This window comes from Chlorocebus sabaeus, chromosome 13 (genome assembly GCF_047675955.1).
Source record: "Chlorocebus sabaeus isolate Y175 chromosome 13, mChlSab1.0.hap1, whole genome shotgun sequence".
Taxonomy (NCBI): domain Eukaryota; kingdom Metazoa; phylum Chordata; class Mammalia; order Primates; family Cercopithecidae; genus Chlorocebus; species Chlorocebus sabaeus.
The window spans coordinates 71681074-71753162 of NC_132916.1; positions in this window are offsets into that span (position 1 = coordinate 71681074).

The following is a 72089-nucleotide window of genomic DNA, read 5'->3' on the forward strand; positions in this document are numbered from 1 at the left end:
TATTTCCTTTTTCACTATAGCCCTCTATGGGCTTCCAAATATCCCTTTGCCAATTCCACAAGAACAGCCTTAGCGAAAGGCTTCTTGAAGGGAAAGATGTAACTCTGTGAGATGAATTAACAGAACACAGAGCGGTTCCTCAGAAAGCTTCTTTCCAGTTTTGAACGGAAGATATTTCCTTTTCCACCATAGCCCTCTATGGGCTTCCAAATATCCCTTTGCCAATTCCACAAGAACAGCCTTAGCGAAAGGCTTCTTGAAGGGAAAGTTGTAACTCTGTGAGATGAATTAACAGAACACAGAGCGGTTTCTCAGAAAGCTTCTTTCCAGTTTTGAACGGAAGATATTTCCTTTTTCACCATAGCCCTCTAAGGGCTTAAAAATATCCCTTTGCCAATGCCACAAGAACAGCCTTAGCGAAAGGCTTCTTCAAGGGAAAGATGTAACTCTGTGAGATGAATTAACAGAACACAGAGCAGTTTCTCAGAAAGCTTCTTTCCAGTGTTGAACGGAAGATATTTCCTTTTTCACCATAGCCCTCTATGGGCTTCCAAATATCCCTTTGCCAATTCCACAAGAACAGCCTTGGCGAAAGGCTTCTTGAAGGGAAACATGTAACTCTGTGAGATGAATTAACAGAACACAGAGCAGTTTCTCAGAAAGCTTCTTTCCAGTTTTGAAGGGAAGATATTTCCTTTTTCACCATAGCCCTCTTTGGGCTTCCAAATATCCCTTTGCCAATTCCACAAGAACAGACTTAGCGAAAGGCTACTTGAAGGGAATGATGTAACTCTGTGAGATGAATTAACAGAACACAGAGCAGTTTCTCAGAAAGCTTCTTTCCAGTTCTGAACGGAAGATATTTCCTCTTTCACCATAGCCCTCTATGGGCTTCCAAATATCCCTTTGCCAATTCCACAAGAACGGCCTTAGCGAAAGGCTTCTTGAAGGGAAAGCTGTAACTCTGTGAGATGAATTAACAGAACACAGAGGAGTTTCTCAGAAAGCTTCTTTCCATTTTTGAACGGAAGATATTTCCTTTTTCACCATAGCCCTCTAAGGGCTTCCAAATATCCCTTTGCCAATTCCACAAGAAGAGCCTTGTCGAAAGGCTTCTTGAAGGGAAAGATGTAACTCTGTGAGATGAATTAACAGAACACAGAGCAGTTTCTCAGAAAGCTTCTTTCCAGTTTTGAACGGAAGATATTTCCTTTTTCACCATAGCCCTCTAAGGGCTTCCAAATATCCCTTTGCCAATTCCACAAGAAGAGCCTTGGCGAAAGGCTTCTTGAAGGGAAAGATGTAACTCTGTGAGATGAATTAACAGAACACAGAGCAGTTTCTCAGAAAGCTTCTTTCCAGTTTTGAACGGAAGATATTTCCTTTTTCACCATAGCCCTCTATGGGCTTCCAAATATCCCTTTGCCAATTCCACAAGAACAGGCTTAGCGAAAGACTTCTTGAAGGGAAAGATGTAACTCTGTGAGATGAATTAACAGAACACAGAGCAGTTTCCCAGAAAGGTTCTTTCCAGTTTTGAACGGAAGATATTTCCTTTTTCACCGTAGCCCTCTAAGGGCTTCCAAATATCCCTTTGCCAATTCCACAAGAACAGCCTTGGTGAAAGGCTTCTTGAAGGGAAAGATGTAACTCTGTGAGATGAATTAACAGAACACAGAGCAGTTTCTCAGAAAGCTTCTTTCCAGTTTTGAACGGAAGATATTTCCTTTTTCAGCATTGCCCTCTATGGGCTTCCAAATATCCCTTTGCCAATTCCACAAGAACAGGCTTAGCGAAAGGCTTCTTGAAGGGAAAGATGTAACTCTGTGAGATGAATTAAGAGAACACAGAGCAGTTTCCCAGAAAGGTTCTTTCCAGTTTTGAACGGAAGATATTTCCTTTTTCAGCATAGCCCTCTATGGGCTTCAAAGTATCCCTTTGCCAATTCCACAAGAACAGGTTAGGGAAAGGCTTCTTCAAGGGAAAGATGTAACTCTGTGAGATGAATTAACAGAACACAGAGCAGTTTCTCAGAAAGCTTCTTTCCAGTTTTGAACGGAAGATATTTCCTTTTTCACCATAGCCCTCTATGGGCTTCCAAATATCCCTTTGCCAATTCCACAAGAACAGCCTTAGCGAAAGGCTTCTTGAAGGGAAAGATGTAACTCTGTGAGATGAATTAACAGAACACAGAGCAGTTTCTCAGAAAGCTTCTTTCCAGTTTTGAACGGTAGATATTTCCTTTTTCACCATAGCCCTCTATGGGCTTCCAAATATCCCTTTGCCAATTCCACAAGAACAGCCTTAGCGAAAGGCTTCTTGAAGGGAAAGATGTAACTCTGTGAGATGAATTAACAGAACACAGAGCAGTTTCTCAGAAGGCTTCTTTCCAGTTTTGAACGGAAGATATTTCCTTTTTCACCATAGCCCTCTAAGGGCTTCCAAATATCCCTTTGCCAATTCCACAAGAACAGCCTTGGCGAAAGGCTTCTTGAAGGGAAAGATGTAACTCTGTGAGATGAATTAACAGAACACAGAGCAGATTCTCAGAAATCTTCTTTCCAGTTTTGAATGGAAGATATTTCCTTTTTCACCATAGCCCTCTATGGGCTTCCAAATATCCCTTTGCCAATTCCACAAGAACAGCCTTACCGAAAGGCTTCTTGAAGGGAAAGATGTAACTCTGTGAAATCAATTAACAGAACACAGAGCAGTTTCTCATAAAGCTTCTTTCCAGTATTGAACGGAAGATATTTCCTTTTTCACCATAGCCCTCTATGGGCTTCCAAATATCCCTTTGCCAATTCCACATGAACAGCCTTAGCGAAAGGCTTCGTGAAGGGAAAGATGTAACTCTGTGAGATGAATTAACAGAACACAGAGCAGTTTCTCAGAAAGCTTCTTTCCAGTTTTGAACGGAGGATATTTCCTTTTTCACCATAGCCCTCTATGGGCTTCCAAATATCCCTTTGCCAATTCCACAAGAACAGCCTTAGCGAAAGGCTACTTCAAGGGAAAAATGTAACTCTGTGAGATGAATTAACAGAACACAGAGCAGTTTCTCAGAAAGCTTCTTTCCAGTTTTGAACGGAAGATATTTCCTTTTTCACCATAGCCCTCTATGGGCTTCCAAATTTCCCCATGCCAATTCCATAAGAACAGGCTTAGCAAAAGGCTTCTTGAAGGGAAAGATGTAACTCTGTGAGATGAATTAACAGAACACAGAGTAGTTTCTCAGAAAACTTCTTTCCACTTTTGAACGGAAGATATTTCCTTTTTCACCATAGCCCTCTATGGGCTTCCAAATATCCCTTTGCCAATTCCACAAGAACAGCCTTAGCGAAAGGCTTCTTGAAGGGAAAGATGTAACTCTGTGAGATGAATTAACAGAACACAGAGCAGTTTCTCAGAAAGCTTCTTTCCAGTTTTGAACGGAAGATATTTCCTTTTTCACCATAGCCCTCTATGGGCTTCCAAATATCCCTTTGCCAATTCCACAAGAACAGGCTTAGCGAAAGGCTTCTTGAAGGGAAAGATGTAACTCTGTGAGAAGAATTATCAGAACACAGAGCAGTTTCCCAGAAAGGTTCCTTCCAGTTTTGAACGGAAGATATTTCCTTTTTCAGCATAGCCCTCTATGGGCTTCCAAATATCCCTTTGCCAATTCCACAAGAACAGGTTTAGCGAAAGGCTTCTTCAAGGGAAAGATGTAACTCTGTGAGATGAATTAACAGAACACAGAGCAGTTTCTCAGAAAGCTTCTTTCCAGTTTTGAACGGAAGATATTTCCTTTTTCACCATAGCCCTCTAAGGGCTTCCAAATATTCCTTTGCCAATTCCACAAGAACAGCCTTAGCGAAAGGCTTCTTGAAGGGAAAGATGTAACTCTGTGAGATGAATTAACAGAACACAGAGCAGATTCTCAGAAAGATTCTTTCCAGTTTTGAACGGAAGATATTTCCTTTTTCACCATAGCCCTCTATGGGCTTCCAAATATCCCTTTGCAAATTCCACAAGAACAGCCTTAGCGAAAGGCTTCTCGAAGGGAAAGATGTAACTCTGTGAGATGAATTAACAGAACACAGAGCAGTTTCTCAGAAAGCTTCTTTCCAGTTTTGAACGGAAGATATTTCCTTTTTCACCATAGCCCTCTATGGGCTTCCAAATATACCTTTGCCAATTCCACAAGAACAGGCTTAGCGAAAGGCTTCTTGAAGGGAAAGATGTAACTCTGTGAGATGGATTAACAGAACACAGAGCAGTTTCTCAGAAAGCTTCTTTCCAGTTTTGAACGGAAGATATTTCCTTTTTCACCATAGCCCTCTATGCCTTCCAAATATCCCTTTGCCAATTCCACAAGAACAGCCTTAGCGAAAGGCTTCTTAAAGGGAAAGATGTAACTCTGTGAGATGAATTAACAGAACACAGAGCAGTTTCTCAGAAAGTTTCTTTCCAGTTTTGAACGGAGGATATTTCCTTTTTCACCACAGCCCTCTATGGGTTTCCAAATATCCCTTTGCCAATTCCACAAGAACAGCCTTAGCGAAAGGCTTCTTGAAGGGAAAGATGTAACTCTGTGAGATGAATTAACAGAACACAGAGCAGTTTCTCAGAAAGCTTCTTTCCAGTTTTGAACGGAAGATATTTCCTTTTTCACCATAGCCCTCTATGGGCTTCCACATATCCCTTTGCCAATTCCACAAGAACAGCCTTAGCGAAAGGCTTCTTGAAGGGAAAGATGTAACTCTGTGAGATGAATTAACAGAACACAGAGCAGTTTCTCAGAAAGCTTCTTTCCACTTTTGAACGGAAGATATTTCCTTTTTCAACATAGCCCTCTATGGGCTTCCAAATATCCCTTTGCCAATTCCACAAGAACAGCCTTAGCGAAAGGCTTCTTGAAGGGAAAGATGTAACTCTGTGAGATGAATTAACAGAACACAGAGCAGTTTCTCAGAAAGCTTCTTTCCAGTTTTGAACGGAAGATATTTCCTTTTTCACCATAGCCCTCTATGGGCTTCCAAATATCCCTTTGCCAATTCCACAAGAACGGCCTTAGCGAAAGGCTTCTTGAAGGGAAAGCTGTAACTCTGTGAGATGAATTAACAGAACACAGAGCAGTTTCTCAGAAAGCTTCTTTCCAGTTTTGAACGGAAGATATTTCCTTTTTCACCATAGCCCTCTATGGGCTTCCAAATATCCCTTTGCCAATTCCACAAGAACAGCCTTTGCGAAAGGCTTCTTGAAGGGAAAGATGTAACTCTGTGAGATGAATTAACAGAACACAGAGCAGTTTCTCAGAAAGCTTCTCTCCAGTTTTGAACGGAAGATATTTCCTTTTTCACCATAGCCCTCTATGGGCTTCCAAATATCCCTTTGCCAATTCCACAAGAACAGCCTTAGCGAAAGGCTTCTTGAAGGGAAAGATGTAACTCTCTGAGATGAATTAACAGAACACAGAGCAGTTTCTCAGAAAGCTTCTTTCCAGTTTTGAACGGAAGATATTTCCTTTTTCACCATAGCCCTCTATGGGCTTCCAAATATCCCTTTGCCAATTCCACAAGAACAGCCTTAGCGAAAGGCTTCTTGAAGGGAAAGATGTAACTCTGTGAGATGAATTAACAGAACACAGAGCAGTTTCTCAGAAAGCTTCTTTCCAGTTTTGAACGGAAGATATTTCCTTTTTCACCGTAGCCCTCTATGGGCTTCCAAATATCCCTTTGCCAATTCCACAAGAACAGCCTTAGCGAAAGGCTTCTTGAAGGGAAAGATGTAACTCCGTGAGATGAATTAACAGAACACAGAGCAGTTTCTCAGAAAGCTTCTTTCCAGTTTTGAACGGAAGATATTTCCTTTTTCACCACAGCCCTATAAGGGCTTCCAAATATCCCTTTGCCAATTCCACAAGAACAGCCTTGGCGAAAGGCTTCTTGAAGGGAAAGATGTAACTCTGTGAGATGAATTAACAGAACACAGAGCAGATTCTCAGAAAGCTTCTTTCCAGTTTTGAATGGAAGATATTTCCTTTTTCACCATAGCCCTCTATAGGCTTCCAAATATCCCTGTGCCAATTCCACAAGAACAGCCTTACCGAAAGGCTTCTTGAAGGGAAAGATGTAACTCTGTGAGATGAATTAACAGAACACAGAGCAGTTTCTCAGAAAGCTTCTTTCCAGTTTTGAACGGAAGATATTTCCTTTTTCACCATAGCCCTCTATGGGCTTCCAAATATCCCTTTGACAATTCCACAAGAACAGCCTTAGCGAAAGGCTTCTTGAAGGGAAAGATGTAAGTCTGTGAGATGAATTAACAGAACACAGAGCAGTTTCTCAGAAAGCTTCTTTCCAGTTTTGAACGGAAGATATTTCCTTTTTCACCATAGCCCTCTATGGGCTTCCAAATATCCCTTTGCCAATTCCACAAGAACAGGCTTAGCGAAAGGCTTCTTGAAGGGAAAGATGTAACTCTGTGAGAAGAATTATCAGAACACAGAGCAGTTTCCCAGAAAGGTTCCTTCCAGTTTTGAACGGAAGATATTTCCTTTTTCAGCATAGCCCTCTATGGGCTTCCAAATATCCCTTTGCCAATTCCACAAGAACAGGTTTAGCGAAAGGCTTCTTCAAGGGAAAGATGTAACTCTGTGAGATGAATTAACAGAACACAGAGCAGTTTCTCAGAAAGCTTCTTTCCAGTTTTGAACGGAAGATATTTCCTTTTTCACCATAGCCCTCTAAGGGCTTCCAAATATTCCTTTGCCAATTCCACAAGAACAGCCTTAGCGAAAGGCTTCTTGAAGGGAAAGATGTAACTCTGTGAGATGAATTAACAGAACACAGAGCAGTTTCTCAGAAAGCTTCTTTCCAGTTTTGAACGGAAGATATTTCCTTTTTCACCATAGCCCTCTATGGGCTTCCAAATATCCCTTTGCCAATTCCACAAGAACAGGCTTAGCGAAAGGCTTCTTGAAGGGAAAGATGTAACTCTGTGAGAAGAATTATCAGAACACAGAGCAGTTTCCCAGAAAGGTTCCTTCAAGTTTTGAACGAAAGATATTTCCTTTTTCACCATAGCCCTCTAAGGGCTTCCAAATATTCCTTTGCCAATTCCACAAGAACAGCCTTAGCGAAAGGCTTCTTGAAGGGAAAGATGTAACTCTGTGAGATGAATTAACAGAACACAGAGCAGATTCTCAGAAAGATTCTTTCCAGTTTTGAACGGAAGATATTTCCTTTTTCACCATAGCCCTCTATGGGCTTCCAAATATCCCTTTGCCAATTCCACAAGAACAGCCTTAGCGAAAGGCTTCTCGAAGGGAAAGATGTAACTCTGTGAGATGAATTAACAGAACACAGAGCAGTTTCTCAGAAAGCTTCTTTCCAGTTTTGAACGGAAGATATTTCCTTTTTCACCATAGCCCTCTATGGGCTTCCAAATATACCTTTGCCAATTCCACAAGAACAGGCTTAGCGAAAGGCTTCTTGAAGGGAAAGATGTAACTCTGTGAGATGAATTAACAGAACACAGAGCAGTTTCTCAGAAAGCTTCTTTCCAGTTTTGAACGGAAGATATTTCCTTTTTCACCATAGCCCTCTATGCCTTCCAAATATCCCTTTGCCAATTCCACAAGAACAGCCTTAGCGAAAGGCTTCTTGAAGGGAAAGATGTAACTCTGTGAGATGAATTAACAGAACTCAGAGCGATTTCTAGGAAAGCTTCTTTCCAGTTTTGAACGGAAGATATTTCCTTTTTCACCATAGCCCTCTATGGCCTTCCAAATATCCCTTTGCCAATTCCACAAGAACAGCCTTAGCGAAAGGCTTCTTGAAGGGAAAGATGTAACTCTGTGAGATGAATTAACAGAACACAGAGCAGTTTCTCAGAAAGCTTCTTTCCAGTTTTGAACGGAAGATATTTCCTTTTTCACTATAGCCCTCTATGGGCTTTAAAATATCCCTTTGCCAATTCCACAAGAACAGCCTTAGCGAAAGGCTTCTTGAAGGGAAAGATGTAACTGTGAGATGAATTAACAGAACACAGAGCGGTTTCTCAGAAAGCTTCTTTCCAGTTTTGAACGGAAGATATTTCCTTTTCCACCATAGCCCTCTATGGGCTTCCAAATATCCCTTTGCCAATTCCACAAGAACAGCCTTAGCGAAAGGCTTCTTGAAGGGAAAGTTGTAACTCTGTGAGATGAATTAACAGAACACAGAGCAGTTTCTCAGAAAGCTTCTTTCCAGTTTTGAACGGAAGATATTTCCTTTTTCACCATAGCCCTCTATGGGCTTCCAAATATCCCTTTGCCAATTCCACAAGAACAGCCTTAGCGAAAGGCTTCCTGAAGGGAAAGATGTAACTCTGTGAGATGAATTAACAGAACACAGAGCAGTTTCTCAGAAAGCTTCTTTCCAGTGTTGAACGGTAGATATTTCCTTTTTCACTATAGCCCTCTATGGGCTTCCAAATATCCCTTTGCCAATTCCACAAGGACAGCCTTGGCGAAAGGCTTCTTGAAGGGAAACATGTAACTCTGTGAGATGAATTAACAGAACACAGAGCAGTTTCTCAGAAAGCTTCTTTCCAGTTTTGAACGGAAGATATTTCCTTTTTCACCATAGCACTCTATGGGCTTCCAAATATCCCTTTGCCAATTCCACAAGAACAGCCTTAGCGAAAGGCTTCTTGAAGGGAAAGATGTAACTCTGTGAGATGAATTAACAGAACACAGAGCAGTTTCTCAGAAAGCTTCTTTCCAGTTTTGAACGGAAGTTATTTCCTTTTTCACCATAGCCCTCTATGGGCTTCCAAATATCCCTTTGCCAATTCCACAAGAACAGCCTTAGCGAAAGGCTTCTTGAAGGGAAAGATGTAACTCTGTGATATGAATTAACAGAACACAGAGCAGTTTCTCAGAAAGCTTCTTTCCAGTTTTGAACGGAAGATATTTCCTTTTTCACCATAGCCCTCTATGGCCTTCCAAATATCCCTTTGCCAATTCCACAAGAACAGCCTTGGCGAAAGGCTTCTTGAAGGGAAAGATGTAACTCTGTGAGATGAATTAACAGAACACAGAGCAGTTTCTCAGAAAGCTTCTTTCCAGTTTTGAACGGAAGATATTTCCTTTTTCACCATAGCCCTCTATGGGCTTCCAAATATCCCTTTGCCAATTCCACAAGAACAGGTTTAGCGAAAGACTTCTTGAAGGGAAAGATGTAACTCTGTGAGATGAATTAACAGAACACAGAGCAGTTTCTCAGAAAGCTTCTTTCCAGTTTGGAACAGAAGATATTTCCTTTTTCCCCATAGCCCTCTATGGGCTTCCAAATATCCCTTTGCCAATTCCACAAGAACAGCCTTAGCGAAAGGCTTCTTGAAGGGAAACATGTAACTCTGTGAGTTGAATTAACAGAACACAGAGCAGTTTTTCAGAAAGCTTCTTTCCAGTTTTGAACGGAAGATATTTCCTTTTTCAACATAGCCCTCTATGGGCTTCCAAATATCCCTTTGCCAATTCCACAAGAACAGGCTTAGCGAAAGGCTTCTTGAAGGGAAAGATGTAACTCCGTGAGATGAATTAAAAGAACACAGAGCAGTTTCTCAGAAAGCTTCTTTCCAGTTTTGAACGGAAGATATTTCCTTTTTCACCATAGCCCTCTATGGGCTTCCAAATATCCCTTTGCCAATTCCACAAGAACAGCCTTAGCGAAAGGCTTCTTGAAGGGAAAGATGTAACTCTGTGAGATGAATTAACAGAACACAGAGCAGTTTCTCAGAAAGCTTCTTTCCAGTTTTTAACGGAAGATATTTCCTTTTTCACCATAGCCCTCTATTGGCTTCCAAATATCCGTTTGCCAATTGCAGAAGAACAGCCTTAGCGAAAGGCTTCTTGAAGGGAAAGATGTAACACTGTGAGATGAATTAACAGAACACAGAGCAGTTTCTCAGAAAGCTTCCTTCCAGTTTTGAACGGAAGATATTTCCTTTTTCACCATAGCCCTCTATGGGCTTCCAAATATCCCTTTGCCAATTCCACAAGAACAGCCTTAGCGAAAGGCTTCTTGAAGGGAAACATTTAACTCTGTGAGATGAATTAACAGAACACAGAGCAGTTTCCCAGAAAGCTTCTTTCCAGTTTTGAACGGAAGATATTTCCTTTTTCACCATAGCCCTCTATGATCTTCCAAATATCCCTTTGCGAATTCCACAAGAACAGCCTTGGCGAAAGGCTTCTTGAAGGGAAAGATGTAACTCTGTGAGATGAATTAACAGAACACAGAGCAGTTTCTCAGAAAGATTCTTTCCAGTTTTGAACGGAAGATATTTCCTTTTTCACCATAGCCCTCTATGGGCTTCCCAATATCCCTTTGCCAATTCCACAAGAACAGGTTTAGCGAAAGGCTTCTTGAAGGGAAAGATGTAACTCTGTGAGATGAATTAACAGAACACAGAGCAGTTTCTCAGAAAGCTTTTTTCCAGTTTGGAACAGAAGATATTTCCTTTTTCCCCATAGCCCTCTATGGGCTTCCAAATATCCCTTTGCGAATTCCACAAGAACAGCCTTAGCGAAAGGCTTCTTGAAGGGAAAGATGTAACTCTGTGAGATGAATTAACAGAACACAGAGCAGTTTCTCAGAAAGCTTCTTTCCAGTTTTGAACGGAAGATATTTCCTTTTTCACCATAGCCCTCTATGGGCTTCCAAATATCCCCTTGCCAATTCCACAAGAACAGGCTTAGCAAAAGGCTTCTTGAAGGGAAAGATGTAACTCTGTGAGATGAATTAGCAGAACACAGAGCAGTTTCCCAAAAGGTTCTTTCCACTTTTGAACGGAAGATATTTCCTTTTTCAGCATAGCCCTCTATGGGCTTCCAAATATCCCTTTGCCAATTCCACAAGAACAGCCTTACCGAAAGGCTTCTTGAAGGGAAAGATGTAACTCTGTGAGATGAATTAACAGAACACAGAGCAGTTTCTCAGAAAGCTTCTTTCCAGTTTTGAACGGAAGATATTTCCTTTTTCACCGTAGCCCTCTATGGGCTTCCAAATATCCCTTTGCCAATTCCACAAGAACAGCCTTAGCGAAAGGCTTCTTGAAGGGAAAGATGTAAGTCTGTGAGATGAATTAACAGAACACAGAGCAGTTTCTCAGAAAGCTTCTTTCCAGTTTTGAACGGAAGATATTTCCTTTTTCACCATAGCCCTCTATGGGTTTCCAAATATCCCTTTGCCAATTCCACAAGAACAGGCTTAGCGAAAGGCTTCTTGAAGGGAAAGATGTAACTCTGTGAGAAGAATTATCAGAACACAGAGCAGTTTTCCATAAAGGTTCCTTCCAGTTTTGAACGGAAGATATTTCCTTTTTCAGCATAGCCCTCTATGGGCTTCCAAATATCCCTTTGCCAATTCCACAAGAACAGGTTTAGCGAAAGGCTTCTTCAAGGGAAAGATGTAACTCTGTGAGATGAATTAACAGAACACAGAGCAGTTTCTCAGAAAGCTTCTTTCCAGTTTTGAACGGAAGATATTTCCTTTTTCACCATAGCCCTCTATGGGCTTCCAAATATCCCTTTGCCAATTCCACAAGAACAGCCTTAGCGAAAGGCTTCTTGAAGGGAAACATGTAACTCTGTGAGATGAACTAACAGAACACAGAGCAGTTTCTCAGAAAGCTTCTTTCCAGTTTTGAACGGAAGATATTTCCTTTTTCACCATAGCCCTCTATGGGCTTCCAAATATCCCTTTGCCAATTCCACAAGAACAGCCTTAGCGAAAGGCTTCTTGAAGGGAAAGATGTAACTCTGTGAGATGAATTAACAGAACACAGAGCAGTTTCTCAGAAAGCTTCTTTCCAGTTTTGAACGGAAGATATTTCCTTTTTCACCATAGCCCTCTATGGGCTTCCAAATATCCCTTTGCCAATTCCACAAGAACAGCCTTAGCGAAAGGCTTCTTGAAGGGAAAGATGTAACTCGGTGAGATGAATTAACAGAACACAGAGAAGTTTCTCAGAAAGCTTCTTTCCAGTTTTGAACGGAAGATATTTCCTTTTTCAATATAGCCCTCTATGGGCTTCCAAATATCCCTTTGCCAATTCCACAAGAACAGCCTTAGCGAAAGGCTTCTTGAAGGGAAAGATGTAACTCTGTGAGATGAATTAACAGAACACAGAGCAGTTTCTCAGAAAGCTTCTTTCCAGTTTTGAACGGAAGATATTTCCTTTTTCACCATAGCCCTCTATGGGCTTCCAAATATCCCTTTGCCAATTCCACAAGAACAGCCTTAGCGAAAGGCTTCTTGAAGGGAAAGATGTAACTCTGTGAGATGAATTAACAGAACACAGAGCAGTTTCTCAGAAAGCTTCTTTCCAGTTTTGAACGGAAGATATTTCCTTTTTCAATATAGCCCTCTATGGGCTTCCAAATATCCCTTTGCCAATTCCACAAGAACAGCCTTAGCGAAAGGCTTCTTGAAGGGAAAGATGTAACTCTGTGAGATGAATTAACAGAACACAGAGCAGTTTCTCAGAAAGCTTCTTTCCAGTTTTGAACGGAAGATATTTCCTTTTTCACCATAGCCCTCTATGGGCTTCCAAATATCCCTTTGCCAATTCCACAAGAACAGCCTTAGCGAAAGGCTTCTTGAAGGGAAAGATGTAACTCTGTGAGATGAATTAACAGAACACAGAGCAGTTTCTCAGAAAGCTTCTTTCCAGTTTTGAACGGAAGATATTTCCTTTTTCAACATAGCCCTCTATGGGCTTCCAAATATCCCTTTGCCAATTCCACAAGAAGAGCCTTAGCGAAAGGCTTCTTGAAGGGAAAGATGTAATTCTGTGAGATGAATTAACAGAACACAGAGCAGTTTCTCAGAAAGCTTCTTTCCAGTTTTGAAGGGAAGATATTTCCTTTTTCACCATAGCCCTCTATGGGCTTCCAAATATCCCTTTGCCAATTCCACAAGAACAGCCTTAGCGAAAGGCTTCTTGAAGGGAAAGATGCAACTCTGTGAGATGAATTAACAGAACACAGAGCAGTTTCTCAGAAAGCTTCTTTCCAGTTTTGAACGGAAGATATTTCCTTTTTCACCATAGCCCTCTATGGGGTTCCAAATATCACTTTGCCAATTCCACAAGAACAGGTTTAGCGAAAGGCTTCTTGAAGGGAAAGATGTAACTCTGTGAGATGAATTAACAGAACACAGAGCAGTTTCTCAGAAAGCTTCTTTCCAGTTTGGAACAGAAGATATTTCCTTTTTCCCCATAGCCCTCTATGGGCTTCCAAATATCCCTTTGCCAGTTCCACAAGAACAGCCTTAGCGAAAGGCTTCTTGAAGGGAAAGATGTAACTCTGTGAGATGAATTAACAGAACACAGAGCAGTATCTCAGAAAGCTTCTTTCCAGTTTTGAACGGAATTTATTTCCTTTTTCACCATAGCCCTCTATGGGCTTCCAAATATCCCTTCGCCAATTCCACAAGAACAGCCTTAGCGAAAGGCTTCCTGAAGGGAAAGATGTAACTCTGTGAGATGAATTAACAGAACACAGAGCAGTTTCTCAGAAAGCTTCTTTCCAGTTTTGAACGGAAGATATTTCCTTTTTCACCATAGCCCTCTAAGGGCTTCCAAATATCCCTTTGTCAATTCCACAAGAACAGCCTTAGCGATAGGCTTCCTGAAGGGAAAGATATAACTCTGTGAGATGAATTAACAGAACACAGAGCAGTTTCTCAGAAAGCTTCTTTCCAGTTTTGAACGGAAGATATTTCCTTTTTCACCATAGCCCTCTATGGGCTTCCAAATATCCCTTTGCCAATTCCACAAGAACAGCCTTAGCGAAAGGCTTCTTGAAGGGAAAGATGTAACTCTGTGAGATGAATTAACAGAACACAGAGCAGTTTCTCAGAAAGCTTCTTTCCAGTTTTGAACGGAAGATATTTCCTTTTTTAACCACAGCCCTATAAGGGCTTCCAAATATCCCTTTGCCAATTCCACAAGAACAGCCTTGGCGAAAGGCTTCTTGAAGGGAAAGATGTAACTCTGTGAGATGAATTAACAGAACACAGAGTAGATTCTCAGAAAGCTTCTTTCCAGTTTTGAATGGAAGATATTTCCTTTTTCACCATAGCCCACTATGGGCTTCCAAATATCCCTGTGCCAATTCCACAAGAACAGCCTTACCGAAAGGCTTCTTGAAGGGAAATATGTAACTCTGTGAGATGAATTAACAGAACACAGAGCAGTTTCTCAGAAAGCTTCTTTCCAGTTTTGAACGGAAGATATTTCCTTTTTCACCATAGCCCTCTATGGGCTTCCAAATATCCCTTTGCCAATTCCACAAGAACAGCCTTAGCGAAAGGCTTCTTGAAGGGAAAGATGTAAGTCTGTGAGATGAATTAACAGAACAGAGAGCAGTTTCTCTGAAAGCTTCTTTCCAGTTTTGAACGGAAGATATTTCCTTTTTCACCATAGCCCTCTATGGGCTTCCAAATATCCCTTTGCCAATTCCACAAGAACAGGCTTAGCGAAAGGCTTCTTGAAAGGAAAGATGTAACTCTGTGAGATGAATTATCAGAACACAGAGCAGTTTCACAGAAAGGTTCCTTCCAGTTTTGAACGGAAGATATTTCCTTTTTCAGCATAGCCCTCTATGGGCTTCCAAATATCCCTTTGCCAATTCCACAAGAACAGGTTTAGCGAAAGCCTTCTTCAAGGGAAAGATGTAACTCTGTGAGATGAATTAACAGAACACAGAGCAGTTTCTCAGAAAGCTTCTTTCCAGTTTGAACGGAAGATATTTCCTTTTTCACCATAGCCCTCTATGGGTTTCCAAATATCCCTTTGCCAATTCCACAAGAACATCCTTAGCGAAAGGCTTCTTGAAGGGAAAGATGTAACTCTGTGAGATGAATTAACAGAACACAGAGCAGTTTCTCAGAAAACTTCTTTCCAGTTTTGAACGGAAGATATTTCCTTTTTCACCATAGCCCTCTATGGGCTTCCAAATATCCCTTTGCCAATTCCACAAGAACAGCCTCAGCGAAAGGCTTCTTGAAGGGAAATATGTAACTCTGTGAGATGAATTAACAGAACACAGAGCAGTTTCTCAGAAAGCTTCTTTCCAGTTTTGAACGGAAGATATTTCCTTTTTCACCATAGCCCTCTATGGGCTTCCAAATATCCCTTTGCCAATTCCACAAGAACAGCCTTAGCGAAAGGCTTCTTGAAGGGAAAGACGTAACTCTGTGAGATGAATTAACAGAACACAGAGCAGTTTCTCAGAAAGCTTCTTTCCAGTTTTGAACGGAAGATATTTCCTTTTTCACCATAGCCCTCTATGGGCTTCCAAATATCCCTTTGCCAATTCCACAAGAACAGCCTTAGCGAAAGGCTTCTTGAAGGGAAAGATGTAACTCTGTGAGATGAATTAACAGAACACAGAGCAGTTTCTCAGAAAGCTTCTTTCCAGTTTTGAACGGAAGATATTTCCTTTTTCACCATAGCCCTCTATGGGCTTCCAAATATCCCTTTGCCAATTCCACAAGAACAGCCTTAGCGAAAGGCTTCTTGAAGGGAAAGTTGTAACTCTGTGAGATGAATTAACAGAACACAGAGCAGTTTCTCAGAAAGCTTCTTTCCAGTTTTGAACGGAAGATATTTCCTTTTTCACCATAGCCCTCTATGGGCTTCCAAATATCCCTTTGCCAATTCCAGAAGAACAGCCTTAGCGAAAGGCTTCCTGAAGGGAAAGATGTAACTCTGTGAGATGAATTAACAGAACACAGAGCAGTTTCTCAGAAAGCTTCTTTCCAGTTTTGAACGGAGGATATTTCCTTTTTCACCATAGCCCTCTATGGGCTTCCAAATATCCCTTTGCCAATTCCACAAGAACAGCCTTAGCGAAAGGCTTCTTGAAGGGAAAGATGTAACTCTGTGAGATGAATTAACAGAACACAGAGCAGTTTCTCAGAAAGCTTCTTTCCAGTTTTGAACGGAAGATATTTCCTTTTTCACCATAGCCCTCTAAGGGCTTCCAAATATCCCTTTGCCAGTTCCACAAGAACAGCCTTAGCGAAAGGCTTCTTGAAGGGAAAGATGTAACTCTGTGAGATGAATTAACAGAACACAGAGCAGTTTCTCAGAAAGCTTCTTTCCAGTTTTGAACGGAAGATATTTCCTTTTTCACCATAGCCGTCTACGGGGTTCCAAATATCCCTTTGCCAATTCCACAAGAACAGGTTTAGCGAAAGGCTTCTTGAAGGGAAAGATGTAACTCTGTGAGATGAATTAACAGAACACAGAGCAGTTTCTCAGAAAGCTTCTTTCCAGTTTAGAACAGAAGATATTTCCTTTTTCCCCATAGCCCTCTATGGGCTTCCAAATATCCCTTTGCCAATTCCACAAGAACAGCCTTAGCGAAAGGCTTCTTGAAGGGAAAGATGCAACTCTGTGAGATGAATTAACAGAACACAGAGCAGTTTCTCAGAAAGCTTCTTTCCAGTTTTGAACGGAAGATATTTCCTTTTTCACCATAGCCCTCTATGGGGTTCCAAATATCACTTTGCCAATTCCACAAGAACAGGTTTAGCGAAAGGCTTCTTGAAGGGAAAGATGTAACTCTGTGAGATGAATTAACAGAACACAGAGCAGTTTCTCAGAAAGCTTCTTTCCAGTTTGGAACAGAAGATATTTCCTTTTTCCCCATAGCCCTCTATGGGCTTCCAAATATCCCTTTGCCAGTTCCACAAGAACAGCCTTAGCGAAAGGCTTCTTGAAGGGAAAGATGTAACTCTGTGAGATGAATTAACAGAACACAGAGCAGTATCTCAGAAAGCTTCTTTCCAGTTTTGAACGGAATTTATTTCCTTTTTCACCATAGCCCTCTATGGGCTTCCAAATATCCCTTCGCCAATTCCACAAGAACAGCCTTAGCGAAAGGCTTCCTGAAGGGAAAGATGTAACTCTGTGAGATGAATTAACAGAACACAGAGCAGTTTCTCAGAAAGCTTCTTTCCAGTTTTGAACGGAAGATATTTCCTTTTTCACCATAGCCCTCTAAGGGCTTCCAAATATCCCTTTGTCAATTCCACAAGAACAGCCTTAGCGATAGGCTTCCTGAAGGGAAAGATATAACTCTGTGAGATGAATTAACAGAACACAGAGCAGTTTCTCAGAAAGCTTCTTTCCAGTTTTGAACGGAAGATATTTCCTTTTTCACCATAGCCCTCTATGGGCTTCCAAATATCCCTTTGCCAATTCCCCAAGAACAGCCTTAGCGAAAGGCTTCTTGAAGGGAAAGATGTAACTCTGTGAGATGAATTAACAGAACACAGAGCAGTTTCTCAGAAAGCTTCTTTCCAGTTTTGAACGGAAGATATTTCCTTTTTTAACCACAGCCCTATAAGGGCTTCCAAATATCCCTTTGCCAATTCCACAAGAACAGCCTTGGCGAAAGGCTTCTTGAAGGGAAAGATGTAACTCTGTGAGATGAATTAACAGAACACAGAGTAGATTCTCAGAAAGCTTCTTTCCAGTTTTGAATGGAAGATATTTCCTTTTTCACCATAGCCCACTATGGGCTTCCAAATATCCCTGTGCCAATTCCACAAGAACAGCCTTACCGAAAGGCTTCTTGAAGGGAAATATGTAACTCTGTGAGATGAATTAACAGAACACAGAGCAGTTTCTCAGAAAGCTTCTTTCCAGTTTTGAACGGAAGATATTTCCTTTTTCACCATAGCCCTCTATGGGCTTCCAAATATCCCTTTGCCAATTCCACAAGAACAGCCTTAGCGAAAGGCTTCTTGAAGGGAAAGATGTAACTCTGTGAGATGAATTAACAGAACACAGAGCAGTTTCTCAGAAAGCTTCTTTCCAGTTTTGAACGGAAGATATTTCCTTTTTCACCATAGCCCTCTATGGGCTTCCAAATATCCCTTTGCCAATTCCACAAGAACAGCCTTAGCGAAAGGCTTCTTGAAGGGAAAGTTGTAACTCTGTGAGATGAATTAACAGAACACAGAGCAGTTTCTCAGAAAGCTTCTTTCCAGTTTTGAACGGAAGATATTTCCTTTTTCACCATAGCCCTCTATGGGCTTCCAAATATCCCTTTGCCAATTCCAGAAGAACAGCCTTAGCGAAAGGCTTCCTGAAGGGAAAGATGTAACTCTGTGAGATGAATTAACAGAACACAGAGCAGTTTCTCAGAAAGCTTCTTTCCAGTTTTGAACGGAGGATATTTCCTTTTTCACCATAGCCCTCTATGGGCTTCCAAATATCCCTTTGCCAATTCCACAAGAACAGCCTTAGCGAAAGGCTTCTTCAAGGGAAAAATGTAACTCTGTGAGATGAATTAACAGAACACAGAGCAGTTTCTCAGAAAGCTTCTTTCCAGTTTTGAACGGAAGATATTTCCTTTTTCACCATAGCCCTCTATGGGCTTCCAAATATCCCCTTGCCAATTCCACAAGAACAGGCTTAGCAAAAGGCTTCTTGAAGGGAAAGATGTAACTCTGTGAGATGAATTAACAGAACACAGAGCAGTTTCCCAGAAAGGTTCTTTCCACTTTTGAACGGAAGATATTTCCTTTTTCAGCATAGCCCTCTATGGGCTTCCAAATATCCCTTTGCCAATTCCACAAGAACAGCCTTGGCGAAAGGCTTCTTCAAGGGAAAGATGTAACTCTGTGAGATGAATTAACAGAACACAGAGCAGTTTCTCAGAAAGCTTCTTTCCAGTTTTGAACGGAAGATATTTCCTTTTTCACCATAGCCCTCTATGGGTTTCCAAATATCCCTTTGCCAATTCCACAAGAACAGCCTTAGCGAAAGGCTTCTTGAAGGGAAAGATGTAACTCTGTGAGATGAATTAACAGAACACAGAGCAGTTTCTCAGAAAGCTTCTTTCCAGTTTTGAACGGAAGATATTTCCTTTTTCACCATAGCCCTCTATGGGCTTCCACATATCCCTTTGCCAATTCCACAAGAACAGCCTTAGCGAAAGGCTTCTTGAAGGGAAAGATGTAACTCTGTGAGATGAATTAACAGAACACAGAGCAGTTTCTCAGAAAGCTTCTTTCCAGTTTTAAAGGGAAGATATTTCCTTTTTCACCATAGCCCTCTATGGGCTTCCAAATATCCCTTTGCCAATTCCACAAGAACAGCCTTAGCGAAAGGCTTCTTGAAGGGAAAGATGTAACTCTGTGAGATGAATTAACAGAACACAGAGCAGTTTCTCAGAAAGCTTCTTTCCAGTTTTGAACGGAAGATATTTCCTTTTTCACCATAGCCCTCTATGGGCTTCCAAATATCCCTTTGCCAATTCCACAAGAACGGCCTTAGCGAAAGGCTTCTTGAAGCGAAAGATGTAACTCTGTGAGATGAATTAACAGAACACAGAGCAGTTTCTCAGAAAGCTTCTTTCCAGTTTGGAACGGAAGATATTTCCTTTTTCACCATAGCCCTCTATGGGCTTCCAAATATCCCTTTGCCAATTCTACAAGAACAGCCTTAGCGAAAGGCTTCTTGAAGGGAAAGATGTAACTCTGTGAGATGAATTAACAGAACACAGAGCAGTTTCTCAGAAAGCTTCTTTCCAGTTTTGAACGGAAGATATTTCCTTTTTCACCGTAGCCCTCTATGGGCTTCCAAGTATCCCTTTGCCAATTCCACAAGAACAGCCTTAGCGAAAGGCTTCTTGAAGGGAAAGATGTAACTCCGTGAGATGAATTAACAGAACACAGAGCAGTTTCTCAGAAAGCTTCTTTCCAGTTTTGAACGGAAGATATTTCCTTTTTCACCACAGCCCTATAAGGGCTTCCAAATATCCCTTTGCCAATTCCACAAGAACAGCCTTGGCGAAAGGCTTCTTGAAGGGAAAGATGTAACTCTGTGAGATGAATTAACAGAACACAGAGCAGATTCTCAGAAAGCTTCTTTCCAGTTTTGAATGGAAGATATTTCCTTTTTCACCATAGCCCTCTATGGGCTTCCAAATATCCCTGTGCCAATTCCACAAGAACAGCCTTCCCGAAAGGCTTCTTGAAGGGAAAGATGTAACTCTGTGAGATGAATTAAAAGAACACAGAGCAGTTTCTCAGAAAGCTTCTTTCCAGTTTTGAACGAAGATATTTCCTTTTTCACCATAGCCCTCTATGGGCTTCCAAATATCCCTTTGCCAATTCCACAAGAACAGCCTTAGCGAAAGGCTTCTTGAAGGGAAAGATGTAAGTCTGTGAGATGAATTAACAGAACACAGAGCAATTTCTCAGAAAGCTTCTTTCCAGTTTTGAACGGAAGATATTTCCTTTTTCACCATAGCCCTCTATGGGCTTCCAAATATCCCTTTGCCAATTCCACAAGAACAGGCTTAGCGAAAGGCTTCTTGAAGGGAAAGATGTACTCTGTGAGAAGAATTATCAGAACACAGAGCAGTTTCCCAGAAAGGTTCCTTCCAGTTTTGAACGGAAGATATTTCGTTTTTCAGCATAGCCCTCTATGAGCTTCCAAATATCCCTTTGCCAATTCCACAAGAACAGGTTTAGCGAAAGGCTTCTTCAAGGGAAAGATGTAACTCTGTGAGATGAATTAACAGAACACAGAGCAGTTTCTCAGAAAGCTTCCTTCCAGTTTGAACGGAAGATATTTCCTTTTTCACCATAGCCCTCCATGGGTTTCCAAATATCCCTTTGCCAATTCCACAAGAACAGCCTTAGCGAAAGGCTTCTTGAAGGGAAAGATGTAACTCTGTGAGATGAATTAACAGAACACAGAGCAGTTTCTTAGAAAGCTTCTTTCCAGTATTGAACGGAAGATATTTCCTTTTTCACCATAGCCCTCTATGGGCTTCCAAATATCCCTTTGCCAATTCCACAAGAACAGCCTTAGCGAAAGGCTTCTTGAAGGGAAAGATGTAACTCTGTGAGATGAACTAACAGAACACAGAGCAGTTTCTCAGAAAGCTTCTTTCCAGTTTTGAACGGAAGATATTTCCTTTTTCACCATAGCCCTCTATGGGCTTCCAAATATCCCTTTGCCAATTCCACAAGAACAGCCTTAGCGAAAGGCTTCTTGAAGGGAAAGATGTAACTCTGTGAGATGAATTAACAGAACACAGAGCAGTTTGTCAGAAAGCTTCTTTCCAGTTTTGAACGGAAGATATTTCCTTTTTCACCATAGCCCTCTATGGGCTTCCAAATATCCCTTTGCCAATTCCACAAGAACAGCCTTAGCGAAAGGCTTCTTGAAGGGAAAGATGTAACTCGGTGAGATGAATTAACAGAACACAGAGAAGTTTCTCAGAAAGCTTCTTTCCAGTTTTGAACGGAAGATATTTCCTTTTTCACCATAGCCCTCTATGGGCTTCCAAATATCCCTTTGCCAATTCCACAAGAACAGCCTTAGCGAAAGGCTTCTTGAAGGGAAAGATGTAACTCTGTGAGATGAATTAACAGAACACAGAGCAGTTTCTCAGAAAGCTTCTTTCCAGTTTTGAACGGAAGATATTTCCTTTTTCACCATAGCCCTCTATGGGCTTCCAAATATCCCTTTGCCAATTCCACAAGAACAGCCTTAGCGAAAGGCTTCTTGAAGGGAAAGATGTAACTCTGTGAGATGAATTAACAGAACACAGAGCAGTTTCTCAGAAAGCTTCTTTCCAGTTTTGAACGGAAGATATTTCCTTTTTCACCATAGCCCTCTACGGGGTTCCAAATATCCCTTTGCCAATTCCACAAGAACAGGTTTAGCGAAAGGCATCTTGAAGGGAAAGATGTAACTCTGTGAGATGAATTAACAGAACACAGAGCAGTTTCTCAGAAAGCTTCTTTCCAGTTTAGAACAGAAGATATTTCCTTTTTCCCCATAGCCCTCTATGGGCTTCCAAATATCCCTTTGCCAATTACACAAGAACAGCCTTAGCGAAAGGCTTCTTGAAGGGAAAGATGTAACTCTGTGAGATGAATTAACAGAACACAGAGCAGTTTCTCAGAAAGCTTCTTTCCAGTTTTGAACGGAAGATATTTCCTTTTTCACCATAGCCCTCTATGGGCTTCCAAATATCCCTTTGCCAATTCCACAAGAACAGCCTTAGCGAAAGGCTTCTTGAAGGGAAAGATGTAACTCGGTGAGATGAATTAACAGAACACAGAGAAGTTTCTCAGAAAGCTTCTTTCCAGTTTTGAACGGAAGATATTTCCTTTTTCACCATAGCCCTCTATGGGCTTCCAAATATCCCTTTGCCAATTCCACAAGAACAGCCTTAGCGAAAGGCTTCTTGAAGGGAAAGATGTAACTCTGTGAGATGAATTAACAGAACACAGAGCAGTTTCTCAGAAAGCTTCTTTCCAGTTTTGAACGGAAGATATTTCCTTTTTCACCATAGCCCTCTATGGGCTTCCAAATATCCCTTTGCCAATTCCACAAGAACAGCCTTAGCGAAAGGCTTCTTGAAGCGAAAGATGTAACTCTGTGAGATGAATTAACAGAACACAGAGCAGTTTCTCAGAAAGCTTCTTTCCAGTTTTGAAGGGCAGATATTTCCTTTTTCACCATAGCCCTCTATGGGCTTCCAAATATCCCTTTGCCAATTCCACAAGAACAGCCTTAGCGAAAGGCTTCTTGAAGGGAAAGATGTAACTCTGTGAGATGAACTAACAGAACACAGAGCAGTTTCTCAGAAAGCTTCTTTCCAGTTTTGAACGGAAGATATTTCCTTTTTTAACCACAGCCCTATAAGGGCTTCCAAATATCCCTTTGCCAATTCCACAAGAACAGCCTTGGCGAAAGGCTTCTTGAAGGGAAAGATGTAACTCTGTGAGATGAATTAACAGAACACAGAGTAGATTCTCAGAAAGCTTCTTTCCAGTTTTGAATGGAAGATATTTCCTTTTTCACCATAGCCCACTATGGGCTTCCAAATATCCCTGTGCCAATTCCACAAGAACAGCCTTACCGAAAGGCTTCTTGAAGGGAAATATGTAACTCTGTGAGATGAATTAACAGAACACAGAGCAGTTTCTCAGAAAGCTTCTTTCCAGTTTTGAACGGAAGATATTTCCTTTTTCACCATAGCCCTCTATGGGCTTCCAAATATCCCTTTGCCAATTCCACAAGAACAGCCTTAGCGAAAGGCTTCTTGAAGGGAAAGATGTAAGTCTGTGAGATGAATTAACAGAACAGAGAGCAGTTTCTCAGAAAGCTTCTTTCCAGTTTTGAACGGAAGATATTTCCTTTTTCACCATAGCCCTCTATGGGCTTCCAAATATCCCTTTGCCAATTCCACAAGAACAGGCTTAGCGAAAGGCTTCTTGAAAGGAAAGATGTAACTCTGTGAGATGAATTATCAGAACACAGAGCAGTTTCACAGAAAGGTTCCTTCCAGTTTTGAACGGAAGATATTTCCTTTTTCAGCATAGCCCTCTATGGGCTTCCAAATATCCCTTTGCCAATTCCACAAGAACAGGTTTAGCGAAAGCCTTCTTCAAGGGAAAGATGTAACTCTGTGAGATGAATTAACAGAACACAGAGCAGTTTCTCAGAAACCTTCCTTCCAGTTTGAACGGAAGATATTTCCTTTTTCACCATAGCCCTCTATGGGTTTCCAAATATCCCTTTGCCAATTCCACAAGAACAGCCTTAGCGAAAGGCTTCTTTAAGGGAAAGATGTAACTCTGTGAGATGAATTAACAGAACACAGAGCAGTTTCTCAGAAAACTTCTTTCCAGTTTTGAACGGAAGATATTTCCTTTTTCACCATAGCCCTCTATGGGCTTCCAAATATCCCTTTGCCAATTCCACAAGAACAGCCTTAGCGAAAGGCTTCTTGAAGGGAAAGATGTAACTCTGTGAGATGAATTAACAGAACACAGAGCAGTTTCTCAGAAAGCTTCTTTCCAGTTTTGAACGGAAGATATTTCCTTTTTCACCATAGCCCTCTATGGGCTTCCAAATATCCCTTTGCCAATTCCACAAGAACAGCCTTAACGAAAGGCTTCTTGAAGGGAAAGATGTAACTCTGTGAGATGAATTAACAGAACACAGAGCAGTTTCTCAGAAAGCTTCTTTCCAGTTTTGAACGGAAGATATTTCCTTTTTCACCATAGCCCTCTATGGGCTTCCAAATATCCCTTTGCCAATTCCACAAGAACAGCCTTAGTGAAAGGCTTCTTGAAGGGAAAGATGTAACTCTGTGAGATGAATTAACAGAACACAGAGCAGTTTCTCAGAAAGCTTCTTTCCAGTTTTGAACGGAAGATATTTCCTTTTTCACCATAGCCCTCTATGGGCTTCCAAATATCCCTTTGCCAATTCCACAAGAACAGCCTTAGCGAAAGGCTTCTTGAAGGGAAAGTTGTAACTCTGTGAGATGAATTAACAGAACACAGAGCAGTTTCTCAGAAAGCTTCTTTCCAGTTTTGAACGGAAGATATTTCCTTTTTCACCATAGCCCTCTATGGGCTTCCAAATATCCCTTTGCCAATTCCAGAAGAACAGCCTTAGCGAAAGGCTTCCTGAAGGGAAAGATGTAACTCTGTGAGATGAATTAACAGAACACAGAGCAGTTTCTCAGAAAGCTTCTTTCCAGTTTTGAACGGAGGATATTTCCTTTTTCACCATAGCCCTCTATGGGCTTCCAAATATCCCTTTGCCAATTCCACAAGAACAGCCTTAGCGAAAGGCTTCTTCAAGGGAAAAATGTAACTCTGTGAGATGAATTAACAGAACACAGAGCAGTTTCTCAGAAAGCTTCTTTCCAGTTTTGAACGGAAGATATTTCCTTTTTCACCATAGCCCTCTATGGGCTTCCAAATATCCCCTTGCCAATTCCACAAGAACAGGCTTAGCAAAAGGCTTCTTGAAGGGAAAGATGTAACTCTGTGAGATGAATTAACAGAACACAGAGCAGTTTCCCAGAAAGGTTCTTTCCACTTTTGAACGGAAGATATTTCCTTTTTCAGCATAGCCCTCTATGGGCTTCCAAATATCCCTTTGCCAATTCCACAAGAACAGCCTTGGCGAAAGGCTTCTTCAAGGGAAAGATGTAACTCTGTGAGATGAATTAACAGAACACAGAGCAGTTTCTCAGAAAGCTTCTTTCCAGTTTTGAACGGAAGATATTTCCTTTTTCACCATAGCCCTCTATGGGTTTCCAAATATCCCTTTGCCAATTCCACAAGAACAGCCTTAGCGAAAGGCTTCTTGAAGGGAAAGATGTAACTCTGTGAGATGAATTAACAGAACACAGAGCAGTTTCTCAGAAAGCTTCTTTCCAGTTTTGAACGGAAGATATTTCCTTTTTCACCATAGCCCTCTATGGGCTTCCACATATCCCTTTGCCAATTCCACAAGAACAGCCTTAGCGAAAGGCTTCTTGAAGGGAAAGATGTAACTCTGTGAGATGAATTAACAGAACACAGAGCAGTTTCTCAGAAAGCTTCTTTCCAGTTTTAAAGGGAAGATATTTCCTTTTTCACCATAGCCCTCTATGGGCTTCCAAATATCCCTTTGCCAATTCCACAAGAACAGCCTTAGCGAAAGGCTTCTTGAAGGGAAAGATGTAACTCTGTGAGATGAATTAACAGAACACAGAGCAGTTTCTCAGAAAGCTTCTTTCCAGTTTTGAACGGAAGATATTTCCTTTTTCACCATAGCCCTCTATGGGCTTCCAAATATCCCTTTGCCAATTCCACAAGAACGGCCTTAGCGAAAGGCTTCTTGAAGCGAAAGATGTAACTCTGTGAGATGAATTAACAGAACACAGAGCAGTTTCTCAGAAAGCTTCTTTCCAGTTTGGAACGGAAGATATTTCCTTTTTCACCATAGCCCTCTATGGGCTTCCAAATATCCCTTTGCCAATTCTACAAGAACAGCCTTAGCGAAAGGCTTCTTGAAGGGAAAGATGTAACTCTGTGAGATGAATTAACAGAACACAGAGCAGTTTCTCAGAAAGCTTCTTTCCAGTTTTGAACGGAAGATATTTCCTTTTTCACCGTAGCCCTCTATGGGCTTCCAAATATCCCTTTGCCAATTCCACAAGAACAGCCTTAGCGAAAGGCTTCTTGAAGGGAAAGATGTAACTCCGTGAGATGAATTAACAGAACACAGAGCAGTTTCTCAGAAAGCTTCTTTCCAGTTTTGAACGGAAGATATTTCCTTTTTCACCACAGCCCTATAAGGGCTTCCAAATATCCCTTTGCCAATTCCACAAGAACAGCCTTGGCGAAAGGCTTCTTGAAGGGAAAGATGTAACTCTGTGAGATGAATTAACAGAACACAGAGCAGATTCTCAGAAAGCTTCTTTCCAGTTTTGAATGGAAGATATTTCCTTTTTCACCATAGCCCTCTATGGGCTTCCAAATATCCCTGTGCCAATTCCACAAGAACAGCCTTACCGAAAGGCTTCTTGAAGGGAAAGATGTAACTCTGTGAGATGAATTAAAAGAACACAGAGCAGTTTCTCAGAAAGCTTCTTTCCAGTTTTGAACGGAAGATATTTCCTTTTTCACCATAGCCCTCTATGGGCTTCCAAATATCCCTTTGCCAATTCCACAAGAACAGCCTTAGCGAAAGGCTTCTTGAAGGGAAAGATGTAAGTCTGTGAGATGAATTAACAGAACACAGAGCAATTTCTCAGAAAGCTTCTTTCCAGTTTTGAACGGAAGATATTTCCTTTTTCACCATAGCCCTCTATGGGCTTCCAAATATCCCTTTGCCAATTCCACAAGAACAGCCTTAGCGAAAGGCTTCTTGAAGGGAAAGTTGTAACTCTGTGAGATGAATTAACAGAACACAGAGCAGTTTCTCAGAAAGCTTCTTTCCAGTTTTGAACGGAAGATATTTCCTTTTTCACCATAGCCCTCTATGGGCTTCCAAATATCCCTTTGCCAATTCCACAAGAACAGCCTTAGCGAAAGGCTTCTTGAAGGGAAAGTTGTAACTCTGTGAGATGAATTAACAGAACACAGAGCAGTTTCTCAGAAAGCTTCTTTCCAGTTTTGAACGGAAGATATTTCCTTTTTCACCATAGCCCTCTATGGGCTTCCAAATATCCCTTTGCCAATTCCAGAAGAACAGCCTTAGCGAAAGGCTTCCTGAAGGGAAAGATGTAACTCTGTGAGATGAATTAACAGAACACAGAGCAGTTTCTCAGAAAGCTTCTTTCCAGTTTTGAACGGAGGATATTTCCTTTTTCACCATAGCCCTCTATGGGCTTCCAAATATCCCTTTGCCAATTCCACAAGAACAGCCTTAGCGAAAGGCTTCTTCAAGGGAAAAATGTAACTCTGTGAGATGAATTAACAGAACACAGAGCAGTTTCTCAGAAAGCTTCTTTCCAGTTTTGAACGGAAGATATTTCCTTTTTCACCATAGCCCTCTATGGGCTTAAAAATATCCCCTTGCCAATTCCACAAGAACAGGCTTAGCAAAAGGCTTCTTGAAGGGAAAGATGTAACTCTGTGAGATGAATTAACAGAACACAGAGCAGTTTCCCAGAAAGGTTCTTTCCACTTTTGAACGGAAGATATTTCCTTTTTCAGCATAGCCCTCTATGGGCTTCCAAATATCCCTTTGCCAATTCCACAAGAACAGCCTTGGCGAAAGGCTTCTTCAAGGGAAAGATGTAACTCTGTGAGATGAATTAACAGAACACAGAGCAGTTTCTCAGAAAGCTTCTTTCCAGTTTTGAACGGAAGATATTTCCTTTTTCACCATAGCCCTCTATGGGTTTCCAAATATCCCTTTGCCAATTCCACAAGAACAGCCTTAGCGAAAGGCTTCTTGAAGGGAAAGATGTAACTCTGTGAGATGAATTAACAGAACACAGAGCAGTTTCTCAGAAAGCTTCTTTCCAGTTTTGAACGGAAGATATTTCCTTTTTCACCATAGCCCTCTATGGGCTTCCACATATCCCTTTGCCAATTCCACAAGAACAGCCTTAGCGAAAGGCTTCTTGAAGGGAAAGATGTAACTCTGTGAGATGAATTAACAGAACACAGAGCAGTTTCTCAGAAAGCTTCTTTCCAGTTTTAAAGGGAAGATATTTCCTTTTTCACCATAGCCCTCTATGGGCTTCCAAATATCCCTTTGCCAATTCCACAAGAACAGCCTTAGCGAAAGGCTTCTTGAAGGGAAAGATGTAACTCTGTGAGATGAATTAACAGAACACAGAGCAGTTTCTCAGAAAGCTTCTTTCCAGTTTTGAACGGAAGATATTTCCTTTTTCACCATAGCCCTCTATGGGCTTCCAAATATCCCTTTGCCAATTCCACAAGAACGGCCTTAGCGAAAGGCTTCTTGAAGCGAAAGATGTAACTCTGTGAGATGAATTAACAGAACACAGAGCAGTTTCTCAGAAAGCTTCTTTCCAGTTTGGAACGGAAGATATTTCCTTTTTCACCATAGCCCTCTATGGGCTTCCAAATATCCCTTTGCCAATTCTACAAGAACAGCCTTAGCGAAAGGCTTCTTGAAGGGAAAGATGTAACTCTGTGAGATGAATTAACAGAACACAGAGCAGTTTCTCAGAAAGCTTCTTTCCAGTTTTGAACGGAAGATATTTCCTTTTTCACCGTAGCCCTCTATGGGCTTCCAAATATCCCTTTGCCAATTCCACAAGAACAGCCTTAGCGAAAGGCTTCCTGAAGGGAAAGATGTAACTCCGTGAGATGAATTAACAGAACACAGAGCAGTTTCTCAGAAAGCTTCTTTCCAGTTTTGAACGGAAGATATTTCCTTTTTCACCACAGCCCTATAAGGGCTTCCAAATATCCCTTTGCCAATTCCACAAGAACAGCCTTGGCGAAAGGCTTCTTGAAGGGAAAGATGTAACTCTGTGAGATGAATTAACAGAACACAGAGCAGATTCTCAGAAAGCTTCTTTCCAGTTTTGAATGGAAGATATTTCCTTTTTCACCATAGCCCTCTATGGGCTTCCAAATATCCCTGTGCCAATTCCACAAGAACAGCCTTACCGAAAGGCTTCTTGAAGGGAAAGATGTAACTCTGTGAGATGAATTAAAAGAACACAGAGCAGTTTCTCAGAAAGCTTCTTTCCAGTTTTGAACGGAAGATATTTCCTTTTTCACCATAGCCCTCTATGGGCTTCCAAATATCCCTTTGCCAATTCCACAAGAACAGCCTTAGCGAAAGGCTTCTTGAAGGGAAAGATGTAAGTCTGTGAGATGAATTAACAGAACACAGAGCAATTTCTCAGAAAGCTTCTTTCCAGTTTTGAACGGAAGATATTTCCTTTTTCACCATAGCCCTCTATGGGCTTCCAAATATCCCTTTGCCAATTCCACAAGAACAGGCTTATCGAAAGGCTTCTTGAAGGGAAAGATGTACTCTGTGAGAAGAATTATCAGAACACAGAGCAGTTTCCCAGAAAGGTTCCTTCCAGTTTTGAACGGAAGATATTTCGTTTTTCAGCATAGCCCTCTATGGGCTTCCAAATATCCCTTTGCCAATTCCACAAGAACAGGTTTAGCGAAAGGCTTCTTCAAGGGAAAGATGTAACTCTGTGAGATGAATTAACAGAACACAGAGCAGTTTCTCAGAAAGCTTCCTTCCAGTTTGAACGGAAGATATTTCCTTTTTCACCATAGCCCTCCATGGGTTTCCAAATATCCCTTTGCCAATTCCACAAGAACAGCCTTAGCGAAAGGCTTCTTGAAGGGAAAGATGTAACTCTGTGAGATGAATTAACAGAACACAGAGCAGTTTCTTAGAAAGCTTCTTTCCAGTATTGAACGGAAGATATTTCCTTTTTCACCATAGCCCTCTATGGGCTTCCAAATATCCCTTTGCCAATTCCACAAGAACAGCCTTAGCGAAAGGCTTCTTGAAGGGAAAGATGTAACTCTGTGAGATGAACTAACAGAACACAGAGCAGTTTCTCAGAAAGCTTCTTTCCAGTTTTGAACGGAAGATATTTCCTTTTTCACCATAGCCCTCTATGGGCTTCCAAATATCCCTTTGCCAATTCCACAAGAACAGCCTTAGCGAAAGGCTTCTTGAAGGGAAAGATGTAACTCTGTGAGATGAATTAACAGAACACAGAGCAGTTTGTCAGAAAGCTTCTTTCCAGTTTTGAACGGAAGATATTTCCTTTTTCACCATAGCCCTCTATGGGCTTCCAAATATCCCTTTGCCAATTCCACAAGAACAGCCTTAGCGAAAGGCTTCTTGAAGGGAAAGATGTAACTCGGTGAGATGAATTAACAGAACACAGAGAAGTTTCTCAGAAAGCTTCTTTCCAGTTTTGAACGGAAGATATTTCCTTTTTCACCATAGCCCTCTATGGGCTTCCAAATATCCCTTTGCCAATTCCACAAGAACAGCTTTAGCGAAAGGCTTCTTGAAGGGAAAGATGTAACTCTGTGAGATGAATTAACAGAACACAGAGCAGTTTCTCAGAAAGCTTCTTTCCAGTTTTGAACGGAAGATATTTCCTTTTTCACCATAGCCCTCTATGGGCTTCCAAATATCCCTTTGCCAATTCCACAAGAACAGCCTTAGCGAAAGGCTTCTTGAAGGGAAAGATGTAACTCTGTGAGATGAATTAACAGAACACAGAGCAGTTTCTCAGAAAGCTTCTTTCCAGTTTTGAACGGAAGATATTTCCTTTTTCACCATAGCCCTCTACGGGGTTCCAAATATCCCTTTGCCAATTCCACAAGAACAGCCTTAGCGAAAGGCTTCTTGAAGGGAAAGATGTAACTCTGTGAGATGAATTAACAGAACACAGAGCAGTTTCTCAGAAAGCTTCTTTCCAGTTTTGAACGGAAGATATTTCCTTTTTCACCATAGCCCTCTATGGGCTTCCAAATATCCCTTTGCCAATTCCACAAGAACAGCCTTAGCGAAAGGCTTCTTGAAGGGAAAGATATAACTCTGTGAGATGAATTAACAGAACACAGAGCAGTTTCTCAGAAAGCTTCTTTCCAGTTTTGAACGGAAAATATTTCCTTTTTCACCATAGCCCTCTATGGGCTTCCAAATATCCCTTTGCCAATTCCACAAGAACAGCCTTAGCGAAAGGCTTCCTGCAGGGAAAGATGTAACACTGTGAGATGAATTAACAGAACACAGAGCAGTTTCTCAGAAAGCTTCTTTCCAGTTTTGAACGGAAGATATTTCCTTTTTCACCATAGCCCTCTATAGGCTTCCAAATATCCCTTTGCCAATTCCACAAGAACAGCCTTAGCGAAAGGCTTCTTGAAGGGAAAGATGTAACTCTGTGAGATGAATTAACAGAACACAGAGCAGTTTCTCAGAAAGCTTCTTTCCAGTTTTGAACGGAAGATATTTCCTTTTTCACCATAGCCCTCTATTGGGTTCCAAATATCACTTTGCCAATTCCACAAGAACAGGTTTAGCGAAAGGCTTCTTGAAGGGAAAGATGTAACTCTGTGAGATGAATTAACAGAACACAGAGCAGTTTCTCAGAAAGCTTCTTTCCAGTTTGGAACAGAAGATATTTCCTTTTTCCCCATAGCCCTCTATGGGCTTCCAAATATCCCTTTGCCAGTTCCACAAGAACAGCCTTAGCGAAAGGCTTCTTGAAGGGAAAGATGTAACTCTGTGAGATGAATTAACAGAACACAGAGCAGTATCTCAGAAAGCTTCTTTCCAGTTTTGAACGGAATTTATTTCCTTTTTCACCATAGCCCTCTATGGGCTTCCAAATATCCCTTCGCCAATTCCACAAGAACAGCCTTAGCGAAAGGCTTCCTGAAGGGAAAGATGTAACTCTGTGAGATGAATTAACAGAACACAGAGCAGTTTCTCAGAAAGCTTCTTTCCAGTTTTGAACGGAAGATATTTCCTTTTTCACCATAGCCCTCTAAGGGCTTCCAAATATCCCTTTGTCAATTCCACAAGAACAGCCTTAGCGATAGGCTTCCTGAAGGGAAAGATGTAACTCTGTGAGATGAATTAACAGAACACAGAGCAGTTTCTCAGAAAGCTTCTTTCCAGTTTTGAACGGAAGATATTTCCTTTTTTAACCACAGCCCTATAAGGGCTTCCAAATATCCCTTTGCCAATTCCACAAGAACAGCCTTGGCGAAAGGCTTCTTGAAGGTAAAGATGTAACTCTGTGAGATGAATTAACAGAACACAGAGTAGATTCTCAGAAAGCTTCTTTCCAGTTTTGAATGGAAGATATTTCCTTTTTCACCATAGCCCACTATGGGCTTCCAAATATCCCTGTGCCAATTCCACAAGAACAGCCTTACCGAAAGGCTTCTTGAAGGGAAATATGTAACTCTGTGAGATGAATTAACAGAACACAGAGCAGTTTCTCAGAAAGCTTCTTTCCAGTTTTGAAGGGAAGATATTTCCTTTTTCACCATAGCCCTCTATGGGCTTCCAAATATCCCTTTGCCAATTCCACAAGAACAGCCTTAGCGAAAGGCTTCTTGAAGGGAAAGATGTAAGTCTGTGAGATGAATTAACAGAACAGAGAGCAGTTTCTCAGAAAGCTTCTTTCCAGTTTTGAACGGAAGATATTTCCTTTTTCACCATAGCCCTCTATGGGCTTCCAAATATCCCTTTGCCAATTCCACAAGAACAGGCTTAGCGAAAGGCTTCTTGAAAGGAAAGATGTAACTCTGTGAGATGAATTATCAGAACACAGAGCAGTTTCACAGAAAGGTTCCTTCCAGTTTTGAACGGAAGATATTTCCTTTTTCAGCATAGCCCTCTATGGGCTTCCAAATATCCCTTTGCCAATTCCACAAGAACAGGTTTAGCAAAAGCCTTCTTCAAGGGAAAGATGTAACTCTGTGAGATGAATTAACAGAACACAGAGCAGTTTCTCAGAAAGCTTCTTTCCAGTTTGAACGGAAGATATTTCCTTTTTCACCATAGCCCTCTATGGGTTTCCAAATATCCCTTTGCCAATTCCACAAGAACAGCCTTAGCGAAAGGCTTCTTGAAGGGAAAGATGTAACTCTGTGAGATGAATTAACAGAACACAGAGCAGTTTCTCAGAAAACTTCTTTCCAGTTTTGAACGGAAGATATTTCCTTTTTCACCATAGCCCTCTATGGGCTTCCAAATATCCCTTTGCCAATTCCACAAGAACAGCCTTAGCGAAAGGCTTCTTGAAGGGAAAGATGTAACTCTGTGAGTTGAATTAACAGAACACAGAGCAGTTTCTCAGAAAGCTTCTTTCCAGTTTTGAACGGAAGATATTTCCTTTTTCACCATAGCCCTCTATGGGCTTCCAAATATCCCTTTGCCAATTCCACAAGAACAGCCTTAACGAAAGGCTTCTTGAAGGGAAAGATGTAACTCTGTGAGATGAATTAACAGAACACAGAGCAGTTTCTCAGAAAGCTTCTTTCCAGTTTTGAACGGAAGATATTTCCTTTTTCACCATAGCCCTCTATGGGCTTCCAAATATCCCTTTGCCAATTCCACAAGAACAGCCTTAGCGAAAGGCTTCTTGAAGGGAAAGATGTAACTCTGTGAGATGAATTAACAGAACACAGAGCAGTTTCTCAGAAAGCTTCTTTCCAGTTTTGAACGGAAGATATTTCCTTTTTCACCATAGCCCTCTATGGGCTTCCAAATATCCCTTTGCCAATTCCACAAGAACAGCCTTAGCGAAAGGCTTCTTGAAGGGAAAGTTGTAACTCTGTGAGATGAATTAACAGAACACAGAGCAGTTTCTCAGAAAGCTTCTTTCCAGTTTTGAACGGAAGATATTTCCTTTTTCACCATAGCCCTCTATGGGCTTCCAAATATCCCTTTGCCAATTCCAGAAGAACAGCCTTAGCGAAAGGCTTCCTGAAGGGAAAGATGTAACTCTGTGAGATGAATTAACAGAACACAGAGCAGTTTCTCAGAAAGCTTCTTTCCAGTTTTGAACGGAGGATATTTCCTTTTTCACCATAGCCCTCTATGGGCTTCCAAATATCCCTTTGCCAATTCCACAAGAACAGCCTTAGCGAAAGGCTTCTTCAAGGGAAAAATGTAACTCTGTGAGATGAATTAACAGAACACAGAGCAGTTTCTCAGAAAGCTTCTTTCCAGTTTTGAACGGAAGATATTTCCTTTTTCACCATAGCCCTCTATGGGCTTCCAAATATCCCCTTGCCAATTCCACAAGAACAGGCTTAGCAAAAGGCTTCTTGAAGGGAAAGATGTAACTCTGTGAGATGAATTAACAGAACACAGAGCAGTTTCCCAGAAAGGTTCTTTCCACTTTTGAACGGAAGATATTTCCTTTTTCAGCATAGCCCTCTATGGGCTTCCAAATATCCCTTTGCCAATTCCACAAGAACAGCCTTGGCGAAAGGCTTCTTCAAGGGAAAGATGTAACTCTGTGAGATGAATTAACAGAACACAGAGCAGTTTCTCAGAAAGCTTCTTTCCAGTTTTGAACGGAAGATATTTCCTTTTTCACCATAGCCCTCTATGGGTTTCCAAATATCCCTTTGCCAATTCCACAAGAACAGCCTTAGCGAAAGGCTTCTTGAAGGGAAAGATGTAACTCTGTGAGATGAATTAACAGAACACAGAGCAGTTTCTCAGAAAGCTTCTTTCCAGTTTTGAACGGAAGATATTTCCTTTTTCACCATAGCCCTCTATGGGCTTCCACATATCCCTTTGCCAATTCCACAAGAACAGCCTTAGCGAAAGGCTTCTTGAAGGGAAAGATGTAACTCTGTGAGATGAATTAACAGAACACAGAGCAGTTTCTCAGAAAGCTTCTTTCCAGTTTTAAAGGGAAGATATTTCCTTTTTCACCATAGCCCTCTATGGGCTTCCAAATATCCCTTTGCCAATTCCACAAGAACAGCCTTAGCGAAAGGCTTCTTGAAGGGAAAGATGTAACTCTGTGAGATGAATTAACAGAACACAGAGCAGTTTCTCAGAAAGCTTCTTTCCAGTTTTGAACGGAAGATATTTCCTTTTTCACCATAGCCCTCTATGGGCTTCCAAATATCCCTTTGCCAATTCCACAAGAACGGCCTTAGCGAAAGGCTTCTTGAAGCGAAAGATGTAACTCTGTGAGATGAATTAACAGAACACAGAGCAGTTTCTCAGAAAGCTTCTTTCCAGTTTGGAACGGAAGATATTTCCTTTTTCACCATAGCCCTCTATGGGCTTCCAAATATCCCTTTGCCAATTCTACAAGAACAGCCTTAGCGAAAGGCTTCTTGAAGGGAAAGATGTAACTCTGTGAGATGAATTAACAGAACACAGAGCAGTTTCTCAGAAAGCTTCTTTCCAGTTTTGAACGGAAGATATTTCCTTTTTCACCGTAGCCCTCTATGGGCTTCCAAATATCCCTTTGCCAATTCCACAAGAACAGCCTTAGCGAAAGGCTTCCTGAAGGGAAAGATGTAACTCCGTGAGATGAATTAACAGAACACAGAGCAGTTTCTCAGAAAGCTTCTTTCCAGTTTTGAACGGAAGATATTTCCTTTTTCACCACAGCCCTATAAGGGCTTCCAAATATCCCTTTGCCAATTCCACAAGAACAGCCTTGGCGAAAGGCTTCTTGAAGGGAAAGATGTAACTCTGTGAGATGAATTAACAGAACACAGAGCAGATTCTCAGAAAGCTTCTTTCCAGTTTTGAATGGAAGATATTTCCTTTTTCACCATAGCCCTCTATGGGCTTCCAAATATCCCTGTGCCAATTCCACAAGAACAGCCTTACCGAAAGGCTTCTTGAAGGGAAAGATGTAACTCTGTGAGATGAATTAAAAGAACACAGAGCAATTTCTCAGAAAGCTTCTTTCCAGTTTTGAACGGAAGATATTTCCTTTTTCACCATAGCCCTCTATGGGCTTCCAAATATCCCTTTGCCAATTCCACAAGAACAGCCTTAGCGAAAGGCTTCTTGAAGGGAAAGATGTAAGTCTGTGAGATGAATTAACAGAACACAGAGCAATTTCTCAGAAAGCTTCTTTCCAGTTTTGAACGGAAGATATTTCCTTTTTCACCATAGCCCTCTATGGGCTTCCAAATATCCCTTTGCCAATTCCACAAGAACAGGCTTAGCGAAAGGCTTCTTGAAGGGAAAGATGTACTCTGTGAGAAGAATTATCAGAACACAGAGCAGTTTCCCAGAAAGGTTCCTTCCAGTTTTGAACGGAAGATATTTCGTTTTTCAGCATAGCCCTCTATGGGCTTCCAAATATCCCTTTGCCAATTCCACAAGAACAGGTTTAGCGAAAGGCTTCTTCAAGGGAAAGATGTAACTCTGTGAGATGAATTAACAGAACACAGAGCAGTTTCTCAGAAAGCTTCCTTCCAGTTTGAACGGAAGATATTTCCTTTTTCACCATAGCCCTCCATGGGTTTCCAAATATCCCTTTGCCAATTCCACAAGAACAGCCTTAGCGAAAGGCTTCTTGAAGGGAAAGATGTAACTCTGTGAGATGAATTAACAGAACACAGAGCAGTTTCTTAGAAAGCTTCTTTCCAGTATTGAACGGAAGATATTTCCTTTTTCACCATAGCCCTCTATGGGCTTCCAAATATCCCTTTGCCAATTCCACAAGAACAGCCTTAGCGAAAGGCTTCTTGAAGGGAAAGATGTAACTCTGTGAGATGAACTAACAGAACACAGAGCAGTTTCTCAGAAAGCTTCTTTCCAGTTTTGAACGGAAGATATTTCCTTTTTCACCATAGCCCTCTATGGGCTTCCAAATATCCCTTTGCCAATTCCACAAGAACAGCCTTAGCGAAAGGCTTCTTGAAGGGAAAGATGTAACTCTGTGAGATGAATTAACAGAACACAGAGCAGTTTGTCAGAAAGCTTCTTTCCAGTTTTGAACGGAAGATATTTCCTTTTTCACCATAGCCCTCTATGGGCTTCCAAATATCCCTTTGCCAATTCCACAAGAACAGCCTTAGCGAAAGGCTTCTTGAAGGGAAAGATGTAACTCGGTGAGATGAATTAACAGAACACAGAGCAGTTTCTCAGAAAGCTTCTTTCCAGTTTTGAACGGAAGATATTTCCTTTTTCACCATAGCCCTCTATGGGCTTCCAAATATCCCTTTGCCAATTCCACAAGAACAGCCTTAGCGAAAGGCTTCTTGAAGGGAAAGATGTAACTCTGTGAGATGAATTAACAGAACACAGAGCAGTTTCTCAGAAAGCTTCTTTCCAGTTTTGAACGGAAGATATTTCCTTTTTCACCATAGCCCTCTATGGGCTTCCAAATATCCCTTTGCCAATTCCACAAGAACAGCCTTAGCGAAAGGCTTCTTGAAGGGAAAGATGTAACTCTGTGAGATGAATTAACAGAACACAGAGCAGTTTCTCAGAAAGCTTCTTTCCAGTTTTGAACGGAAGATATTTCCTTTTTCACCATAGCCCTCTACGGGGTTCCAAATATCCCTTTGCCAATTCCACAAGAACAGGTTTAGCGAAAGGCTTCTTGAAGGGAAAGATGTAACTCTGTGAGATGAATTAACAGAACACAGAGCAGTTTCTCAGAAAGCTTCTTTCCAGTTTAGAACAGAAGATATTTCCTTTTTCCCCATAGCCCTCTATGGGCTTCCAAATATCCCTTTGCCAATTACACAAGAACAGCCTTAGCGAAAGGCTTCTTGAAGGGAAAGATGTAACTCTGTGAGATGAATTAACAGAACACAGAGCAGTTTCTCAGAAAGCTTCTTTCCAGTTTTGAACGGAAGATATTTCCTTTTTCACCATAGCCCTCTATGGGCTTCCAAATATCCCTTTGCCAATTCCACAAGAACAGCCTTAGCGAAAGGATTCTTGAAGGGAAAGATGTAACTCGGTGAGATGAATTAACAGAACACAGAGAAGTTTCTCAGAAAGCTTCTTTCCAGTTTTGAACGGAAGATATTTCCTTTTTCACCATAGCCCTCTATGGGCTTCCAAATATCCCTTTGCCAATTCCACAAGAACAGCCTTAGCGAAAGGCTTCTTGAAGGGAAAGATGTAACTCTGTGAGATGAATTAACAGAACACAGAGCAGTTTCTCAGAAAGCTTCTTTCCAGTTTTGAACGGAAGATATTTCCTTTTTCACCATAGCCCTCTATGGGCTTCCAAATATCCCTTTGCCAATTCCACAAGAACAGCCTTAGCGAAAGGCTTCTTGAAGCGAAAGATGTAACTCTGTGAGATGAATTAACAGAACACAGAGCAGTTTCTCAGAAAGCTTCTTTCCAGTTTTGAAGGGCAGATATTTCCTTTTTCACCATAGCCCTCTATGGGCTTCCAAATATCCCTTTGCCAATTCCACAAGAACAGCCTTAGCGAAAGGCTTCTTGAAGGGAAAGATGTAACTCTGTGAGATGAACTAACAGAACACAGAGCAGTTTCTCAGAAAGCTTCTTTCCAGTTTTGAACGGAAGATATTTCCTTTTTCACCATAGCCCTCTATGGGCTTCCAAATATCCCTTTGCCAATTCCACAAGAACAGCCTTAGCGAAAGGCTTCTTGAAGGGAAAGATGTAACTCTGTGAGATGAATTAACAGAACACAGAGCAGTTTCTCAGAAAGCTTCTTTCCAGTTTTGAACGGAAGATATTTCCTTTTTCACCATAGCCCTCTATGGGCTTCCAAATATCCCTTTGCCAATTCCACAAGAACAGCCTTAGCGAAAGGCTTCTTGAAGGGAAAGATTTAACTCTGTGAGATGAATTAACAGAACACAGAGCAGTTTCTCAGAAAGCTTCTTTCCAGTTTTGAACGGAAGATATTTCCTTTTTCACCATAGCCCTCTATGGGCTTCCAAATATCCCTTTGCCAATTCCACAAGAACAGCCTTAGCGAAAGGCTTCCTGCAGGGAAAGATGTAACACTGTGAGATGAATTAACAGAACACAGAGCAGTTTCTCAGAAAGCTTCTTTCCAGTTTTGAACGGAAGATATTTCCTTTTTCACCATAGCCCTCTATGGGCTTCCAAATATCCCTTTGCCAATTCCACAAGAACACCTTAGCGAAAGGCTTCTTGAAGGGAAAGATGTAACTCTGTGAGATGAATTAACAGAACACAGAGCAGTTTCTCAGAAAGCTTCTTTCCAGTTTTGAACGGAAGATATTTCCTTTTTCACCATAGCCCTCTATGGGCTTCCAAATATCCCTTTGCCAATTCCACAAGAACAGCCTTAGCGAAAGGCTTCTTGAAGGGAAAGTTGTAACTCTGTGAGATGAATTAACAGAACACAGAGCAGTTTCTCAGAAAGCTTCTTTCCAGTTTTGAACGGAAGATATTTCCTTTTTCACCATAGCCCTCTATGGGCTTCCAAATATCCCTTTGCCAATTCCACAAGAACAGCCTTAGCGAAAGGCTTCTTGAAGGGAAAGACGTAACTCTGTGAGATGAATTAACAGAACACAGAGCAGTTTCTCAGAAAGCTTCTTTCCAGTTTTGAACGGAAGATATTTCCTTTTTCACCATAGCCCTCTATGGGCTTCCAAATATCCCTTTGCCAATTCCACAAGAACAGCCTTAGCGAAAGGCTTCTTGGAGGGAAAGATGTAACTCTGTGAGATGAATTAACAGAACACAGAGCAGATTCTCAGAAAGCTTCTTTCCAGTTTTGAATGGAAGATATTTCCTTTTTCACCATAGCCCTCTATGGGCTTCCAAATATCCCTGTGCCAATTCCACAAGAACAGCCTTACCGAAAGGTTTCTTGAAGGGAAAGATGTAACTCTGTGAGATGAATTAAAAGAACACAGAGGAGTTTCTCAGAAAGCTTCTTTCCAGATTTGAACGGAAGATACTTCCTTTTTCACCATAGCCCTCTATGGGCTTCCAAATATCCCTTTGCCAATTCCACAAGAACAACCTTAGCGAAAGGCTTCTTGAAGGGAAAGATGTAAGTCTGTGAGATGAATTAACAGAACACAGAGCAGTTTCTCAGAAAGCTTCTTTCCAGTTTTGAACGGAAGATATTTCCTTTTTCACCATAGCCCTCTATGGGCTTCCAAATATCCCTTTGCCAATTCCACAAGAACAGGCTTAGCGAAAGGCTTCTTGAAGGGAAAGATGTAACTCTGTGAGAAGAATTATCAGAACACAGAGCAGTTTCCCAGAAAGGTTCCTTCCAGTTTTGAACGGAAGATATTTCCTTTTTCAGAATAGCCCTCTATGGGCTTCCAAATATCCCTTTGCCAATTCCACAAGAACAGGTTTAGCGAAAGGCTTCTTCAAGGGAAAGATGTAACTCTGTGAGATGAATTAACAGAACACAGAGCAGTTTCTCAGAAAGCTTCTTTCCAGTTTGAACGGAAGATATTTCCTTTTTCACCATAGCCCTCTATGGGTTTCCAAATATCCCTTTGCCAATTCCACAAGAACAGCCTTAGCGAAAGGCTTCTTGAAGGGAAAGATGTAACTCTGTGAGATGAATTAACAGAACACAGAGCAGTTTCTTAGAAAGCTTCTTTCCAGTATTGAACGGAAGACATTTCCTTTTTCACCATAGCCCTCTATGGGCTTCCAAATATCCCTTTGCCAATTCCACAAGAACAGCCTTAGCGAAAGGCTTCTTGAAGGGAAAGATGTAACTCTGTGAGATGAACTAACAGAACACAGAGCAGTTTCTCAGAAAGCTTCTTTCCAGTTTTGAACGGAAGATATTTCCTTTTTCACCATAGCCCTCTATGGGCTTCCAAATATCCCTTTGCCAATTCCACAAGAACAGCCTTAGCGAAAGGCTTCTTGAAGGGAAAGATGTAACTCTGTGAGATGAATTAACAGAACACAGAGCAGTTTCTCAGAAAGCTTCTTTCCAGTTTTGAACGGAAGATATTTCCTTTTTCACCATAGCCCTCTATGGGCTTCCAAATATCCCTTTGCCAATTCCACAAGAACAGCCTTAGCGAAAGGCTTCTTGAAGGGAAAGATGTAACTCTGTGAGATGAATTAACAGAACACAGAGCAGTTTCTCAGAAAGCTTCTTTCCAGTTTTGAAGGGAAGATATTTCCTTTTTCACCATAGCCCTCTATGGGCTTCCAAATATCCCTTTGCCAATTCCACAAGAACAGCCTTAGCGAAAGGCTTCTTGAAGGGAAAGATGTAACTCTGTGAGATGAATTAACAGAACACAGAGCAGTTTCTCAGAAAGCTTCTTTCCAGTTTTGAACGGAAGATATTTCCTTTTTCACCATAGCCCTCTATGGGCTTCCAAATATCCCTTTGCCAATTCCACAAGAACAGCCTTAGCGAAAGACTTCTTGAAGGGAAAGATGTAACTCTGTGAGATGAATTAAGAGAACACAGAGCAGTTTCTCAGAAAGCTTCTTTCCAGTTTTGAACGGAAGATATTTCCTTTTTCATCATAGCCCTCTATGGGCTTCCAAATATCCCTTTGCCAATTCCACAAGAACAGCCTTAGCGAAAGGCTTCTTGAAGGGAAAGATGTAACTCTGTGAGATGAATTAACAGAACACAGAGCAGTTTCTCAGAAAGCTTCTTTCCAGTTTTGAACGGAAGATATTTCCTTTTTCACCATAGCCCTCTACGGGGTTCCAAATATCCCTTTGCCAATTCCACAAGAACAGGTTTAGCGAAAGGCTTCTTGAAGGGAAAGATGTAACTCTGTGAGATGAATTAACAGAACACAGAGCAGTTTCTCAGAAAGCTTCTTTCCAGTTTAGAATAGAAGATATTTCCTTTTTCCCCATAGCCCTCTATGGGCTTCCAAATATCCCTTTGCCAATTCCACAAGAACAGCCTTAGCGAAAGGCTTCTTGAAGGGAAAGATGTAACTCTGTGAGATGAATTAACAGAACACAGAGCAGTTTCTCAGAAAGCTTCTTTCCAGTTTTGAACGGAAGATATTTCCTTTTTCACCATAGCCCTCTATGGGGTTCCAAATATCACTTTGCCAATTCCACAAGAACAGGTTTAGCGAAAGGCTTCTTGAAGGGAAAGATGTAACTCTGTGAGATGAATTAACAGAACACAGAGCAGTTTCTCAGAAAGCTTCTTTCCAGTTTGGAACAGAAGATAATTCCTTTTTCCCCATAGCCCTCTATGGGCTTCCAAATATCCCTTTGCCAGTTCCACAAGAACAGCCTTAGCGAAAGGCTTCTTGAAGGGAAAGATGTAACTCTGTGAGATGAATTAACAGAACACAGAGCAGTATCTCAGAAAGCTTCTTTCCAGTTTTGAACGGAATTTATTTCCTTTTTCACCATAGCCCTCTATGGGCTTCCAAATATCCCTTCGCCAATTCCACAAGAACAGCCTTAGCGAAAGGCTTCCTGAAGGGAAAGATGTAACTCTGTGAGATGAATTAACAGAACACAGAGCAGTTTCTCAGAAAGCTTCTTTCCAGTTTTGAACGGAAGATATTTCCTTTTTCACCATAGCCCTCTAAGGTCTTCCAAATATCCCTTTGTCAATTCCACAAGAACAGCCTTAGCGATAGGCTTCCTGAAGGGAAAGATATAACTCTGTGAGATGAATTAACAGAACACAGAGCAGTTTCTCAGAAAGCTTCTTTCCAGTTTTGAACGGAAGATATTTCCTTTTTCACCATAGCCCTCTATGGGCTTCCAAATATCCCTTTGCCAATTCCACAAGAACAGCCTTAGCGAAAGGCTTCTTGAAGGGAAAGATGTAACTGTGTGAGATGAATTAACAGAACACAGAGCAGTTTCTCAGAAAGCTTCTTTCCAGTTTTGAACGGAAGATATTTCCTTTTTCACCATAGCCCTCTACGGGGTTCCAAATATCCCTTTGCCAATTCCACAAGAACAGGTTTAGCGAAAGGCTTCTTGAAGGGAAAGATGTAACTCTGTGAGATGAATTAAGAGAACACAGAGCAGTTTCTCAGAAAGCTTCTTTCCAGTTTAGAACAGAAGATATTTCCTTTTTCCCAATAGCCCTCTATGGGCTTCCAAATATCCCTTTGCCAATTACACAAGAACAGCCTTAGCGAAAGGCTTCTTGAAGGGAAAGATGTAACTCTGTGAGATGAATTAACAGAACACAGAGCAGTTTCTCAGAAAGCTTCTTTCCAGTTTTGAACGGAAGATATTTCCTTTTTCACCATAGCCCTCTATGGGGTTCCAAATATAACTTTGCCAATTCCACAAGAACAGGTTTAGCGAAAGACTTCTTGAAGGGAAAGATGTAACTCTGTGAGATGAATTAACAGAACACAGAGCAGTTTCTCAGAAAGCTTCTTTCCAGTTTGGAACGGAAGATATTTCCTTTTTCCCAATAGCCCTCTATGGGCTTCTAAATATCCCTTTGCCAATTCCACAAGAACAGCCTTAGCGAAAGGCTTCTTGAAGGGAAAGATGTAACTCTGTGAGATGAATTAACAGAACACAGAGCAGTATCTCAGAAAGCTTCTTTCCAGTTTTGAACGGAAGTTATTTCCTTTTTCACCATAGCCCTCTATGGGCTTCCAAATATCCCTTTGCCAATTCCACAAGAACAGCCTTAGCGAAAGGCTTCCTGAGGGGAAAGATGTAACTCTGTGAGATGAATTAACAGAACACAGAGGAGTTTCTCAGAAAGCTTCTTTCCAGTTTTGAACGGAAGATATTTCCTTTTTCACCATAGCCCTCTATGGGCTTCCAAATATCCCTTTGCCAATTCCACAAGAACAGTCTTAGCGAAAGTCTTCTTGAAGGGAAAGATGTAACTCGGTGAGATGAATTAACAGAACACAGAGAAGTTTCTCAGAAAGCTTCTTTCCAGTTTTGAACGGAAGATATTTCCTTTTTCACCATAGCCCTCTATGGGCTTCCAAATATCCCTTTGCCAATTCCACAAGAACAGCCTTAGCGAAAGGCTTCTTGAAGGGAAAGATGTAACTCTGTGAGATGAATTGACAGAACACAGAGCAGTTTCTCAGAAAGCTTCTTTCCAGTTTTGAACGGAAGATATTTCCTTTTTCACCATAGCCCTCTATGGGCTTCCAAATATCCCTTTGCCAATTCCACAAGAACAGCCTTAGCGAAAGGCTTCTTGAAGCGAAAGATGTAACTCTGTGAGATGAATTAACAGAACACAGAGCAGTTTCTCAGAAAGCTTCTTTCCAGTTTTGAAGGGCAGATATTTCCTTTTTCACCATAGCCCTCTATGGGCTTCCAAATATCCCTTTGCCAATTCCACAAGAACAGCCTTAGCGAAAGGCTTCTTGAAGGGAAAGATGTAACTCTGTGAGATGAACTAACAGAACACAGAGCAGTTTCTCAGAAAGCTTCTTTCCAGTTTTGAACGGAAGATATTTCCTTTTTCACCATAGCCCTCTATGGGCTTCCAAATATCCCTTTGCCAATTCCACAAGAACAGCCTTAGCGAAAGGCTTCCTGAAGGGAAAGATGTAACTCTGTGAGATGAATTAACAGAACACAGAGCAGTTTCTCAGAAAGCTTCTTTCCAGTTTTGAACGGAAGATATTTCCTTTTTCACCATAGCCGTCTATGGGCTTCCAAATATTCCTTTGCCAATTCCACAAGAACAGCCTTAGCGAAAGGCTTCTTGAAGGGAAAGATGTAACTCTGTGAGATGAATTAACAGAACACAGAGCAGTTTCTCAGAAAGCTTCTTTCCAGTTTTGAACGGAAGATATTTCCTTTTTCACCATAGCCCTCTATGGGCTTCCAAATATCCCTTTGCCAATTGCACAAGAACAGCCTTAGCGAAAGGCTTCTTGAAGGGAAAGATGTAACTCTGTGAGATGAATTAACAGAACACAGAGCAGTTTCTCAGAAAGCTTCTTTCCAGTTTTGAACGGAAGATATTTCCTTTTTCACCATAGCCCTCTATGGGCTTCCAAATATCCCTTTGCCAATTCCACAAGAACAGCCTTAGCGAAAGACTTCTTGAAGGGAAAGATGTAACTCTGTGAGATGAATTAAGAGAACACGGAGCAGTTTCTCAGAAAGCTTCTTTCCAGTTTTGAACGGAAGATATTTCCTTTTTCACCATAGCCCTCTATGGGCTTCCAAATATCCCTTTGCCAATTCCACAAGAAGAGCCTTAGCGAAAGGCTTCTTGAAGGGAAAGATGTAACTCTGTGAGATGAATTAACAGAACACAGAGCAGTTTCTCAGAAAGCTTCTTTCCAGTTTTGAACGGAAGATATTTTCTTTTTCACCGTAGCCCTCTATGGGCTTCCAAATATCCCTTTGCCAATTCCACAAGAACAGCCTTAGCGAAAGGCTTCTTGAAGGGAAAGATGTAACTCTGTGAGATGAATTAACAGAACACAGAGCAGTTTCTCAGAAAGCTTCTTTCCAGTTTTGAACGGAAGATATTTCCTTTTTCACCATAGCCCTCTATGGGCTTCCAAATATCCCTTTGCCAATTCCACAAGAACAGCCTTAGCGAAAGGCTTCTTGAAGGGAAAGATGTAACTCTGTGAGATGAATTAACAGAACACAGAGCAGTTTCTCAGAAAGCTTCTTTCCAGTTTTGAACGGAAGATATTTCCTTTTTCACCATAGCCCTCTATGGGCTTCCAAATATCCCTTTGCCAATTCCACAAGAACAGCCTTAGCGAAAGGCTTCCTGAAGGGAAACATGTAACTCTGTGAGATGAATTAACAGAACACAGAGCAGTTTCTCAGAAAGCTTCTTTCCAGTTTTGAACGGAAGATATTTCCTTTTTCACCATAGCCCTCTATGGGCTTCCAAATATCCCTTTGCCAATTCCACAAGAACAGCCTTAGCGAAAGGCTTCTTGAAGGGAAAGATGTAACTCTGTGAGATGAATTAACAGAACACAGAGCAGTTTCTCAGAAAGCTTCTTTCCAGTTTTGAACGGAAGATATTTCCTTTTTTAACCACAGCCCTATAAGGGCTTCCAAATATCCCTTTGCCAATTCCACAAGAACAGACTTGGCGAAAGGCTTCTTGAAGGGAAAGATGTAACTCTGTGAGATGAATTAACAGAACACAGAGTAGATTCTCAGAAAGCTTCTTTCCAGTTTTGAATGGAAGATATTTCCTTTTTCACCATAGCCCACTAGGGGTTCCAAATATCCCTGTGCCAATTCCACAAGAACAGCCTTACCGAAAGGCTTCTTGAAGGGAAATATGTAACTCTGTGAGATGAATTAACAGAACACAGAGCAGTTTCTCAGAAAGCTTCTTTCCAGTTTTGAACGGAAGATATTTCCTTTTTCACCATAGCCCTCTATGGGCTTCCAAATATCCCTTTGCCAATTCCACAAGAACAGGCTTAGCGAAAGGCTTCTTGAAAGGAAAGATGTAACTCTGTGAGATGAATTATCAGAACACAGAGCAGTTTCACAGAAAGGTTCCTTCCAGTTTTGAACGGAAGATATTTCCTTTTTCAGCATAGCCCTCTATGGGCTTCCAAATATCCCTTTGCCAATTCCACAAGAACAGGTTTAGCGAAAGGCTTCTTCAAGGGAAAGATGTAACTCTGTGAGATGAATTAACAGAACACAGAGCAGTTTCTCAGAAAGCTTCTTTCCAGTTTGAACGGAAGATATTTCCTTTTTCACCATAGCCCTCTATGGGTTTCCAAATATCCCTTTGCCAATTCCACAAGAACAGCCTTAGCGAAAGGCTTCTTGAAGGGAAAGATGTAACTCTGTGAGATGAATTAACAGAACACAGAGCAGTTTCTCAGAAAACTTCTTTCCAGTTTTGAACGGAAGATATTTCCTTTTTCACCATAGCCCTCTATGGGCTTCCACATATCCCTTTGCCAATTCAACAAGAACAGCCTTAGCGAAAGGCTTCTTGAAGGGAAAGATGTAACTCTGTGAGATGAATTAACAGAACACAGAGCAGTTTCTCAGAAAGCTTCTTTCCAGTTTTAAAGGGAAGATATTTCCTTTTTCACCATAGCCCTCTATGGGCTTCCAAATATCCCTTTGCCAATTCCACAAGAACAGCCTTAGCGAAAGGCTTCTTGAAGGGAAAGATGTAACTCTGTGAGATGAATTAACAGAACACAGAGCAGTTTCTCAGAAAGCTTCTTTCCAGTTTTGAACGGAAGATATTTCCTTTTTCACCATAGCCCTCTATGGGCTTCCAAATATCCCTTTGCCAATCCCACAAGAACGGCCTTAGCGAAAGGCTTCTTGAAGGGAAAGCTGTAACTCTGTGAGATGAATTAACAGAACACAGAGCAGTTTCTCAGAAAGCTTCTTTCCAGTTTTGAACGGAAGATATTTCCTTTTTCACCATAGCCCTCTATGGGCTTCCAAATATCCCTTTGCCAATTACACAAGAACAGCCTTAGCGAAAGGCTTCTTGAAGGGAAAGACGTAACTCTGTGAGATGAATTAACAGAACACAGAGCAGTTTCTCAGAAAGCTTCTTTCCAGTTTTGAACGGAAGATATTTCCTTTTTCACCATAGCCCTCTATGGGCTTCCAAATATCCCTTTGCCAATTCCACAAGAACAGCCTTAGCGAAAGGCTTCTTGGAGGGAAAGATGTAACTCTGTGAGATGAATTAACAGAACACAGAGCAGTTTCTCAGAAAGCTTCTTTCCAGTTTTGAACGGAAGATATTTCCTTTTTCACCATAGCCCTCTATGGGCTTCCAAATATCCCTTTGCCAATTCTACAAGAACAGCCTTAGCGAAAGGCTTCTTGAAGGGAAAGATGTAACTCTGTGAGATGAATTAACAGAACACAGAGCACTTTCTCAGAAAGCTTCTTTCCAGTTTTGAACGGAAGATATTTCCTTTTTCACCGTAGCCCTCTATGGGCTTCCAAATATCCCTTTGCCAATTCCACAAGAACAGCCTTAGCGAAAGGCTTCTTGAAGGGAAAGATGTAACTCCGTGAGATGAATTAACAGAACACAGAGCAGTTTCTCAGAAAGCTTCTTTCCAGTTTTGAACGGAAGATATTTCCTTTTTCACCACAGCCCTATAAGGGCTTCCAAATATACCTTTGCCAATTCCACAAGAACAGCCTTGGCGAAAGGCTTCTTGAAGGGAAAGATGTAACTCTGTGAGATGAATTAACAGAACACAGAGCAGATTCTCAGAAAGCTTCTTTCCAGTTTTGAACGGAAGATATTTCCTTTTTCACCGTAGCCCTCTATGGGCTTCCAAATATCCCTTTGCCAATTCCACAAGAACAGCCTTAGCGAAAGGCTTCTTGAAGGGAAAGATGTAACTCTGTGAGATGAATTAACAGAACACAGAGCAGTTTCTCAGAAAGCTTCTTTCCAGTTTTGAACGGAAGATATTTCCTTTTTCACCATAGCCCTCTATGGGCTTCCAAATATCCCTTTGCCAATTCCACAAGAACAGCCTTAGCGAAAGGCTTCTTGAAGGGAAAGATGTAACTCTGTGAGATGAACTAACAGAACACAGAGCAGTTTCTCAGAAAGCTTCTTTCCAGTTTTGAACGGAAGATATTTCCTTTTTCACCATAGCCCTCTATGGGCTTCCAAATATCCCTTTGCCAATTCCACAAGAACAGCCTTAGCGAAAGGCTTCTTGAAGGGAAAGATGTAACTCTGTGAGATGAATTAACAGAACACAGAGCAGTTTCTCAGAAAGCTTCTTTCCAGTTTTGAACGGAAGATATTTCCTTTTTCACCGTAGCCCTCTATGGGCTTCCAAATATCCCTTTGCCAATTCCACAAGAACAGCCTTAGCGAAAGGCTTCTTGAAGGGAAAGATGTAACTCTGTGAGATGAATTAACAGAACACAGAGCAGTTTCTCAGAAAGCTTCTTTCCAGTTTTGAACGGAAGATATTTCCTTTTTCACCATAGCCCTCTATGGGCTTCCAAATATCCCTTTGCCAATTCCACAAGAACAGCCTTAGCGAAAGGCTTCCTGAAGGGAAAGATGTAACTCTGTGAGATGAATTAACAGAACACAGAGCAGTTTCTCAGAAAGCTTCTTTCCAGTTTTGAACGGAAGATATTTCCTTTTTCACCATAGCCGTCTATGGGCTTCCAAATATCCCTTTGCCAATTCCACAAGAACAGCCTTAGCGAAAGGCTTCTTGAAGGGAAAGATGTAACTCTGTGAGATGAATTAACAGAACACAGAGCAGTTTCTCAGAAAGCTTCTTTCCAGTTTTGAACGGAAGATATTTCCTTTTTCACCATAGCCGTCTATGGGCTTCCAAATATCCCTTTGCCAATTCCACAAGAACAGCCTTAGCGAAAGGCTTCTTGAAGGGAAAGATGTAACTCTGTGAGATGAATTAACAGAACACAGAGCAGTTTCTCAGAAAGCTTCTTTCCAGTTTTGAACGGAAGATATTTCCTTTTTCACCATAGCCCTCTATGGGCTTCCAAATATCCCTTTGCCAATTGCACAAGAACAGCCTTAGCGAAAGGCTTCTTGAAGGGAAAGATGTAACTCTGTGAGATGAATTAACAGAACACAGAGCAGTTTCTCAGAAAGCTTCTTTCCAGTTTTGAACGGAAGATATTTCCTTTTTCACCATAGCCCTCTATGGGCTTCCAAATATCCCTTTGCCAATTCCACAAGAACAGCCTTAGCGAAAGACTTCTTGAAGGGAAAGATGTAACTCTGTGAGATGAATTAAGAGAACACGGAGCAGTTTCTCAGAAAGCTTCTTTCCAGTTTTGAACGGAAGATATTTCCTTTTTCACCATAGCCCTCTATGGGCTTCCAAATATCCCTTTGCCAATTCCACAAGAACAGCCTTAGGGAAAGGCTTCCTGAAGGGAAACATGTAGCTCTGTGAGATGAATTAACAGAACACAGAGCAGTTTCTCAGAAAGCTTCTTTCCAGTTTTGAACGGAAGATATTTCCTTTTTCACCATAGCCCTCTATGGGCTTCCAAATATCCCTTTGCCAATTCCACAAGAACAGCCTTAGCGAAAGGCTTCTTGAAGGGAAAGATGTAACTCTGTGAGATGAATTAACAGAACACAGAGCAGTTTCTCAGAAAGCTTCTTTCCAGTTTTGAACGGAAGATATTTCCTTTTTCACCATAGCCCTCTATGGGCTTCCAAATATCCCTTTGCCAATTCCACAAGAACAGCCTTAGCGAAAGGCTTCTTGAAGGGAAAGATATAACTCTGTGAGATGAATTAACAGAACACAGAGCAGTTTCTCAGAAAGCTTCTTTCCAGTTTTGAACGGAAGATATTTCCTTTTTCACCATAGCCCTCTATGGGCTTCCAAATATCCCTTTGCCAATTCCACAAGAACAGCCTTAGCGAAAGGCTTCTTGAAGGGAAAGATGTAACTCTGTGAGATGAATTAAGAGAACACAGAGCCGTTTCTCAGAAAGCTTCTTTCCAGTTTTGAACGGAAGATATTTCCTTTTTCACCATAGTCCTCTATGGGCTTCCAAATATCCCTTTGCCAATTCCACAAGAACAGCCTTAGCGAAAGGCTTCTTGAAGGGAAAGATGTAACTCTGTGAGATGAATTAACAGAACACAGAGCAGTTTCTCAGAAAGCTTCTTTCCAGTTTTGAACGGAAGATATTTCCTTTTTCACCAGTGCCCACTACGGGGTTCCAAATATCCCTTTGCCAATTCCACAAGAACAGGTTTAGCGAAAGGCTTCCTGAAGGGAAAGATGTAACTCTGTGAGATGAATTAACAGAACACAGAGCAGTTTCTCAGAAAGCTTCTTTCCAGTTTTGAACGGAAGATATTTCCTTTTTCACCGTAGCCCTCTATGGGCTTCCAAATATCCCTTTGCCAATTCCACAAGAACAGCCTTAGCGAAAGGCTTCTTGGAGGGAAAGATGTAACTCTGTGAGATGAATTAACAGAACACAGAGCAGTTTCTCAGAAAGCTTCTTTCCAGTTTTGAACGGAAGATATTTCCTTTTTCACCATAGCCCTCTATGGGCTTCCAAATATCCCTTTGCCAATTCCACAAGAACAGCCTTAGCGAAAGGCTTCTTGAAGGGAAAGATGTAACTCCGTGAGATGAATTAACAGAACACAGAGCAGTTTCTCAGAAAGCTTCTTTCCAGTTTTGAACGGAAGATATTTCCTTTTTCACCACAGCCCTATAAGGGCTTCCAAATATCCCTTTGCCAATTCCACAAGAACAGCCTTGGCGAAAGGCTTCTTGAAGGGAAAGATGTAACTCTGTGAGATGAATTAACAGAACACAGAGCAGATTCTCAGAAAGCTTCTTTCCAGTTTTGAATGGAAGATATTTCCTTTTTCACCATAGCCCTCTATGGGCTTCCAAATATCCCTGTGCCAATTCCACAAGAACAGCCTTACCGAAAGGCTTCTTGAAGGGAAAGATGTAACTCTGTGAGATGAATTAAAAGAACACAGAGGAGTTTCTCAGAAAGCTTCTTTCCAGTTTTGAACGGAAGATATTTCCTTTTTCACCATAGCGCTCTATGGGCTTCCAAATATCCCTTTGCCAATTCCACAAGAACAGCCTTAGCGAAAGGCTTCTTGAAGGGAAAGATGTAAGTCTGTGAGATGAATTAACAGAACACAGAGCAGTTTCTCAGAAAGCTTCTTTCCAGTTTTGAACGGAAGATATTTCCTTTTTCACCATAGCCCTCTATGGGCTTCCAAATATCCCTTTGCCAATTCCACAAGAACAGGGTTAGCGAAAGGCTTCTTGAAGGGAAAGATGTAACTCTGTGAGAAGAATTATCAGAACACAGAGCAGTTTCCCAGAAAGGTTCCTTCCAGTTTTGAACGGAAGATATTTCCTTTTTCAGAATAGCCCTCTATGGGCTTCCTAATATCCCTTTGCCAATTCCACAAGAACAGCCTTGGCGAAAGGCTTCTTGAAGGGAAAGATGTAACTCTGTGAGATGAATTAACAGAACACAGAGCAGATTCTCAGAAAGCTTCTTTCCAGTTTTGAATGGAAGATATTTCCTTTTTCACCATAGCCCTCTATGGGCTTCCAAATATCCCTGTGCCAATTCCACAAGAACAGCCTTAGCGAAAGGCTTCTTGAAGGGAAAGATGTAACTCTGTGAGATGAATTAAAAGAACACAGAGCAGTTTCTCAGAAAGCTTCTTTCCAGTTTTGAACGGAAGATATTTCCTTTTTCACCATAGCCCTCTATGGGCTTCCAAATATCCCTTTGCCAATTCCACAAGAACAGGTTTAGCGAAAGGCTTCTTCAAGGGAAAGATGTAACTCTGTGAGATGAATTAACAGAACACAGAGCAGTTTCTCAGAAAGCTTCTTTCCAGTTTGAACGGAAGATATTTCCTTTTTCACCATAGCCCTCTATGGGTTTCCAAATATCCCTTTGCCAATTCCACAAGAACAGCCTTAGTGAAAGGCTTCTTGAAGGGAAAGATGTAACTCTGTGAGATGAATTAACAGAACACAGAGCAGTTTCTTAGAAAGCTTCTTTCCAGTATTGAACGGAAGATATTTCCTTTTTCACCATAGCCCTCTATGGGCTTCCAAATATCCCTTTGCCAATTCCACAAGAACAGCCTTAGCGAAAGGCTTCTTGAAGGGAAAGATGTAACTCTGTGAAATGAACTAACAGAACACAGAGCAGTTTCTCAGAAAGCTTCTTTCCAGTTTTGAACGGAAGATATTTCCTTTTTCACCATAGCCCTCTATGGGCTTCCAAATATCCCTTTGCCAATTCCACAAGAACAGCCTTAGCGAAAGGCTTCTTGAAGGGAAAGATGTAACTCTGTGAGATGAATTAACAGAACACAGAGCAGTTTCTCAGAAAGCTTCTTTCCAGTTTTGAACGGAAGATATTTCCTTTTTCACCGTAGCCCTCTATGGGCTTCCAAATATCCCTTTGCCAATTCCACAAGAACAGCCTTAGCGAAAGGCTTCTTGAAGGGAAAGATGTAACTCTGTGAGATGAACTAACAGAACACAGAGCAGTTTCTCAGAAAGCTTCTTTCCAGTTTTGAACGGAAGATATTTCCTTTTTCACCATAGGCCTCTATGGGCTTCCAAATATCCCTTTGCCAATTCCACAAGAACAGCCTTAGCGAAAGGCTTCTTGAAGGGAAAGATGTAACTCTGTGAGATGAATTAACAGAACACAGAGCAGTTTCTCAGAAAGCTTCTTTCCTGTTTTGAACGGAAGATATTTCCTTTTTCACCATAGCCCTCTATGGGCTTCCAAATATCCCTTTGCCAATTCCACAAGAACAGCCTTAGCGAAAGGCTTCTTGAAGGGAAAGATGTAACTCTGTGAGATGAATTAACAGAACACAGAGCAGTTTCTCAGAAAGCTTCTTTCCAGTTTTGAACGGAAGATATTTCCTTTTTCACCATAGCCCTCTATGGGCTTCCAAATATCCCTTTGCCAATTCCACAAGAACAGCCTTAGCGAAAGGCTTCCTGAAGGGAAAGATGTAACTCTGTGAGATGAATTAAGAGAACACAGAGCAGTTTCTCAGAAAGCTTCTTTCCAGTTTTGAACGGAAGATATTTCCTTTTTCACCATAGTCCTCTATGGGCTTCCAAATATCCCTTTGCCAATTCCACAAGAACAGCCTTAGCGAAAGGCTTCTTGAAGGGAAAGATGTAACTCTGTGAGATGAATTAACAGAACACAGAGCAGTTTCTCAGAAAGCTTCTTTCCAGTTTTGAACGGAAGATATTTCCTTTTTCACCAGAGCCCTCTATGGGCTTCCAAATATCCCTTTGCCAATTCCACAAGAACAGCCTTAGCGAAAGGCTTCTTGAAGGGAAAGATGTAACTCTGTGAGATGAATTAACAGAACACGGAGCAGTTTCTCAGAAAGCTTCTTTCCAGTTTTGAAAGGAAGATATTTCCTTTTTCACCATAGCCCTCTACGGGCTTCCAAATATCCCTTTGCCAATTCCACAAGAAGAGCCTTAGCGAAAGGCTTCTTGAAGGGAAAGATGTAACTCTGTGAGATGAATTAACAGAACACAGAGCAGTTTCTCAGAAAGCTTCTTTCCAGTTTTGAACGGAAGATATTTCCTTTTTCACCATAGCCCTCTATGGGCTTCCAAATATCCCTTTGCCAATTCCACAAGAACAGCCTTAGCGAAAGGCTTCTTGAAGGGAAAGATGTAACTCTGTGAGATGAATTAACAGAACACAGAGCAGTTTCTCAGAAAGCTTCTTTCCAGTTTTGAACGGAAGATATTTCCTTTTTCACCGTAGCCCTCTATGGGCTTCCAAATATCCCTTTGCCAATTCCACAAGAACAGCCTTAGCGAAAGGCTTCTTGAAGGGAAAGATGTAACTCTGTGAGATGAATTAACAGAACACAGAGCAGTTTCTCAGAAAGCTTCTTTCCAGTTTTGAACGGAAGATATTTCCTTTTTCACCGTAGCCCTCTATGGGCTTCCAAATATCCCTTTGCCAATTCCACAAGAACAGCCTTAGCGAAAGGCTTCTTGAAGGGAAAGATGTAACTCTGTGAGATGAATTAACAGAACACAGAGCAGTTTCTCAGAAAGCTTCTTTCCAGTTTTGAACGGAAGATATTTCCTTTTTCACCATAGCCCTCTATGGGCTTCCAAATATCCCTTTGCCAATTCCACAAGAACAGCCTTAGCGAAAGGCTTCTTGAAGGGAAAGATGTAACTCTGTGAGATGAATTAACAGAACACAGAGCAGTTTCTCAGAAAGCTTCTTTCCAGTTTTGAACGGAAGATATTTCCTTTTACACCATAGCCGTCTATGGGCTTCCAAATATCCCTTTGCCAATTCCACAAGAACAGCCTTAGCGAAAGGCTTCTTGAAGGGAAAGATGTAACTCTGTGAGATGAATTAACAGAACACAGAGCAGTTTCTCAGAAAGCATCTTTCCAGTTTTGAACGGAAGATATTTCCTTTTTCACCATAGCCCTCTATGGGCTTCCAAATATCCCTTTGCCAATTCCACAAGAACAGCCTTAGCGAAAGGCTTCTTGAAGGGAAAGATGTAACTCTGTGAGATGAATTAACAGAACACAGAGCAGTTTCTCAGAAAGATTCTTTCCAGTTTTGAACGGAAGATATTTCCTTTTTCACCATAGCCCTCTATGGGCTTCCAAATATCCCTTTGCCAATTCCACAAGAACAGCCTTAGCGAAAGGCTTCTTGAAGGGAAAGATGTAAGTCTGTGAGATGAATTAACAGAACACAGAGCAGTTTCTCAGAAAGCTTCTTTCCAGTTTTGAACGGAAGATATTTCCTTTTTCACCATAGCCCTCTATGGGCTTCCAAATATCCCTTTGCCAATTCCACAAGAACAGCCTTAGCGAAAGGCTTCTTGAAGGGAAAGATGTAACTCTGTGAGATGAATTAACAGAACACAGAGCAGTTTCTCAGAAAGCTTCTTTCCAGTTTTGAACGGAAGATATTTCCTTTTTCACCATAGCCCTCTATGGGCTTCCAAATATCCCTTTGCCAATTCCACAAGAACAGCCTTAGCGAAAGGCTTCTTGAAGGGAAAGATGTAACTCTGTGAAATGAATTAACAGAACACAGAGCAGTTTCTCAGAAAGCTTCTTTCCAGTTTTGAACGGAAGATATTTCCTTTTTCACCATAGCCCTCTATGGGCTTCCAAATATCCCTTTGCCAATTCCACAAGAACAGCCTTAGCGAAAGGCTTCTTGAAGGGAAAGATGTAACTCTGTGAGATGAATTAACAGAACACAGAGCAGTTTCTCAGAAAGCTTCTTTCCAGTTTTGAACGGAAGATATTTCCTTTTTCACCATAGCCCTCTATGGGCTTCCAAATATCCCTTTGCCAATTCCACAAGAACAGCCTTAGCGAAAGGCTTCTTGAAGGGAAAGATGTATGTCTGTGAGATGAATTAACAGAACACAGAGCAGTTTCTCAGAAAGCTTCTTTCCAGTTTTGAACGGAAGATATTTCCTTTTTCACCACAGCCCTCTATGGGCTTCCAAATATCCCTTTGCCAATTCCACAAGAACAGCCTTAGCGAAAGGCTTCTTGAAGGGAAAGATGTAACTCTGTGAGATGAATTAACAGAACACAGAGCAGTTTCTCAGAAAGCTTCTTTCCAGTTTTGAACGGAAGATATTTCCTTTTTCACCATAGCCCTCTATGGGCTTCCAAATATCCCTTTGCCAATTCCACAAGAACAGCCTTAGCGAAAGGCTTCTTGAAGGGAAAGATGTAACTCTGTGAGATGAATTAACAGAACACAGAGCAGTTTCTCAGAAAGCTTCTTTCCAGTTTTGAACGGAAGATATTTCCTTTTTCACCGTAGCCCTCTATGGGCTTCCAAATATCCCTTTGCCAATTCCACAAGAACAGCCTTAGCGAAAGGCTTCTTGAAGGGAAAGATGTAACTCTGTGAGATGAATTAACAGAACACAGAGCAGTTTCTCAGAAAGCTTCTTTCCAGTTTTGAACGGAAGATATTTCCTTTTTCACCATAGCCCTCTATGGGCTTCCAAATATCCCTTTGCCAATTCCACAAGAACAGCCTTAGCGAAAGGCTTCCTGAAGGGAAAGATGTAACTCTGTGAGATGAATTAACAGAACACAGAGCAGTTTCTCAGAAAGCTTCTTTCCAGTTTTGAACGGAAGATATTTCCTTTTTCACCATAGCCGTCTATGGGCTTCCAAATATCCCTTTGCCAATTCCACAAGAACAGCCTTAGCGAAAGGCTTCTTGAAGGGAAAGATGTAACTCTGTGAGATGAATTAACAGAACACAGAGCAGTTTCTCAGAAAGCTTCTTTCCAGTTTTGAACGGAAGATATTTCCTTTTTCACCGTAGCCCACTATGGGCTTCCAAATATCCCTTTGCCAATTCCACAAGAACAGCCTTAGCGAAAGGCTTCTTGAAGGGAAAGATGTAACTCTGTGAGATGAATTAACAGAACACAGAGCAGTTTCTCAGAAAGCTTCTTTCCAGTTTTGAACGGAAGATATTTCCTTTTTCACCATAGCCCTCTATGGGCTTCCAAATATCCCTTTGCCAATTCCACAAGAACAGCCTTAGCGAAAGGCTTCTTGAAGGGAAAGATGTAACTCTGTGAGATGAATTAAGAGAACACGGAGCAGTTTCTCAGAAAGCTTCTTTCCAGTTTTGAACGGAAGATATTTCCTTTTTCACCATAGCCCTCTATGGGCTTCCAAATATCCCTTTGCCAATTCCACAAGAACAGCCTTAGCGAAAGGCTTCTTGAAGGGAAAGATGTAACTCTGTGAGATGAATTAACAGAACACAGAGCAGTTTCTCAGAAAGCTTCTTTCCAGTTTTGAACGGAAGATATTTCCTTTTTCACCGTAGCCCTCTATGGGCTTCCAAATATCCCTTTGCCAATTCCACAAGAACAGCCTTAGCGAAAGGCTTCTTGAAGGGAAAGATGTAACTCTGTGAGATGAATTAACAGAACACAGAGCAGTTTCTCAGAAAGCTTCTTTCCAGTTTTGAACGGAAGATATTTCCTTTTTCACCATAGCCCTCTATGGGCTTCCAAATATCCCTTTGCCAATTCCACAAGAACAGCCTTAGTGAAAGGCTTCTTGAAGGGAAAGATGTAACTCTGTGAGATGAATTAACAGAACACAGAGCAGTTTCTCAGAAAGCTTCTTTCCAGTTGTGAACGGAAGATATTTCCTTTTTCACCATAGCCCTCTATGGGCTTCCAAATATCCCTTTGCCAATTCCACAAGAACAGCCTTAGCGAAAGGCTTCCTGAAGGGAAAGATGTAACTCTGTGAGATGAATTAACAGAACACAGAGTAGTTTCTCAGAAAGCTTCTTTCCAGTTTTGAACGGAAGATATTTCCTTTTTCACCATAGCCCTCTATGGGCTTCCAAATATCCCTTTGCCAATTCCACAAGAACAGGCTTAGCTAAAGGCTTCTTGAAAGGAAAGATGTAACTCTGTGAGATGAATTATCAGAACACAGAGAAGTTTCACAGAAAGGTTCCTTCCAGTTTTGAACGGAAGATATTTCCTTTTTCAGCATAGCCCTCTATGGGCTTCCAAATATCCCTTTGCCAATTCCACAAGAACAGCCTTAGCGAAAGGCTTCTTGAAGGGAAAGATGTAACTCTGTGAGATGAATTAACAGAACACAGAGCAGTTTCTCAGAAAGCATCTTTCCAGTTTTGAACGGAAGATATTTCCTTTTTCACCATAGCCCTCTATGGGCTTCCAAATATCCCTTTGCCAATTCCACAAGAACAGCCTTAGCGAAAGGCTTCTTGAAGGGAAAGATGTAACTCTGTGAGATGAATTAACAGAACACAGAGCAGTTTCTCAGAAAGATTCTTTCCAGTTTTGAACGGAAGATATTTCCTTTTTCACCATAGCCCTCTATGGGCTTCCAAATATCCCTTTGCCAATTCCACAAGAACAGCCTTAGCGAAAGGCTTCTTGAAGGGAAAGATGTAAGTCTGTGAGATGAATTAACAGAACACAGAGCAGTTTCTCAGAAAGCTTCTTTCCAGTTTTGAACGGAAGATATTTCCTTTTTCACCATAGCCCTCTATGGGCTTCCAAATATCCCTTTGCCAATTCCACAAGAACAGCCTTAGCGAAAGGCTTCTTGAAGGGAAAGATGTAACTCTGTGAGATGAATTAACAGAACACAGAGCAGTTTCTCAGAAAGCTTCTTTCCAGTTTTGAACGGAAGATATTTCCTTTTTCACCATAGCCCTCTATGGGCTTCCAAATATCCCTTTGCCAATTCCACAAGAACAGCCTTAGCGAAAGGCTTCTTGAAGGGAAAGATGTAACTCTGTGAAATGAATTAACAGAACACAGAGCAGTTTCTCAGAAAGCTTCTTTCCAGTTTTGAACGGAAGATATTTCCTTTTTCACCATAGCCCTCTATGGGCTTCCAAATATCCCTTTGCCAATTCCACAAGAACAGCCTTAGCGAAAGGCTTCTTGAAGGGAAAGATGTAACTCTGTGAGATGAATTAACAGAACACAGAGCAGTTTCTCAGAAAGCTTCTTTCCAGTTTTGAACGGAAGATATTTCCTTTTTCACCATAGCCCTCTATGGGCTTCCAAATATCCCTTTGCCAATTCCACAAGAACAGCCTTAGCGAAAGGCTTCTTGAAGGGAAAGATGTATGTCTGTGAGATGAATTAACAGAACACAGAGCAGTTTCTCAGAAAGCTTCTTTCCAGTTTTGAACGGAAGATATTTCCTTTTTCACCACAGCCCTCTATGGGCTTCCAAATATCCCTTTGCCAATTCCACAAGAACAGCCTTAGCGAAAGGCTTCTTGAAGGGAAAGATGTAACTCTGTGAGATGAATTAACAGAACACAGAGCAGTTTCTCAGAAAGCTTCTTTCCAGTTTTGAACGGAAGATATTTCCTTTTTCACCATAGCCCTCTATGGGCTTCCAAATATCCCTTTGCCAATTCCACAAGAACAGCCTTAGCGAAAGGCTTCTTGAAGGGAAAGATGTAACTCTGTGAGATGAATTAACAGAACACAGAGCAGTTTCTCAGAAAGCTTCTTTCCAGTTTTGAACGGAAGATATTTCCTTTTTCACCGTAGCCCTCTATGGGCTTCCAAATATCCCTTTGCCAATTCCACAAGAACAGCCTTAGCGAAAGGCTTCTTGAAGGGAAAGATGTAACTCTGTGAGATGAATTAACAGAACACAGAGCAGTTTCTCAGAAAGCTTCTTTCCAGTTTTGAACGGAAGATATTTCCTTTTTCACCATAGCCCTCTATGGGCTTCCAAATATCCCTTTGCCAATTCCACAAGAACAGCCTTAGCGAAAGGCTTCCTGAAGGGAAAGATGTAACTCTGTGAGATGAATTAACAGAACACAGAGCAGTTTCTCAGAAAGCTTCTTTCCAGTTTTGAACGGAAGATATTTCCTTTTTCACCATAGCCGTCTATGGGCTTCCAAATATCCCTTTGCCAATTCCACAAGAACAGCCTTAGCGAAAGGCTTCTTGAAGGGAAAGATGTAACTCTGTGAGATGAATTAACAGAACACAGAGCAGTTTCTCAGAAAGCTTCTTTCCAGTTTTGAACGGAAGATATTTCCTTTTTCACCGTAGCCCACTATGGGCTTCCAAATATCCCTTTGCCAATTCCACAAGAACAGCCTTAGCGAAAGGCTTCTTGAAGGGAAAGATGTAACTCTGTGAGATGAATTAACAGAACACAGAGCAGTTTCTCAGAAAGCTTCTTTCCAGTTTTGAACGGAAGATATTTCCTTTTTCACCATAGCCCTCTATGGGCTTCCAAATATCCCTTTGCCAATTCCACAAGAACAGCCTTAGCGAAAGGCTTCTTGAAGGGAAAGATGTAACTCTGTGAGATGAATTAAGAGAACACGGAGCAGTTTCTCAGAAAGCTTCTTTCCAGTTTTGAACGGAAGATATTTCCTTTTTCACCATAGCCCTCTATGGGCTTCCAAATATCCCTTTGCCAATTCCACAAGAACAGCCTTAGCGAAAGGCTTCTTGAAGGGAAAGATGTAACTCTGTGAGATGAATTAACAGAACACAGAGCAGTTTCTCAGAAAGCTTCTTTCCAGTTTTGAACGGAAGATATTTCCTTTTTCACCGTAGCCCTCTATGGGCTTCCAAATATCCCTTTGCCAATTCCACAAGAACAGCCTTAGCGAAAGGCTTCTTGAAGGGAAAGATGTAACTCTGTGAGATGAATTAACAGAACACAGAGCAGTTTCTCAGAAAGCTTCTTTCCAGTTTTGAACGGAAGATATTTCCTTTTTCACCATAGCCCTCTATGGGCTTCCAAATATCCCTTTGCCAATTCCACAAGAACAGCCTTAGTGAAAGGCTTCTTGAAGGGAAAGATGTAACTCTGTGAGATGAATTAACAGAACACAGAGCAGTTTCTCAGAAAGCTTCTTTCCAGTTGTGAACGGAAGATATTTCCTTTTTCACCATAGCCCTCTATGGGCTTCCAAATATCCCTTTGCCAATTCCACAAGAACAGCCTTAGCGAAAGGCTTCCTGAAGGGAAAGATGTAACTCTGTGAGATGAATTAACAGAACACAGAGTAGTTTCTCAGAAAGCTTCTTTCCAGTTTTGAACGGAAGATATTTCCTTTTTCACCATAGCCCTCTATGGGCTTCCAAATATCCCTTTGCCAATTCCACAAGAACAGGCTTAGCTAAAGGCTTCTTGAAAGGAAAGATGTAACTCTGTGAGATGAATTATCAGAACACAGAGCAGTTTCACAGAAAGGTTCCTTCCAGTTTTGAACGGAAGATATTTCCTTTTTCAGCATAGCCCTCTATGGGCTTCCAAATATCCCTTTGCCAATTCCACAAGAACAGGTTTAGCGAAAGGCTTCTTCAAGGGAAAGATGTAACTCTGTGAGATGAATTAACAGAACACAGAGCAGTTTCTTAGAAAGCTTCTTTCCAGTTTGAACGGAAGATATTTCCTTTTTCACCATAGCCCTCTATGGGTTTCCAAATATCCCTTTGCCAATTCCACAAGAACAGCCTTAGCGAAAGGCTTCTTGAAGGGAAAGATGTAACTCTGTGAGAAGAATTATCAGAACACAGAGCAGTTTCCCAGAAAGGTTCCTTCCAGTTTTGAACGGAAGATATTTCGTTTTTCAGCATAGCCCTCTATGGGCTTCCAAATATCCCTTTGCCAATTCCACAAGAACAGGTTTAGCGAAAGGCTTCTTCAAGGGAAAGATGTAACTCTGTGAGATGAATTAACAGAACACAGAGCAGTTTCTCAGAAAGCTTCTTTCCAGTTTGAACGGAAGATATTTCCTTTTTCACCATAGCCCTCTATGGGTTTCCAAATATCCCTTTGCCTATTCCACAAGAACAGCCTTAGCGAAAGGCTTCTTGAAGGGAAAGATGTAACTCTGTGAGATGAATTAACAGAACACAGAGCAGTTTCTTAGAAAGCTTCTTTCCAGTATTGAACGGAAGATATTTCCTTTTTCACCATAGCCCTCTATGGGCTTCCAAATATCCCTTTGCCAATTCCACAAGAACAGCCTTAGCGAAAGGCTTCTTGAAGGGAAAGATGTAACTCTGTGAGATGAACTAACAGAACACAGAGCAGTTTCTCAGAAAGCTTCTTTCCAGTTTTGAACGGAAGATATTTCCTTTTTCACCATAGCCCTCTATGGGCTTCCAAATATCCCTTTCCCAATTCCACAAGAACAGCCTTAGCGAAAGGCTTCTTGAAGGGAAAGATGTAACTCTGTGAGATGAATTAACAGAACACAGAGCAGTTTCTCAGAAAGCTTCTTTCCAGTTTTGAACGGAAGATATTTCCTTTTTCACCATAGCCCTCTATGGGCTTCCAAATATCCCTTTGCCAATTCCACAAGAACAGCCTTAGCGAAAGGCTTCTTGAAGGGAAAGATGTAACTCTGTGAGATGAATTAACAGAACACGGAGCAGTTTCTCAGAAAGCTTCTTTCCAGTTTTGAACGGAAGATATTTCCTTTTTCACCATAGCCCTCTACGGGCTTCCAAATATCCCTTTGCCAATTCCACAAGAAGAGCCTTAGCGAAAGGCTTCTTGAAGGGAAAGATGTAACTCTGTGAGATGAATTAAAAGAACACAGAGGAGTTTCTCAGAAAGCTTCTTTCCAGTTTTGAACGGAAGATATTTCCTTTTTCACCATAGCCCTCTATGGGCTTCCAAATATCCCTTTGCCAATTCCACAAGAACAGCCTTAGCGAAAGGCTTCTTGAAGGGAAAGATGTAACTCTGTGAGATGAATTAACAGAACACAGAGCAGTTTCTCAGAAAGCTTCTTTCCAGTTTTGAACGGAAGGTATTTCCTTTTTCACCATAGCCCTCTATGGGCTTCCAAATATCCCTTTGCCAATTCCACAAGAACAGCCTTAGCGAAAGGCTTCTTGAAGGGAAAGATGTAACTCTGTGAGATGAATTAACAGAACACAGAGCAGTTTCTCAGAAAGCTTCTTTCCAGTTTTGAACGGAAGATATTTCCTTTTTCACCGTAGCCCTCTATGGGCTTCCAAATATCCCTTTGCCAATTCCACAAGAACAGCCTTAGCGAAAGGCTTCTTGAAGGGAAAGATGTAACTCTGTGAGATGAATTAACAGAACACAGAGCAGTTTCTCAGAAAGCTTCTTTCCAGTTTTGAACGGAAGATATTTCCTTTTTCACCATAGCCCTCTATGGGCTTCCAAATATCCCTTTGCCAATTCCACAAGAACAGCCTTAGCGAAAGTCTTCCTGAAGGGAAAGATGTAACTCTGTGAGATGAATTAACAGAACACAGAGCAGTTTCTCAGAAAGCTTCTTTCCAGTTTTGAACGGAAGATAATTCCTTTTTCACCATAGCCGTCTATGGGCTTCCAAATATCCCTTTGCCAATTCCACAAGAACAGCCTTAGCGAAAGGCTTCTTGAAGGGAAAGATGTAACTCTGTGAGATGAATTAACAGAACACAGAGCAGTTTCTCAGAAAGCTTCTTTCCAGTTTTGAACGGAAGATATTTCCTTTTTCACCATAGCCCTCTATGGGCTTCCAAATATCCCTTTGCCAATTGCACAAGAACAGCCTTAGCGAAAGGCTTCTTGAAGGGAAAGATGTAACTCTGTGAGATGAATTAACAGAACACAGAGCAGTTTCTCAGAAAGCTTCTTTCCAGTTTTGAACGGAAGATATTTCCTTTTTCACCATAGCCCTCTAAGGGCTTCCAAATATCCCTTTGTCAATTCCACAAGAACAGCCTTAGCGAAAGGCTTCTTGAAGGGAAAGATGTAACTCTGTGAGATGAATTAAGAGAACACGGAGCAGTTTCTCAGAAAGCTTCTTTCCAGTTTTGAACGGAAGATATTTCCTTTTTCACCGTAGCCCTCTATGGGCTTCCAAATATCCCTTTGCCAATTCCACAAGAACAGCCTTAGCGAAAGGCTTCTTGAAGGGAAAGATGTAACTCTGTGAGACGAATTAACAGAACACAGAGCAGTTTCTCAGAAAGCTTCTTTCCAGTTTTGAACGGAAGATATTTCCTTTTTCACCGTAGCCCTCTATGGGCTTCCAAATATCCCTTTGCCAATTCCACAAGAACAGCCTTAGCGAAAGGCTTCTTGAAGGGAAAGATGTAACTCTGTGAGATGAATTAACAGAACACAGAGCAGTTTCTCAGAAAGCTTCTTTCCAGTTGTGAACGGAAGATATTTCCTTTTTCACCATAGCCCTCTATGGGCTTCCAAATATCCCTTTGCCAATTCCACAAGAACAGCCTTAGCGAAAGGCTTCTTGAAGGGAAAGATGTAACTCGGTGAGATGAATTAACAGAACACAGAGAAGTTTCTCAGAAAGCTTCTTTCCAGTTTTGAACGGAAGATATTTCCTTTTTCACCATAGCCCTCTATGGGCTTCCAAATATCCCTTTGCCAATTCCACAAGAACAGCCTTAGCGAAAGGCTTCTTGAAGGTAAAGATGTAACACTGTGAGATGAATTAACAGAACACAGAGCAGTTTCTCAGAAAGCTTCTTTCCAGTTTTGAACGGAAGATATTTCCTTTTTCACCATAGCCCTCTATGGGCTTCCAAATATCCCTTTGCCAATTCCACAAGAACAGCCTTAGCGAAAGGCTTCTTGAAGCGAAAGATGTAACTCTGTGAGATGAATTAACAGAACACAGAGCAGTTTCTCAGAAAGCTTCTTTCCAGTTTTGAAGGGCAGATATTTCCTTTTTCACCATAGCCCTCTATGGGCTTCCAAATATCCCTTTGCCAATTCCACAAGAGCAGCCTTAGCGAAAGGCTTCTTGAAGGGAAAGATGTAACTCTGTGAGATGAACTAACAGAACACAGAGCAGTTTCTCAGAAAGCTTCTTTCCAGTTTTGAACGGAAGATATTTCCTTTTTCACCATAGCCCTCTATGGGCTTCCAAATATCCCTTTGCCAATTCCACAAGAACAGCCTTAGCGAAAGGCTTCTTGAAGGGAAAGATGTAACTCTGTGAGATGAATTAACAGAACACAGAGCAGTTTCTCAGAAAGCTTCTTTCCAGTTTTGAACGGAAGATATTTCCTTTTTCACCATAGCCCTCTATGGGCTTCCAAATATCCCTTTGCCAATTCCACAAGAACAGCCTTAGCGAAAGGCTTCTTGAAGGGAAAGATGTAACTCTGTGAGATGAATTAACAGAACACAGAGCAGTTTCTCAGAAAGCTTCTTTCCAGTTTGGAACAGAAGATATTTCCTTTTTCCCCATAGCCCTCTATGGGCTTCCAAATATCCCTTTGCCAATTCCACAAGAACAGCCTTAGCGAAAGGCTTCTTGAAGGGAAAGATGTAACTCTGTGAGATGAATTAACAGAACACAGAGCAGTTTCTCAGAAAGCTTCTTTCCAGTTTTGAACGGAAGATATTTCCTTTTTCACCATAGCCCTCTATGGGGTTCCAAATATCCCTTTGCCAATTCCACAAGAACAGGTTTAGCGAAAGGCTTCTCGAAGGGAAAGATGTAACTCTGTGAGATGAATTAACAGAACACAGAGCAGTTTCTCAGAAAGCTTCTTTCCAGTTTGGAACAGAAGATATTTCCTTTTTCCCCATAGCCCTCTATGGGCTTCCAAATATCCCTTTGCCAATTCCACAAGAACAGCCTTAGCGAAAGGCTTCTTGAAGGGAAAGATGTAACTCTGTGAGATGAATTAACAGAACACAGAGCAGTTTCTCAGAAAGCTTCTTTTCAGTTTTGAACGGAAGATATTTCCTTTTTCACCATAGCCCTCTATGGGCTTCCAAATATCCCTTTGCCAATTCCACAAGAACAGCCTTAGCGAAAGGCTTCTTGAAGGGAAAGATGTAACTCTGTGAGATGAATTAACAGAACACAGAGCAGTTTCTCAGAAAGCTTCTTTCCAGTTTTGAACGGAAGATATTTCCTTTTTCACTATAGCCCTCTATGGGCTTCCAAATATCCCTTTGCCAATTCCACAAGAACAGCCTTAGCGAAAGGCTTCTTGAAGGGAAAGATGTAACTCTGTGAGATGAATTAACAGAACACAGAGCAGTTTCTCAGAAAGCTTCTTTCCAGTTTTGAACGGAAGATATTTCCTTTTTCACCATAGCCCTCTACTGGGTTCCAAATATCCCTTTGCCAATTCCACAAGAACAGGTTTAGCGAAAGGCTTCTTGAAGGGAAAGATGTAACTCCGTGAGATGAATTAACAGAACCCAGAGCAGTTTCTCAGAAAGCTTCTTTCCAGTTTAGAACAGAAGATATTTCCTTTTTCCCCATAGCCCTCTATGGGCTTCCAAATATCCCTTTGCCAATTCCACAAGAACAGCCTTAGCGAAAGGCTTCTTGAAGGGAAAGATGTAACTCTGTGAGATGAATTAACAGAACACAGAGCAGTTTCTCAGAAAGCTTCTTTCCAGTTTTGAACGGAAGATATTTCCTTTTTCACCATAGCCCTCTATGGGGTTCCAAATATCACTTTGCCAATTCCACAAGAACAGGTTTAGCGAAAGACTTCTTGAAGGGAAAGATGTAACTCTGTGAGATGAATTAACAGAACACAGAGCAGTTTCTCAGAAAGCTTCTTTCCAGTTTTGAACGGAAGATATTTCCTTTTTCACCATAGCCCTCTATGGGCTTCCAAATATCCCTTTGCCAATTCCACAAGAACAGCCTTAGCGAAAGGCTTCTTGAAGGGAAAGATGTAACTCTGTGAGATGAATTAACAGAACACAGAGCAGTTTCTCAGAAAGCTTCTTTCCAGTTTTGAACGGAAGATATTTCCTTTTTCACCATAGCCCTCTATGGGCTTCCAAATATCCCTTTGCCAATTCCACAAGAACAGCCTTAGCGAAAGGCTCCTTGAAGGGAGAGATGTAACTCGGTGAGATGAATTAACAGAACACAGAGAAGTTTCTCAGAAAGCTTCTTTCCAGTTTTGAACGGAAGATATTTCCTTTTTCACCATAGCCCTCTATGGGCTTCCAAATATCCCTTTGCCAATTCCACAAGAACAGCCTTAGCGAAAGGCTTCTTGAAGGGAAAGATGTAACTCTGTGAGATGAATTAACAGAACACAGAGCAGTTTCTCAGAAAGCTTCTTTCCAGTTTTGAACGGAAGATATTTCCTTTTTCACCATAGCCCTCTATGGGCTTCCAAATATCCCTTTGCCAATTCCACAAGAACAGCCTTAGCGAAAGGCTTCTTGAAGCGAAAGATGTAACTCTGTGAGATGAATTAACAGAACACAGAGCAGTTCTCAGAAAGCTTCTTTCCAGTTTTGAAGGGCAGATATTTCCTTTTTCGCCATAGCCCTCTATGGGCTTCCAAATATCCCTTTGCCAATTCCACAAGAACAGCCTTAGCGAAAGGCTTCTTGAAGGGAAAGATGTAACTCTGTGAGATGAACTAACAGAACACAGAGCAGTTTCTCAGAAAGCTTCTTTCCAGTTTTGAACGGAAGATATTTCCTTTTTCACCATAGGCCTCTCTGGGCTTCCAAATATCCCTTTGCCAATTCCACAAGAACAGCCTTAGCGAAAGGCTTCTTGAAGGGAAAGATGTAACTCTGTGAGATGAATTAACAGAACACAGAGCAGTATCTCAGAAAGCTTCTTTCCTGTTTTGAACGGAAGATATTTCCTTTTTCACCATAGCCCTCTATGGGCTTCCAAATATCCCTTTGTCAATTCCACAAGAACAGCCTTAGCGAAAGGCTTCTTGAAGGGAAAGATGTAACTCTGTGAGATGAATTAACAGAACACAGAGCAGTTTCTCAGAAAGCTTCTTTCCAGTTTTGAACGGAAGATATTTCCTTTTTCACCATAGCCCTCTATGGGCTTCCAAATATCCCTTTGCCAATTCCACAAGAACAGCCTTAGCGAAAGGCTTCCTGAAGGGAAAGATGTAACTCTGTGAGATGAATTAAGAGAACACAGAGCAGTTTCTCAGAAAGCTTCTTTCCAGTTTTGAACGGAAGATATTTCCTTTTTCACCATAGTCCTCTATGGGCTTCCAAATATCCCTTTGCCAATTCCACAAGAACAGCGTTAGCGAAAGGCTTCTTGAAGGGAAAGATGTAACTCTGTGAGATGAATTAACAGAACACAGAGCAGTTTCTCAGAAAGCTTCTTTCCAGTTTTGAACGGAAGATATTTCCTTTTTCACCAGTGCCCACTACGGGGTTCCAAATATCCCTTGGCCAATTCCACAAGAACAGGTTTAGCGAAAGGCTTCCTGAAGGGAAAGATGTAACTCTGTGAGATGAATTAACAGAACACAGAGCAGTTTCTCAGAAAGCTTCTTTCCAGTTTTGAACGGAAGATATTTCCTTTTTCACCATAGCCCTCTATGGGCTTCCAAATATCCCTGTGCCAATTCCACAAGAACGGCCTTAGCGAAAGGCTTCTTGAAGGGAAAGCTGTAACTCTGTGAGATGAATTAACAGAACACAGAGCAGTTTCTCAGAAAGCTTCTTTCCAGTTTTGAACGGAAGATATTTCCTTTTTCACCATAGCCCTCTATGGGCTTCCAAATATCCCTTTGCCAATTCCACAAGAACAGCCTTAGCGAAAGGCTTCTTGAAGGGAAAGACGTAACTCTGTGAGATGAATTAACAGAACACAGAGCAGTTTCTCAGAAAGCTTCTTTCCAGTTTTGAACGGAAGATATTTCCTTTTTCACCATAGCCCTCTATGGGCTTCCAAATATCCCTTTGCCAATTCCAAAAGAACAGCCTTAGCGAAAGGCTTCTTGGAGGGAAAGATGTAACTCTGTGAGATGAATTAACAGAACACAGAGCAGTTTCTCAGAAAGCTTCTTTCCAGTTTTGAACGGAAGATATTTCCTTTTTCACCATAGCCCTCTATGGGCTTCCAAATATCCCTTTGCCAATTCCACAAGAACAGCCTTAGCGAAAGGCTTCCTGAAGGGAAAGATGTAACTCTGTGAGATGAATTAAGAGAACACAGAGCAGTTTCTCAGAAAGCTTCTTTCCAGTTTTGAACGGAAGATATTTCCTTTTTCACCATAGTCCTCTATGGGCTTCCAAATATCCCTTTGCCAATTCCACAAGAACAGCCTTAGCGAAAGGCTTCTTGAAGGGAAAGATGTAACTCTGTGAGATGAATTAACAGAACACAGAGCAGTTTCTCAGAAAGCTTCTTTCCAGTTTTGAACGGAAGATATTTCCTTTTTTACCAGTGCCCACTACGGGGTTCCCAATATCCCTTGGCCAATTCCACAAGAACAGGTTTAGCGAAAGGCTTCCTGAAGGGAAAGATGTAACTCTGTGAGATGAATTAACAGAACACAGAGCAGTTTCTCAGAAAGCTTCTTTCCAGTTTTGAACGGAAGATATTTCCTTTTTCACCATAGCCCTCTATGGGCTTCCAAATATCCCTGTGCCAATTCCACAAGAACGGCCTTAGCGAAAGGCTTCTTGAAGGGAAAGCTGTAACTCTGTGAGATGAATTAACAGAACACAGAGCAGTTTCTCAGAAAGCTTCTTTCCAGTTTTGAACGGAAGATATTTCCTTTTTCACCATAGCCCTCTATGGGCTTCCAAATATCCCTTTGCCAATTCCACAAGAACAGCCTTAGCGAAAGGCTTCTTGAAGGGAAAGACGTAACTCTGTGAGATGAATTAACAGAACACAGAGCAGTTTCTCAGAAAGCTTCTTTCCAGTTTTGAACGGAAGATATTTCCTTTTCCACCATAGCCCTCTATGGGCTTCCAAATATCCCTTTGCCAATTCCAAAAGAACAGCCTTAGCGAAAGGCTTCTTGGAGGGAAAGATGTAACTCTGTGAGATGAATTAACAGAACACAGAGCAGTTTCTCAGAAAGCTTCTTTCCAGTTTTGAACGGAAGATATTTCCTTTTTCACCATAGCCCTCTATGGGCTTCCAAATATCCCTTTGCCAATTCTACAAGTACAGCCTTAGCGAAAGGCTTCTTGAAGGGAAAGATGTAACTCTGTGAGATGAATTAACAGAACACAGAGCAGTTTCTCAGAAAGCTTCTTTCCAGTTTTGAACGGAAGATATTTCCTTTTTCACCGTAGCCCTCTATGGGCTTCCAAATATCCCTTTGCCAATTCCACAAGAACAGCCTTAGCGAAAGGCTTCCTGAAGGGAAAGATGTAACTCTGTGAGATGAATTAACAGAACACAGAGCAGTTTCTCAGAAAGCTTCTTTCCAGTTTTGAACGGAAGATATTTCCTTTTTCACCGTAGCCCTCTATGGGCTTCCAAATATCCCTTTGCCAATTCCACAAGAACAGCCTTAGCGAAAGGCTTCTTGGAGGGAAAGATGTAACTCTGTGAGATAAATTAACAGAACATAGAGCAGTTTCTCAGAAGGCTTCTTTCCAGTTTTGAACGGAAGATATTTCCTTTTTCACCATAGCCCTCTATGGGCTTCCAAATATCCCTTTGCCAATTCCACAAGAACAGCCTTAGCGAAAGGCTTCTTGAAGGGAAAGATGTAACTCCGTGAGATGAATTAACAGAACACAGAGCAGTTTCTCAGAAAGCTTCTTTCCAGTTTTGAAGGGCAGATATTTCCTTTTTCGCTATAGCCCTCTATGGGCTTCCAAATATCCCTTTGCCAATTCCACAAGAACAGCCTTAGCGAAAGGCTTCTTGAAGGGAAAGATGTAACTCTGTGAGATGAACTAACAGAACACAGAGCAGTTTCTCAGAAAGCTTCTTTCCAGTTTTGAACGGAAGATATTTCCTTTTTCACCATAGGCCTCTATGGGCTTCCAAATATCCCTTTGCCAATTCCACAAGAACAGCCTTAGCGAAAGGCTTCTTGAAGGGAAAGATGTAACTCTGTGAGATGAATTAACAGAACACAGAGCAGTTTCTCAGAAAGCTTCTTTCCTGTTTTGAACGGAAGATATTTCCTTTTTCACCATAGCCCTCTAAGGGCTTCCAAATATCCCTTTGTCAATTCCACAAGAACAGCCTTAGCGAAAGGCTTCTTGAAGGGAAAGATGTAACTCTGTGAGATGAATTAACAGAACACAGAGCAGTTTCTCAGAAAGCTTCTTTCCAGTTTTGAACGGAAGATATTTCCTTTTTCACCATAGCCCTCTATGGGCTTCCAAATATCCCTTTGCCAATTCCACAAGAACAGCCTTAGCGAAAGGCTTCCTGAAGGGAAAGATGTAACTCTGTGAGATGAATTAAGAGAACACAGAGCAGTTTCTCAGAAAGCTTCTTTCCAGTTTTGAACGGAAGATATTTCCTTTTTCACCATAGTCCTCTAAGGGCTTCCAAATATCCCTTTGCCAATTCCACAAGAACAGCGTTAGCGAAAGGCTTCTTGAAGGGAAAGATGTAACTCTGTGAGATGAATTAACAGAACACAGAGCAGTTTCTCAGAAAGCTTCTTTCCAGTTTTGAACGGAAGATATTTCCTTTTTCACCAGTGCCCACTACGGGGTTCCAAATATCCCTTGGCCAATTCCACAAGAACAGGTTTAGCGAAAGGCTTCCTGAAGGGAAAGATGTAAATCTGTGAGATGAATTAACAGAACACAGAGCAGTTTCTCAGAAAGCTTCTTTCCAGTTTTGAACGGAAGATATTTCCTTTTTCACCATAGCCCTCTATGGGCTTCCAAATATCCCTGTGCCAATTCCACAAGAACGGCCTTAGCGAAAGGCTTCTTGAAGGGAAAGCTGTAACTCTGTGAGATGAATTAACAGAACACAGAGCAGTTTCTCAGAAAGCTTCTTTCCAGTTTTGAACGGAAGATATTTCCTTTTTCACCATAGTCCTCTATGGGCTTCCAAATATCCCTTTGCCAATTCCACAAGAACAGCCTTAGCGAAAGGCTTCTTGAAGGGAAAGATGTAACTCTGTGAGATGAATTAACAGAACACAGAGCAGTTTCTCAGAAAGCTTCTTTCCAGTTTTGAACGGAAGATATTTCCTTTTTCACCAGTGCCCACTACGGGGTTCCAAATATCCCTTGGCCAATTCCACAAGAACAGGTTTAGCGAAAGGCTTCCTGAAGGGAAAGATGTAACTCTGTGAGATGAATTAACAGAACACAGAGCAGTTTCTCAGAAAGCTTCTTTCCAGTTTTGAACGGAAGATATTTCCTTTTTCACCATAGCCCTCTATGGGCTTCCAAATATCCCTGTGCCAATTCCACAAGAACGGCCTTAGCGAAAGGCTTCTTGAAGGGAAAGCTGTAACTCTGTGAGATGAATTAACAGAACACAGAGCAGTTTCTCAGAAAGCTTCTTTCCAGTTTTGAACGGAAGATATTTCCTTTTTCACCATAGCCCTCTATGGGCTTCCAAAT